General features: G+C 44.1%; 3 protein-coding genes across 11 annotated transcripts; all 3 read right to left on the bottom strand.

Annotated features, from left to right (window-relative positions):
* Positions 1-3,584: 3,584 nt before the first annotated feature.
* On the bottom strand, positions 3,585-27,849 carry arhgef37 (Rho guanine nucleotide exchange factor (GEF) 37). 7 transcript variants are annotated; one of them, XR_015109247.1, is made up of 18 exons: positions 27,782-27,849; positions 25,020-25,100; positions 21,873-22,017; positions 21,467-21,572; positions 19,587-19,975; positions 18,442-18,571; positions 17,073-17,220; positions 16,775-16,974; positions 16,569-16,699; positions 15,994-16,098; positions 15,556-15,669; positions 15,310-15,479; positions 13,679-13,826; positions 13,462-13,590; positions 12,668-12,863; positions 10,149-10,318; positions 5,049-6,395; positions 3,585-4,864 (listed from the first exon to the last, which is right to left on the bottom strand). XR_015109247.1 is itself a non-coding variant. In XM_086178905.1 (18 exons), exons 5-18 carry the CDS (start codon positions 21,525-21,527, stop codon positions 6,177-6,179), a joined length of 2,310 nt encoding a protein of 769 aa, XP_086035031.1. In that variant the 5' UTR covers positions 21,528-21,572; positions 21,873-22,017; positions 22,945-23,076; positions 25,020-25,100; positions 27,782-27,825; the 3' UTR covers positions 3,585-6,176. The 7 variants fall into 7 exon arrangements, 6 of the variants coding, with proteins under 6 accessions (XP_086035031.1, XP_086035028.1, XP_086035032.1 ...); XM_086178905.1 differs by adding an exon at positions 22,945-23,076 and having other exon boundaries at positions 3,585-6,395; positions 27,782-27,825; XM_086178902.1 differs by having other exon boundaries at positions 3,585-6,395.
* A 2,423-nt stretch (positions 27,850-30,272) lies between these two features.
* mgarpa (mitochondria localized glutamic acid rich protein a) lies at positions 30,273-44,796 on the bottom strand. Of its 3 annotated transcripts, XM_086178900.1 has the most exons (8): positions 44,634-44,796; positions 40,102-40,202; positions 39,894-39,999; positions 35,001-35,318; positions 32,760-33,247; positions 32,307-32,714; positions 32,081-32,127; positions 30,273-31,913 (listed from the first exon to the last, which is right to left on the bottom strand). In XM_086178900.1, exons 1-7 carry the CDS (start codon positions 44,707-44,709, stop codon positions 32,092-32,094), a joined length of 1,533 nt encoding a protein of 510 aa, XP_086035026.1. In that variant the 5' UTR covers positions 44,710-44,796; the 3' UTR covers positions 30,273-31,913; positions 32,081-32,091. The 3 variants fall into 3 exon arrangements, with proteins under 3 accessions (XP_086035026.1, XP_086035024.1, XP_086035025.1); XM_086178898.1 differs by having other exon boundaries at positions 32,307-33,247; XM_086178899.1 differs by lacking the exon at positions 32,081-32,127 and having other exon boundaries at positions 32,307-33,247.
* A 4,857-nt stretch (positions 44,797-49,653) lies between these two features.
* On the bottom strand, positions 49,654-53,979 carry ndufc1 (NADH:ubiquinone oxidoreductase subunit C1). Its single transcript, XM_086178873.1, has 4 exons — positions 53,844-53,979; positions 50,997-51,100; positions 49,890-49,965; positions 49,654-49,775 (listed from the first exon to the last, which is right to left on the bottom strand). The coding sequence occupies exons 1-3, from the start codon at positions 53,887-53,889 to the stop codon at positions 49,906-49,908; spliced, it is 210 nt and encodes a 69-aa protein (XP_086034999.1). The 5' UTR covers positions 53,890-53,979; the 3' UTR covers positions 49,654-49,775; positions 49,890-49,905.
* Between the last annotated feature and the right edge of the window lie 1,123 nt (positions 53,980-55,102).

The following is a 55,102-nucleotide window of genomic DNA, read 5'->3' as shown; positions in this document are numbered from 1 at the left end:
TATCAGATGCCTGTATCCAACCCCCACTGACATGAGCATTAATGAGAAACACACACACACACACACACACACTTACATACATACATACATACATACACACACACACTCCATCACAGTGGGGGTTGGCATAAGTGTGAGTCAAACATGTAAACACAACATCTGTAATGCAGCCATAACATACAGACACACACCAAACCAGGTTTCCGAGCATCGTGCAAGCGAACACACACACACACACACACACACACAGAGGATGCCTTGTAATGTTTTGTTTTTTTTTTCACCTAAGTGCATCTCTGAAAGCCTCAGCATGGCCCTTCCGGTTCACACTCCGCTGGGCGCTGGAGCCGCTGTACCTCCCGGGGGAGAAGCTCCACTCTCGCTCTCCCGCCAGAATCCAGGAGACACTTGAACGCAGCGCGGCACGACCGCTATCGAAAAAAAAAAATATTCTGAAGGGCGTCACCTGGGTGGGAGCGACATCCACAGCAAAGGCATCAAACTGGGCCTGCAGATTTAAGTTAGCTTAGTTTAGCATATGAGGCGGTGCAGAGTTCACTTTGAAAATTTGTTTCAAAATGTTATGCCAAATAATTTTTTTGTTCCCGTCGGTGGCATCTGGGATTTCCATTCGTCAGTGGAAAACTGACCGCATGCCGACGGTTTCCGATCATGTGACAGCCTGACTTCTCTCCTCGGAGGATCAGCCATCTGTCTTTAGGTCAAACTGGGCCTGCGAAGTGTCTGACCACATTCTGCCTCAGGGTCGTATGACATCCTGAGCATCCAGTCAGATATTGTTTCCTCCAGATACTTTGATAAAGTGATTAAACACATTCTTGTTATGAATAGCAGTAGTACCTCCATGTGTTGCATTTTATAAATGGATATATGCACTTATATTCATGCAACAGTCCTCTTCTCCTTCGTCTTTCGGCTTTTCCCTTCAGGGGTCGCCATAGCAAATCAACTTTCCCCATCTGACCCTATTCTCCGTATCCTCCTCTCTCACACCAACTACCTTCATATCTTCTTTCATTACGTCCATAAATCTTCTCTTTGGTCTTCCTCGGGATCTCCTGCCTGGCAGCTCCAATTCCAGCATCAGTCTACCATTATAAGCACTATCCCTCCTTTCTACATGACCAAACCATCTTAGTCTGGCTTCACTGACCTTCTCTCCAAAACATCTAACATGTGCTGTTCCACCGATAGTCATTCCTGCTCCTATCCATCCTGGTCACTCCCAAAAAGGAACCTTAGCGTCTTCATCGCTGGGACCTCTGGCTCTGCCTCCTGTCTTTTGGTCACTGTAACAGTTTCGAGTCCATACAGCATCGTTGGTCTCACCACTGTCTTGTACACCTTTCCTTTTATTCTGGCTGATAGTCTTCTATCACATCTTCTACCCCTGACACTTTCTCCACTCATACCAACCTGCTTGAACTCGTCTCCGCCTCTTTTCCACCCTCTCCATTGCTCTGGACTGTTGACCCCGATTACCTGAAATCCCCCAACATCTTGATCTCCACTCCCTGTAGCCTCACCGCTCCACCCGAGTTCCTCTCATTCGCACACATATATTATGCCTTTCTGCGTCTAACTTTCATTCCTCTCCTTTCCAGAGCATACCTCCACCTCTCTAGAGTTTCCTCTACCGGTTCTCTGCTCTCACTACAGATCACAATGTCATCTGAAAACATCATGGTCCATGGCAATACCTGTCTAACCTCATCTGTCAACCTGTCCATCACCATTGCGAAGAAGAAGGGGCTCAGAGCTGATCCCTGATGGAGTCCCACCTCCACCTTGAACTTCTCTGTTACACCTTCAGCACACCGCACCACTGTCTCACAGCTAGCATACATGTCCTGCACCAGTCCAACATACTTCTCTGCCACTCCAGACTTGCTCATGCGATACCAGAGCTCCCCTCTTGGCAACCTGTCATATGCTTTTTCTAGGTCTACAAAAACACAATGCAGCTCCCTCTGGCCTTCTCTGTACTCCTCTCTTAGCATTCTCAACGCAAATACTGCATCTTTAGTACTCTTTCTAGATATGAAGCCATACTGCTGTTCACAAATGCTGACTTCTGTTCTCAATCTATTTTCCACTACCCTTTCCCATAATTTCATTGTATGGCTCATCAACTTTATCCCTCTATAGTTGCCGCAATTCTGCACATCCCCCTTGTTCTTAAAAATAGGCACTATCACACTTTGTCTCCATTCTTCAGGCATCTTCTCACTCTCTAAGATCCTGTTGAATAATCGAGTCAGAAAATCTACCGCTGCCTCTCCTAGACACTTCCACACCTATCATCAGGACCAACTGCCTTTCCACTCGTCATCCTCTTCAATGCTTTCCTCACTTCATTTTTACTTATCTCTGCTACTTTTTGGTCTACAATAGTCACCTCTTCTACTGGTCTCCTGGACACACTGTATCCACTTTCCTTCTCTGCATCATATCGACCAACTCTCTACCTTTTCCTGTCGTAGTCCCAATATTCAAAGTACCTACTCTCAGTCTAAGACTCTTGCCTTTCCACTTCTGTCTTTGCTTCCAAACACACCTTCCTACTCTCCTTCTTAGACCTACAGTAGCCCAGTTTCAATTGGTACCCTGGAGGTCATTGGTATATACTTTTTTTTCGTAGATATAAATATATATATCTATATGCAACAATACAACCATATACATTTATAGTTTTTAGAGTTTACTTGATACATAGTTTATTTAATGTTTTGAATTTTCCAGGCTTGACGCTCGTAAGAGGCAGCCTCCCACTGTCTCAACACACTCGTCTCTCTTCGCACGAAAAGAACAGAACAGGTGGACCACGGGGCGGGAACCCAAGCTTCTGAATGTTTAGATAAAAACACAAATCACGACAGATTATTATTAGTTATTATCATCTTATCTATTATTATTATTATACTTGCAGTTCCACAGTTTGCCCACTGGGACAAGAATCAACACTGGGAGTCGACCTGCGGCAAACACACTCGCACCGGACTCGCTCGTCAAACTGTCAGTCATGAAGGTGTTTTTCTTCCTAAACTGCATGTTTTTGCAGTGTCTGTGTGTGTGTGTGTGTGTGTGTGTGTGTGTGTGTGTGTGTGTGTGTGTGATTTGACACCGGAATGAGGTTTTCACACTCATCTGCCTGCAGGGCAATGTATAATTTACGTGTGTGTTTGGACCTGTGTGTGTGGTTGTGCGCACGTGCACGTTTTTTTAACAAATTTTTTACCCTTTATTGTCATTCATATTATTTCACAATACTGCTTAAACTGATTTAACTTAACTTTAACATATTACTTGAGTCCTGAAACATTGCTACTTTTAACTCAATTAAAACTTTTATTATCAAATTATGATTTAATAATGTTCCACTTTCCCTCTCTCTGCTGCAGCCCTAATTAATTACAGCTTTATTACCATGATATTACAGCTTTATTACCATATTTAAAAGCCTCTCTCTTGAAATACACTTTGCTCCAATGGATCTTTATTCCCGTCACGTGGCGACTTTACGTTGCCGATGACTGATGCAGTAAAGACAAAGCCAACCCTGGTGCTTTCTACATCTCTTTTATTGAAGCCGCGGTAGGTTTCGTCACGTGCTTCGCCACCGTACAATTTTCACGAGAACCTCGCAAACGGTGTCAAGCGACTGGCGGACAAGTTTAAGCGTAATAAAAACAAACAATAGACACAATAAATAACAAGAGGGGGGGAAACAACAGGTCAGCTAGTTCGACGCCAAGTCAACAGTGCAAACAGTCCGAGGTCTGGTTAGGCCATTCGGTCGACTGAGGGAATACTGATGGCCTCACGCACACACACACTCTTGCACACTTCCAGTGTAATACTATAAACCATAAAAAAAAGCACACTCTCTCTACTGGTAAGTAACATGCACACACACACATACACACAATTGCATGTACAGTCACGCAACGCACACAGTCAGACACACATTAGTAGTTTAAAAATTAAAATGGTGTTTCAAGAAAAAAAAATGAACACAAGTCTGATAACGCCCTCTGCTGGCAAGCTACACACACACACACACACACGCACACGCGCACACAAACACACACACACACGCGCACACACACACACACACACACACACACACACACACACACCAGTTCCAGTAAGCAAAAGATGAGGGAGTTGTTTTTTTTTTAACAAAATCGATTATCTTAATCTACTGGCATCACGCATCACACACACACACACACACACACACACACACACACCTGCAAATGATAACAGAATTAGATCTGATTCCTGATCAATGTGGGAAAACACACTCACACGCTTCAGACGGGGCAGATTTTCAAAAGGGGCACCAAGAAATAAAAATTCATGATTACAATGATATTAATAATTAGAACACATTAAAATATTTAATGTTTAAAAAGACAAAACTACTTTGGCAGCAAAGTGCAGCTTCATGTGGTTTGTCCCACCGTCTCCATGGCAACAAGCGCCATCGGATCAAGACAGGTGAGCTGTGAAGTGTGTGTGTGTGTGTGGGGGGGGTCGTTTCAGGCTGGCGCTTTTTTGACTGCCCGACTTTGGGAGGTGGGATGGGTTCTAAGCCTGGTGGGGGGGGTTTGGGAGGGCGAGGTGATGTGTTATTATGGGATGCAGGGATGAATATAAACCGGCTTATGGGCTGAAGGGGGGAAAACGGGGTACCTTTTGTCGTCTCCGCCTCCACAACATCCTCTTCTCTCCCTGCAAGCCATTCCGGCTTGACCTCCTTCCTCTCTTTGCTCCACCACCTTCTCTCTCTCCTTCCTCTCTCTCTCCCTCTCTCTTTTTCGCTCTCTCTCGCTCGACCCTGCAGACATTTTATATTTACATCACATTACTGAGTTCGGGATGATGAGAGCACCATGTTCCTGTCAGTCTCCATTCAAAACCCGACTTCCAGGTGAGGAGGAGACAAGCGCACACATATACACACACCTCTAACTAGGGTGTATGTGTGTGTGTGTTTGTGTGTGTGTGTGTGTGTGACCCACTGGTCAAATCCGGGAAGCTGACAATGGCTGCAGAGAAAGGGGGCGAGAAACACGCCTCCTGGTTTAAGTGTCACTTCATTGGCTGCCCAAAAAACACAAGCTTGCACCCTCAATGTGAAATTAGGGAAACCATCACCATCATCATCAGTCTTGTAAAGTCCTCATCAGGTTCCTTGCTGTTCCTCATTTGTGGAAGATTAAAAAACCTTTAAAAGTTAAAAGCAACTGGTTTGTTTATCCTCGGTCAAATATGACGAAAATGTCAGAAACATGGGAAAAAATTGTGAGAAATCATTCAAACAATGTCTTTAATTTACCAAAAATAATCTATATATTCTGCTCATGATTGTGTCATTACAATTGTCTTTGATAATAAGGTCTCTTTCGGGGATATCTTCTTTTGCCAAATTTACAGGATGTCATTTGTAAATTATGTCGAATTTTTGACAGAATTTGAAGACAAAAAAAATGCAAAAAAATTGAAAAAGGAACGATGAAAAAAGAAGTGGAGAAGATTCAAAAAATAACCACAAAATCATCATTGTAAAATTAGAGCTGGGATTCTATTTGAATCAGATCTGGGTTGAGATTTAAATGATCATAATTCTGAAAGCGAGGTTCCAGAGCTTCGGTCGGGATCCGGGTCTCAATAAAAAGTTTCGCTGGTAAGCAAAAGTTAATAAATTATTCGACGGCAGCCATCTTGTTATTGTTTTTGAAAAAAATAAAATAAAATAGCACAAACACTGAAACCTTACGGAGCCCCAGGGAGGGTCTGGCTCCCCGTAAACATCCACCTTCATTTCCATGTTGACATTCATACGGAGGCTGAGAATCGTCCTCATATGAGGACACAAAACTCCGAGGTCTTTTTTTTCCCCCTTCGTTTAAGCTTGTTCTGCTGGAGCTTCATCTGACCTGATCCCGTCGCTCTGATTTCTGATCGGTGTCCAGATCCAGAAGCGCACGGATACCCAGGAGGCGGCTGGCGGGGTTCTTCATTGGCATTCTTCATTGTTAGCTCTGACAAACACGGTTGCCATGACGACAAGAAGCAGGTGCAGCGTTCTTTACACAAAAAAAAAAAAAAAAAAGCTGAGTCATGCTGGAGTTGCTGCCGCATTTCTGCTAGCAGGTGGGCCGCTGGTTGCCGGGCAGATTTGTCCGCAGGGGTAGCAGGGCCAGGTAGTTGGAGGGCACGTAGCCCCTCTGCCCGCCCTCCACCTCCACCAGGCTCCACTCGGGGTTCCCTCTTTTGTCGTGTGACTCCAGGACCCGGACCGCCTCGCCGGCGCGCACCGAAACCTCGTGGTTCCCCCTCGCCGTGAAGTCGTACGCCGCAAACACCTGGGCAGGGGGGGTTGGAGACGAGGAGTCAAGCAGGTGGTGAAGGTTACAAACAGGGGTGGGGGGTGTGAATGTAAAGCTTTTATTTACAAAAATAATAAAAGATTAAGCTGTAAATCAGAAGAATCTGAGAAGGGATGAAGTAGAAATGACGTAGTAGAGAAACGAATTACACCCAACACCTTGACTTGGGGGTTTAATTCATGCTGTGACTGAGCTTTCCACTGAGTTTGCTCTCATATCAAATCAAATTTCCCCATTAAAATGAATTGAGTACATAAAAAAGGGGAATGTAAAGAAATAAACTGGTTTATTTAGTGTGTCTTTCATTTTCATCGCATTACTTTACTTACTCACTACACATTTAATGCTACCATGTATTGCTAAATGCAACTTGCACACTTTGCTAAACTTTATCGTTAAACTTATTTATCGACGGAGTGAATGCCACTCCTCTTTAAAATCATCAAACTCCCCCGATGCCTCGTAAGTTGACGTTCCCGCCGTCTGCTGCACCAAATTACCATAAAGATCTCCTGCCTTCTCACAGATGATGCTCCCCAGTCAACATATCTCACCAATAACAACTCTATCTCTTCATGGACAAGTCCACAACAAGCACACATCACTCACGTTTTATATTATCTTCGTCGAAGTACCTAGTGTGAGGAAACGCGTCTGACATTTTTTAAACGCCACTTCACGCACAGCGGCGGCAAAGTCGGTACCAAAAGCTCACGGTGCTCACCCCTGACTCAGAACTCAACTCGTATCATTACGCAAAAAAGGGAGTGACGGCTAGTGTCTCGGAAAACCTGTGAGTTCAAGGTTCTGCTGTATTTGGAGGTATTTTCGGTATGTTCCCCTCAAAAGGGTGTCCACCAGTAGGGGGACCCGGAATCTAGACAATTTGTTCCGACTGCATTTACAAAAATGTAAACAAAATGTATACAGCTGTCTCTATGGAACCGGTTAGTTGAGGCAGACGGCCACCAATCCCTGATCCATAGTTTTACCCTTTAAATACATGGTTGCTGTGCCTGATTTGCAGGTGATTTTTAAAACACGGGAACCTGAAATCACCTTGGGCGGGGGAAATCCGATACAACTGTTGCCTTTGGTACAGATGTTAAAAAGACATAGTTCACACTAGCCCAGAGGTTTCACCAGATTTTCCTTTACGAGGGCTGAAAGATGAGCGATTCTAGATGATGTGATTGCTCAAAGCAAAGCAAATGCCGGCCGAACTCTTCAGATTAAATACACATATTGACGTACAGCCAGACGTAAAGACACGTGACAGCGTGACCGGTATCGCTGTTATATCATAAGAGGAAAAAAAGGAAAAAACACACGCACAAAAGGCTACCTAATGAGACCGATGTTGTTTGACAGGGCAGCCCGTCATTTAACGCCTTCACCCCGGCTCAGCAAGAGCTCGGCCCCGACTTCCCACGCTAATTACCATTTAATTAGCATCTTGCTGATCAGCAACAGTGAAAACTATGTGTGTGTGTGTGTGTGAGTGTGTGGGGAGGGGAAAACAAGAGGAGTGACTGCTGCTACGGTGGCCTTCACAAGGCTGCCAACATACAGGCTGTCAGATTGATTGGCGCCTCCAGTCGGCCAAAAGAGGTCACGGCACGGCGGCAGAGGGGGAAACTTTGACTCAATAACCTTCAAAGTGTTACAGGATTTTTTTTTTTGACTCCTCACAAAAAGCACGGTGGCACAGTGGTTAGCGGTTTCAGCCTCGCAGCACAAAGACGCCTCGGTTCAATTCTGACAGGGGACCTTTCTGCATAGAGTTTGCATGATCTCCCTGTGTCTGCCTGGGTTTCCCACGTGGTCTCCGGTTTTACCCCACAGTCCAAAAATATGGAGCAGGTTAATTGGGAAAATTGCCCCGATAGAGTGAATGAATAATGCCTGTCTGTGTATCCCGCCTCTTGCCCAATGACAGCTGGGATAGGCTCCAGCATCACCCGCGACCCTGAGTGCAGGATAAGCAGCAGACGATGGATGGATGGATAAATCCTCAACCGGACACCGCCAGAATAAGCCACCGCCTCCTGAACAGCTGCAGGAAGCTGAACGCCGCTGCTCGTCTCACAACAGCAACGGTCACCTGACGCGGGTAGGGGAGTGGAGGGGAGGTAATACATCAGCTCTGTGACATCCGTGAAGGTTAGCGACCGCGCGTCAAACCGGTCTCGTCCTCAGACTCGCAGCCTGTTAAAGGCTGGTGGGGGGGTTGTAAAGGGATAAAGGCAAAAACGCAGGGGCGTGCTCAGTTTTACCACCACTGGATACCATAGAAAGGGATTTGACCATTTTCCACCGGCATATGGACAAAAACAAACACCTGCAGATGAAGTGCAACAGCCACTTTCTATGCAGTGGGAAGTGCAAAAAAATTTGTTGTAAACCGCATTTTAAACATGTAGGTCCAAAAAGCACAGCGTAGCAGCTTTAACACCTCTTGCTTTCTGGTCTCAAGTTTCTCTGCGTTTCTCTTCTTGCAGAATATCAGAATCCGGAAAAAAGGAGCAAAATTCAGGTGGTCATATGACATTTCTGCGTCACTTGATCACCTGAATTTTGATTCTTTTTTGTAGGTGCCATTTAATGGTTTTGCTTTTGTTTCTACATAATATCTTACCGCAATGGAGATTACTTGGGGAACAGGGGACGATTTTCTTCCTCTACCACGCGGTGCTTTCAGTGCACATTTATGAGACGGCTCAGGGTCAAGAAGAGGAGGGGCCCGTGAAGAGCATCCTCCGTGAGATCACGCGAGCCATCATTCATTTTTACAGCATCCCCACCCATCGCGCACGCACATGCTCGTGTGTACGTGTGCACACGTGAAATCCCACTCTCGCAACATCACCTTAATCTCACTCTCTCTTATTTAAACACAACCACATAAACCGCTACCAGATTTATAAGCCATGACACGCAGTTTTCAGGCTCACCTATCTCCCAGTGTAAATCAATCACACACACCGAACACGCCCACACCCACTTACACATAAGCGCACACACATGCACGCAGGCCCTATCAGAGCCTACAGCAACGCATGGCATAAATGAACTCGCAACCTTTCACACAGTAACCTACTTAGCAAGGTTAAACAGCTAATTATGGACCTTTCTATTAATATTGCAGGCTGAGGCACACACACTTTTTGGAACCCACCCCCTCACAGATAAGGACACACACGACTGCACTTACATTCCAGGATGTATGCACACTCTTGCACACTCGACACACACACACACACACACATTTAACCGTGCAACAGATTTATGTTTGTGGATCAGAAAACACCATTTCACTGATCGGTCAGTTTATCTCACACACACGGGCACGCGCACGCACGCATGCGCACACACACACACACACACACACACACACACACACACACACAGCCAGGAATGCACACACAGTCCATTTTGAATAATTTTTTTGTTTTGTGTTAGACAACTAAATCAATGTTTTAATAAGGCACTTTGGGCATCTTTTTGTTCAATCGTTAGTTTTATGTTTAACAGACGTTTCAGTCCTTTCTGGGGATATTTTTCTCGAAATTGATTTTTAAGTGATTTCTTAATCATTTCTTGCTACGTTAATTTATTCATTTTTTATTGCAGTACTTACACCCATGCAATTTCAATTTACATATACATATATAGGCATGGAAACGTCCATTCCCAGGGCCACCAGAGAACTCACGTCACCATAGTTACCTGGAAGCAGGGCTGGCTCTGGACGGTTGGTGGCCGGAGCTCGGAGGTGTAGGAGTGTCTCCTGGCGGCCGTCGGGGCCACAGGCAGGGTCAGGTGGGGCGAGGGGGGTGGGTCCTCCTCTGGCTGGTGGTAGCGGACCAGCTTGGAGGAAGGAGCGTAACCTCGTCGGCCTGCAGGAGCAGCCACATTTACCCAGGATAAGAATTAAAATTCAAAAAAATACAGAAATTAATAAATGCAAAAAAAAAAAAAAAAAAATTGTATGCAAAATGAGCAGAAAATTATAATCAATTCAATAAATTAAACCGTCTCTTCCGTGAGCTGCCACCTTATTGTAGTGGAGGGGTTTTCCAGTGATCCTGGGAGCTTTTGTCAGGGGCTTTATGCCCCTGGAAGGGTCACCCAGGTGAGGGATCAGACAAAGTGTGGCTCAGAAGACCTTCCCTGAAGAAGACAATGATCTGACCCAGCAGTTCAGTTTACCCACCCTTCTTGGGGTCCCTAGAGGGGCTGCTAGAGGGCACTCCTACCGGGGACTCCCTCGTTCTGCCGGGAGACTTCAACACTCATGTGGGGAACAACAGTGTGATTGGATGTGATTGGAAGGAACGGCCTCCCTAGTCTGAACCTGAGCAGTGTTTTGTTATTGGATTGTCCATAACGAACACCATGCTCAGGCATAAAAATGCCCAGGCAGAACTACAACCACGTCCCGAGGGAGGCATTGAGTGAGCCATGTTCCGTGCTTCCGTTGTCGAGGCAGCAGACCAGAGTTCCGACCGTAAGGCGGTCGGCGCCAGTCGGAGCTGCGACCCTCGAACCCACTGGTGGACTCCAGCGGTGAGGGATGCCGTCAAACCAAAGAAGGAGTCCTATCGGACCTTTCTGGTCTGTGGGGTTCAGAAGGCAGCTGACAGGTACCGGCATGCAGCTTCGACGGTTGCTGAGGCAAAAACCCAGGCATGAGAAGAGTTCAGGGAGACCATGGAGAACGCAGGATCGAGTATCTGCTTTTTGCAGATGATGTGGTTCTGTTGGCTTCATCAGGCCATGATCTCCGACTCTCACTGGAACGGTTCGCAGCCGAGTGTGAAGCGGCCTTGATGAGGATCAGCACCTCCAAATCTGCGACCATGGTGCTCAAGCTGAAACGGGTGGAGTGCCCACTCTGGGTCGGGGAAGAGGTCCTCCCCCAAGTGGAGGAGTTCGAGTACCTCTGGGTCTTGTTCACGAGTGAGGGAAGGATGGAGCGTGAGTTCGGCAGGCAGATAGGTGCGGCATCTGCAGCAATGCGGAATTTGTGCTGGTCTGTCGTGGTGAAGAGGGAGCTGAGCTTAAAGGCTCAATTAACTGGTCGATCTACATTCCACCCCTCAGCTATGGTCATGAGCTGTGAGTAGTGACCGAAAGAACAAGATCACGGGTACAAGCGGCCAAAATGAGTTTCTTCCGCAGGGTGGTTGGACTCTCCCTTAGATATAGAGTGAGAAGCTCTGTCATCCAGGAGGAGGGAGGAGTAGAGCCGCTGCTCCTCCGCATTGAGAGGATCCAAATGAGGTGGCTCGGGCATCTGGTCAGGATGCCTCCTGGACACCTCCTGGGGGAGGTATTCCAGGCATGTCCATGTGGGAGAAGACCACAGGGAAGACCCTAGAGTAACTATGTCTCCAGGCTGGCCTGGGAACGCCTTGGGGTCCCCCCAGAGCTGAACCATGTGGCGGCAGAAGAGGAAGATCTGGGCCTCTCTGCTCCGGCTGTTGCCCCCGTGACCTGACTCCGGATAAGCAGTGGAAGGTGGATGGATGGATAATTACACCGTTACCTTTAAACTATCAGGTAGTCACCAGACTACATATATTTATAACACATTATCAAATCAATCTTTGATTTGAATCTCTTAGTCAGATACAATATGAATATATTTTGGTGTTTTTGCAGTCAGTGTGTGTTCATGTGCGCTTTTTGATTTGCAACTCATCTCATTGAAACCTAAGTGCTGCCTGAGGCATCTTTACGCCAACACGCTTGATGTTTTCAGTGCTGACTGTCTGTGGTGATATCTGGCCAGAAGATGGCGCCAATGGCTGAGATGTCAGCGCAGCTTCAGGGCTGTGGACAGGAAGTCACCAGTGTTTGTTTGGACTTGGATTGGCAGTATAAGTGACTGATTGGATAACAATCAATGTTGCATTATAAGAAAAATAAGTTTATACTTATATATATTTATCTATACAAAAATAAAACATATAAGTATATATTTCACCCTTGGTGAAAGTGTTTCTTCATCCATTACTGGTTCTTCTAGACTATGTGTCTCTCCAAATTATGAAATCAAACTGTTTTTATTTATGTGTTACTTTTAATCTAATGTTCTGATTTTATTCTTGCTGATTTTCACCAGGTAAAAATAAATTGTTTATACCATACCCACGTTAAGAGATGTGGTATTTCATACTTTTTTATATATTACTTTTTATATTTCATTGACTGTTAAGGTGGTGGGAGGCAGGAAGTCTCACCCCCGGCGTCGACTAGCCACCTGCGCTTGTCCCCTCGGCTGTCTGCCTCGCTGATGATGGCCACCAGCTCACCCTTGGCGAGGTTCAGGTCCAGGTCGCGGCCACCCACCACGGCGCTCGTCACCTGGTAGATCTTGCCGGAGCCGTGCTTGTCCATTAGCTGCCTCAGACGACGCTGAGACGACAGGCTGAGGGGCTACAGCGACAGAGTGTTAACTGATTATTACATGATTATTTTAAGAAAAAAACAACACTGTCGTCATGTAACAGAGACTAGATTTACACCAGGAGTATTAGTTGCATGCTAGTGGAAGTTATCTGAATGTAACAAACCAAATTTTTTAAATGTACAGTTTATACAGTTGAGACACAAATTTCCTAATACTCCGATATTTCATTGTTGAGTCGCTTGTAAGTGCTTCCTGATTTCCCGTAAATCTTTAGGAATTTTTCTTTTCGGCATTCATCAGATTCCTGCTAGGGCAGGGAACACCACGAGGCGATGACTCGGCAGATTCCAAAGAGGACGTGCCGGCGGGGCGAGATGCCGACGGAGTTGCCCGGCAGGTTTTAAGGAATGCGTCCTAGTTATTGTGAAGTACGGGAAGATGCTTTTGAGTCAAGATGGTGACGAGTGACCTTGAGAAATGGGAGTTTTATCGGGGTTAATTCGTGCTTTGACCTGCAGGGGGTGGTAAATGCTCATTTACTATGTTTAGTAAAACCAGTTCTGCTAATCAGCTAATAAGCTTTCGGCTCATATTCAGAGGGTTGGGTCCAGGTCAGGGTCCCACCTGGATGGCTGGCACGTTGAGTGTGTCCTCCACGCTCTGACACAGAGACTCCAGCCTCCTGGCCCCTTCCAGCACCGCTGATTCCGCCCATTCCCAGAAGGCACTGCGTTCCACAGAACTATGAGGGAGCTGCCAGGTGGGGTTGGGGGAGACAAGAGGGAAGGTGATGATTTTAGAAGATAGCAGGGCTAAGGGGAAACACCCCGGAGGTCCTCACCTGCATGGCGAAGCTCTGGAAGAGCTGCTCCATGTCGGAGGAGAGGTCCCGGTGCAGACAGCTGAAGGTGCCCAGCAGGCTCCAGATCATCTGCAGCGCCAGGCCATTGAAGCGGGGGAGCTCAGTGAGCAGCAGTGTGTTGATGGTCCTGATGACACACACGCACACGCACACACACACACACACACACACACACGCGCACACACACACACACACACACACACACACACACACACACACACACACACACACACACACACACACACACACACACACATCAAGCTCAGTTCAGCCCTGTTTGCTATGACAGTGAGGCCGGGGACTGAACCACCAGCGGGTTCTTCTGTGTCTGAACATCTGGAGTTGGAACCAGTGGCTGACATAACCACATTCGATGTTGTGGACCAAAGACCTCGACTTACCAGTGTTTCAACTAACAAGTTTTCCGACATACAAGGCGTCACTCATTTGACTTTTTACTTTATGATACGAGCCAAGATCTGAGTTAGGAGCAAGCGGAATGAATTTGACACCGACGTGGCCGCCACTGTCCATGAAGTGGTGTTCAAAAACAGAAGCACCATCCAACACTAGGTGTTGAAAATCACGTAAAAACATGAGAGGTCTGTGTGCTGTCGACTTGTCCGTGAAGAGATGAAGTTGATGTTGGTGACATATAGTGACGGAGGGATGATCTGTGAGAAGGCAGGAGACATTTACTGAGATTTGGTGCAGCAGATTGCGGTAACATCAATGGACAAGGCACTGGAAGAGTCACTCAAAGCCAGTCAGGGACGGTTTGATCGTTTTAAAAAGAGGAGCAACATTCACTCCATCTCTAAATGCTGTCTGCTGTCCATTTATCTGCTGTCTATTTATTCATGGATGTCTTGCTATCTTCTGTCTTTCTATTAATATTCATATTTATTTTACTTTTTTTTTTTTGACATTATAACTGTTAAGCTGCTGTGACAATGGGGATCAATAAAGATGATCTTATCTTAAATTAAGTTAAGCAATATAGTGTAGCAAAGTGAGCAAGATACATTCAGCAATACTGTAGCATTAAGTGTGAAGAAAGAAAGTTAAGCGATAGAGCAGGAAATGAACCCCCTGCCCTTCCCTCTTTCAATCTATACAATATACTATACTTAATAAAACCAGTTTATACTTTTACATTCTCTTCTATTTTGTATTATTTTTAAATATCATTTATTATTTATAAAGCACATTTTTCTTATCTAAAAAGTATATCAAAAAGGGGGGGTGGAAGAGATTAATAGTATTTCAATTAATTTAGATGAGGGAATTTAATTTGATTTACAATGAAATTGAGTTACGAACTCGGTCATTGACGCATTACACTTGTAAGTCAAGGCATTACTGCATCCAAGAGGGGGTACAATTACTGCCTTGAGGCAGAGGTCCTTCTAATAGTTGGAGATGAGGTTAATTGGCAAATCATCTCTGGGTTCCAGTTGGGGGTGTTTTTTGATCAAACGCCAAGCTTCACCTTTGACTTCGATCAATCTTGGGGTCACAGGTGGGGTCCCTTGGGTCTAGACCTGCGATCATTAGCACTCAGGATTCTTTGGTAAAAACTGTGCAAATACACACACACACACACACACCTGTAAGTGTTGGCCACCGCCTGTTCCTCGTAGCTTAGGCTGGGCTTGGCTTCTATCAGCTCATAGTCCAGCAGCTTGTCCAGCCTCTTCCTGATCAGGTTCCTGGGGCCCACCAGGAGGTCACGGAGCGAGAGGAGCGGCCGGTAGATCAGCGTCCTCATCCTCTTCTCCTGTAGGGGTGGGGCGGCACCGTCAAAGACCCCGGCACGTATAGTCCGGAGGCGTGTGCCACAGGCAGAGACTCACAAACGTAGGGAGGATCCACTGCCGGAGGGCAGTGGTGATCTCTTTGTAGCAAATGGGAGCCTTCTCTCCGTCCATGTCCAAGTCGAACTCCTCTGTCCTGCAGGCCAGGAACCTCTGAGGAGAGTACGGCACCAGATGGAGGGGTTAGGCTAAGATCACACACTAGCGCTGCCAGGGGGAGGAGGGGGTCATCAGATCATTGTTGTTAAAAAAGTAGAACCACCCGCCATGCGACCAACCTTTCCCGTTTGAAGCACTGTGTGACTCCTGAACATATGATGTTTTGAGGAGAAAAAGAAAGGAAAAGAAGCATAGCTACATTCTGCTCGGTCAAAGTTCAACCTCTTGACCTTTGACCTACAAATACATTTTAACCCCATATGATTTCAACGCCCCGATTTTTTTTTTAACTTTCTCCATAATCTTTTCGCTGCCCACCTGCAGGTGAAAGAGGTACATCTCCACATTCTCCAACAGTTCCAGGATGCCATTCTCCAGAAGGTAGAAGAACCCCTCCAGTGCATCAAACTCCTCATCCACCGTCTGCAGGGGGAGAAAGAGACGCCGGCTCGGAGAAGTTTCCTTAATACAAGCTGCACCTTAAGACACCTGCATGGTCTGGTAGCAGGGAAGCGCTACGCTAAAGAGCTGGAGGGGGTACAGTGAACGTACTGCTCAGCTCCGTTCAGCCAAAATCTAACAAAGATTCAAAACAACCTAAAGTGTTTATTCATTTTTTTTAAACAAAGGTTTGAAAAAATCCACACACCAAGAGTGCTCCAAAAATAAAGATAATATATTTTACATAGAGTAGAGAGAATTTATTTTAGCATGACAATTTAAGCAGCAATCTGCTCTTCTTCAGATGCTTAGAACCTAGAGAGCCTAGAGAGAACCCAGGCAGGAGGATGTGGGGAACCCACACTGAACAGCATCAAACCATCTACCATCTTTGACCCTTGCGTCAATTTTTCAGCCTGTGTGTGTGTGTGTGTGTCAAACCAACACATCACCTTGGCGACTATCCCCGTCTCGTGTTTAAGCTGCTGGCTGATCCTGGCCGTCTTCTTGGCGATGCTGTGGCTGTTGAGCCGGTAGATCTTGTCCTTGATGCTGAGGGTTTCCGTCTTCTTGTATTTGTCGGCTGGAAGAAGTGAAGCTGAGGTCACGTGACGCCGCCATGCTAGTAGCGGCAGTGGCGGCGGAGGCGCCGACTCACCGACTTCCCTGAAGCGCTTGTACTCGTTGATGCGGTAGTTGAGGGCGACGGAGGTGTGTGCGGTCTGCTCCAGCAGGGCGTAGGCCGGGTGCTCCTTTTCCGTGTGCTTCAGGATGGTCTGCAGCAGCAGCGGGTAGCGGGCAATCCGCTGCACAGGCATCACCAGGAAGAAGCTCAGCGACGAGGCGTTCACTTCTGGCCTGGAGAGAGGAAAAACGAGTTTTTAAAAACGAGCGCTTGTCGGTCGACTTCTGCTGCTGGTTGAGGATGAAGAGGCGAAGGGAAGAGGCCACGTTACGCTGAGGTCTTGATGATGCCGACGATCTCTCTCCACAGCGCCTCCCTCAGTTTGTACCCATTCTCCACCACTGTCACACAGTTGTAGTTGGCCAGGTACTCCCTGTAGGCCTCCTCAATGTCCGAGGACAGGCTCAGGAATGAGTTGCCTGGCGGGGGAGACGGGACACGGTCACCTCCTCAACTCGTAGGCTTGGTGTTAAAGATACAATTCTTTGTAATTTTATCAAACTAATTCTTTAAAGTCCCTGGCTCGATTCCCAACAAGGGACCTGACAGTGTGTGTTTACATTTGTAAATATACCTGTGATTGCATGGGGTTCATGCCGGTGTCCTCCCAAAGTTCAAAAACATGCAGGAGGTTCATTGAAGACCCCAAATTGACACTGAGAATGAGAGGGTGAATGGTTTCTTCTCACTATCATGTGTGAATGACAGAGTGAATGCTTGTTCGTCTATATGTATGTCTATATGCTGAGTAAGTTGCATAATTGTGTATCTCTATATGAAGTGAAAATGAGAGGATGAGTAGTTTTGTGTCTCTATATTAAGTATGGATGAGAAAGAAAATGATTCTATGTAGGGGTGTGTGTCTTCAGTGCCCTAATGTTTTGATTCAATCAATTCAGCTCAATTATACGATGCATCTAGATGCAACTCAATGCAGGGTCTTAACCTGCTGGCAAAACCCGGCGTTCTTAACCTTAAGCGAAGGTCTTAAATCTTTGCTATGAAAGCTCCTATACACTGACTTTTCTGGACCTCTGGTTCTATGTATCTGATTGGCGTGGTTAGGGTTAGGAATGAGAGTGACTGGTCACTTGTCACTAAACGTGGCCCTGTGATCGACTGGCGACTGGTTCACAGTGGAAAATCTGAAAACCCCCCTCTAGCCTGATGCCAGCTGAGATGGGCTCCCAGCCGAGTGAAGGATAAGCAGAATAGATAATAATTAAATTAATTAGAATGTATTTAAAAAGGAGAAAAAAAAATGCTAAAATTAAGCAAAAAAAAAAGGACAAAAATCAGACATTTGGTGAAGCCTGAAATGAACCTTTTTTTTATCTGACAGACATTAATTAAAAATCTGCTAGAAAATATATTTTTCTTATACGTTGTCAAAAACATAATAAATAAACGCCTGACAGGACACACTAGTGCGTGTGTGTTCCCAGGCAGGGCAGGATTTAAAGACGTGTCATTAAGGAAATATGAAACCTACATAGCTCTGTCACCTGGTGTGACATCAGTCACCTGAAGACCAGTGGCCAGCCCATCAAAAACACACACACACACACACACACACACACACACACACACGCACACGCACACGCACACGCACACGCAGATACAGGGAGCTGGAGGCTTACAGATGGTCTCCAGGTAGATGGAGTCCCCGGGTTGGGCCTGCTTCTGGTCCAGCAGGCTGAGGAGGCGACTGGACACGTCCATCACCTCATCAATGTGGAGGAACATGCTATCCAGGTTGTCCAGGGGGGGCTGGGGGTGGTGGATATATACACACACACACACACACACACAGAAATTTTGATCTATTTTCTAAATGCTAACACACCCAGCTGAGAGTCATGTGTTGACATGGACGCCAACATGCTTGTGTTCCTCCTTCACTTAAACAAAAAGAGAATGTGCTGCAGCCGCCGCCACCGTTGACGGCCGGTTCTGCTCTGGTTCCTCTGCCGAGGGAACAGTGGGCGCATTCAGGGCGGAACAATCCGCACTTGTCTCACAGTGCTCTCCTTTCTCCAGGGAATTTATTCCGTCCCTCTCCCTCCTCCTCCTCAATCATCTTCGTCACCCCAGCACTGTTCCATTCCTTTCCCCACTTTTCATTACAACGCCGGGGACGGACACCACATAACTCCCCTTCCTTCCCTTGCAACACCACTCCCCATCCGACAAGCGGCCCATAAGTTACCCAATTTTTTTTCTTTTTTTTTTTAAATTACGATTTCCATTTCCCCCCCTCCCCTATTTCCATGGTGCGTTATCGTTTCCCCGCGGCCCATCAAGCCGCCATTCCGTAAAGGCCCGACAGGCCTTCATTTCATTACCATGGGGGTAATACATTGTTTTATTTGGAGGTAATAAGCAGCGCCATGGGCGTAATGAAAAGCTAATAACCATAAAGCAGCGAGCAACGACAGCACCGTCGGCCGCCGCCGGCAATATGAGAGGTGCCGACTCCTTATTCAGAGGCTGATCATGCAGGAAGAGGTAAAAAATAAATAAAAAAAAATTTAAAAATGGGAGATGACTAGGGATAAATTGATAAATTGACACATGGCAAAAAAACACAAAAGCAGACCAGGAGGCGCGGTGGGTTGATAAAGTAGTTTAAACAATAATGTCCAACCGCAATATGTTGGGATGAGAATTTAAATGAGTTAACTGATTTAATTAACCACCTGAAAAAAGGTGCAAACATTCAGTCTCAGCTTTGTGACCCTTGGGGTGAAAACCAGGGGCATCATGGGAAGTGTAGTTGTGGTACCTGTAGTTTGCGCAGGTTGGCTCGGATGGTGACGGTGCTGATCTGCAGCATGCGGAGGTAGTTCCTCTCTGACTGCACCAGCTCCTCGATGGCCATCAGCTGCCTCTGGGCCTTCCGCTCCCGGGCCGCCTCCTCCTCCTCCTCCTCCCTCCTCCGGTCCTCCTCGGGGAAGCTCTCACTGGTGTCCGTCTCCGGCGGCTCCTCGGACACGGACACACTCGGGCACGATGCTCCCTCCGCCACCGCAGACTCCTCCCTCCTCGCGCTGCCGCCCTCCGCCATGTCTTTCTTGGGGACGGGCTCTAGGGCTCCGAGGGACCCTGGTTTGGAGAGGACCCGGGGAAATGGGGTGGGCTGGGGCCTCCAGGGCACCTCCATAATGGAGACGGCTGTCAAAGACACCACAGGGGGGTTGGAACGTCAGAAGGATTCCGATTCAGTTCTCCTTCCTGTCCTGTGGGGTGAAAAATCCGTGTTTGGAGGATGATTGAATTTCGAGTTGGGGTTCCACTGACACAACATTGCACTTTGAATTCTGTAAGCTAGGACACATTGAAGGCTCGCCAATGCTTTGGCTTTCAAAAAGTTTTCCCATTCTCTTTCATTCACTCAATCACAGCCACTGATCTTAGGTGGCAGTGGGCGGGGTTAATGCGCAGATTGACCAATGGCTAGAGAGAAAAAGGAGTATGGGACACCACCCTCTCTAACAACTGGGCAGCGGCAAAGTTAAATGATTTAAAATCTCTTGCTGAGACAAAACATATGTCCACATCCGTTTGGGCACTCCGATTGGCTAAAAACCTGATGGATTGATTGTTATCAAGGAGGTACTGCTACAATTTCGGTCAAAGTGTTTTGCTTTGCATTGGTTCCTTTTCTATCTGTCACTGAAAAGGTCCAAGTTTGTTATTTTTTTTAAAGCGGTGAAAATATGGACTTCGGTTAGCCATGCTGTCGGGCCTGAACAACGTGAACCAGAGGCGGCGCTGTGGGCACGCAGTGGGCGGAGGCTTTTGGCTGTTGCGGGATGAGCCCACCATGGTTTTTTTAAACACACACTCAGACCGGCAGTTTGTATTTTCGACTCTGTGATTAAATTTCAGCCTCTTGGTGAGAAATGACTCACGGCTGAACTTACAGGATCACTTTAAGAGATCCTGCGAAGGAAAAAACGTCTCACAAGAAACACAGCTTTTCTTTGTGCTCTTGAATGGATGTATATATAAACTGCTATCATCGCTGACTGGCATTTGCACAGTGGCAAGAAACAGCTGATAAAATTCAGATTGAAGACATTGATAAGCCTCCGACTGAAACTTTACAAAACAGAACATGATGCATGAAGCCAGGTGACCAAAAGTCAACCCTACTGAGGTCCAATGGCGTTGCGTAGTAATTCTCAGGTGACTGGGTGATGAAGACTCTACCTTTTCTGTAACAGGTCGGATAATTTTTGGCTCGTCATCTGCTAACCTCTTCAGAGTCTGGTGAATCAGAGCCCAATTCACGATCGTTCGGACTAAAGAAACCCGAAGAAAAAATCTGTATATTTACCGTCACCTGGTGCTTCAGTGACAAGTAAATATCGATTAAGCTCTGATACTTCAGTACAAGTGTGTGTGTGTGTGTGTGTGTGTGTTGGGGGGAGGGTGCCTGCTGCATGGGGCCACCCAGACTTTGGGATAAGGAGATTTAGCCAGACAGCGAATTGGAGGTTAAAGGAGGTTTATGAGGTCTGGAAACTCACATGCAAACATTTGCCTCCCAATCCAAATCCTATTTTGGTACAACATTGCAACAGCAAGGTGTGTGTGTGTGTGTCTGTGTGTGTGTGTGTGTGTGTGAGTGTGTGTGTCATGACAGGAGACGAACATTACCTTGCTCAGAATCCCCAGTTAAGCCCCCGTCAACTCGCCACCACCCTGGAGGCTCAGCCATGTGGAGGTGCTGCGTCCCGACTCGATCTGCTGCAGAGGAGAATGGCTGCGGCAAGGAAAACACACACACACAAAAACATGCATGCGCACACAGTTACACTGGTGTAACTTTGTCCAGTGACTCACACGCAGCAGGCCTCATGAGGCAGGAGTGTGTGTGAGTGTGTGTGTTTTTTCACAAGCGTGCGAGGAAAGGCGGGGGGATGGGTGTGGAAAAGGGAGGGTGGGACGTCCGAAGAGTGGAGGGATATAAGGGGGGGGGGGGGGTTCGACACAAACACACACACACATTGCTGAATAAGCTGACTGACCGCAGCAGCTGGTGGGCCGAGGAAGTGTCACTCACCCAGGCGGAGGCCGATTGGCCCGCTGGTCCTCACAGCAAAGCGACTGGCCAATCAGAGCAAGGCTGCTTGAGGTTTTTCTCCGGCGGGGGAAACAAAAGCAAGGCGGGACATCCCATCGTCTGCTGAGCGGGCCAAAAGGACAGCCTGCATTTTTCCGGTGGAAAATAAAGAGGAGATTTACAGCTCAGGAACTGGGATGTTTCCTTTTTTCAGATTCACCCGCTGGCGTCTAAAGAGCTGCGGCGAGTGAGAAAACAAACCCGGAAGCCTTTATGTTCCGGGAGATTATACTCCCAGGACTTCCGATCGAACAACCAATGAATCGGGTGGTCCTGCTGAAATCACCCATTGAAGAGTTAGTAAATAAAAATAAATAAACATGCTAAAATCTTCTTATCTTAAAAGTCACTTCCTTGAACAACTTGATGGTCGCTGTGTGACGGCACATCGATCCCAATCAACGAATTGATTAAGCGATTGGTTGTTTTCAAACCAAGTGTTGTGCATCAGTAAAAAATGCTTCATTAGCTTTTTATTCTGAAATTTGTCCAAAATATTTTTTTCTAAATTCCAAGAAGAAATCCATATATATTTTTTAGACTTAAGTTAATTGGAATAAATGTCTTCCATTTGGACGAATGGTGGGTTGATCGTCCCTAATCGATATCGCCCGATGTTGCCGATGATCTATAATATCGATCATCTTCTTTCCCTTTTCTACAAAAAGCCAGTTAAAAACATCATTATGTGGACATTAACTTTTAAATTAATCACCAACTATTTTGATAATCGTTTGATGAATTCCAGTCATGGGCTTATTGTTTGATGGCATCATCCAATATACATTTTGCACTATTTCTTAAGGTTTGACCCACTAAATGGAAAATTAGCTTTCAGATTAGCCAGATTAGCTAATGCCCTCTGCCCACCTGGAAACTATTACCAATCATTTAAACATTTCCAAGTTTTCCAGGATGCATTGAGCGGGGGCCCTCTGGTGGCCCACGTGAAGTAGTGACTGAAAAAAAAAAGTCCATCACTTTTGTCAGAAGCCAAGGAGGAAGTGCTAACCTCTTTAGCAGGAAGCTTAGCTGCAAGCTCCTGGCAAAGGGAACGTGAAATGCAGGCTTTTTGGCGTGGCAAAGGAAGTGACATCGCCAGGGAATTCCTATGAGTGAGTTGGATCTGAGATCGGTCCAAGAGCTGCAGGGTGAGGGATCGAGTCTGGAATGAGGGAGGGGGGCTTGTTTTATCAGGTTCATCAGAGGGAGGAGTGGACATGGAGATAGGAGAGGGAGGAGATGAAGAAGGAGGGGAGCTCTTTGAACCAGAATGATGGCCTGGTTTGCTGCAAGTCACTTTAAAGGAGGCCAGACCTAGAGAAGCTTCTCCAACACAGAACCGGCCCCTCCAGGTGGAAAAGGTACACTTCCTGGAAAAAGAACTTGAAGCGCAGAGTAAGCTCTTTATATATTTGAACAGCCTTAATTTACAATCCGCCAACATCTCTTTCCTAACCAGCTGAACAAACGCCGTCAACGGTCCCACGTCCCCAGAGTTCTGAATTGCCGTTCTGAATGTCCCAGTTTCTGAACTCCAAGGGTTCCAAGATGGTCCCAGGGCTCTTTCAGTTTTTGGCTCGCCGAGATGTCAATGTTTCTTGCAGCGGGTGAAAATGCTGCAGGTTCACCAGGACTTACTGCCTTTTTGAACTTCTGCTGTTTATTTATTGATACATTTATTAATTGACATCTGGAACAAATCCACCTGAGATGATGTGTCATTCACTTTTGGGCATAATTTATTTCATAATTGGCATGAAATCCCCGAAAAGGTCAAGAAATATTCCCAGAATAATGAAATGTAATGAAATATTCTCCTAAAATCTGAAAAAAAACTTAACTTGAAAAAAATGTTATTGAAAAAAAAAAAACAACGGTATTTGATCTGTTCTGTTCCATCTTCCAGCTCAGGAGACTAAAGCCACAGGACCTGAAAATCAGCCTCAGCAGGTAAAATCAGGCACGTCATGCATGCCAGGGAGCTGTGCCAGAGGCCCAGCATGAAAACAACAATCGGTGGTATTAATTTGAGGGATCGGTGTGGGGTTGGGCAGCTCTGACCTCTTCGGACTCCAAAGGCTTGAGAATGTAAACTTTAATATAGTATTTTTAAATAAAATCGAACTATGAAGAAAAAGGAGGTGAAGCTTTTACCAACTTCTACTTTATTGATCTTCTTTATCTCTCTGAATGGATTTATTTTGTTGCAATAAACAAAGTATTACCATTCCGAATGTGTTTTAAATTGTTATTGTACTGTTTGAGAGCCCCCCAGTGGCAGAAATGGCACACTGCAGGTTGGGCTTAACGTCACCGGCCAGTCACAGCCTGGTGACAAATGGCCTGAGGTGACAATGACGGGGCCAAAACCAAAAGTACAGGTGAAGAACACCCTGTTCAGTCCCTCCTCCTCCTCTGGTCCCGCTGAAGGACAATGGTGGTGGGTGCTGGTCATGTGATCACTGACTCAGCTTCCTGCTTTTAGTTTGACCCCAAGAGGACAAGTTGCGCTTTCGGTGACCGACAGAAAACCTGCTTGTTTTCCTGTTCGGATCATATCAAACACATTTAGATTGTACATTATTCTCCATATTAAGATTGCATAATACTTAATATATTTAGATTGTATAGTATTCTACATATTTAGCTCGTTCAATACTGAACATAATTAGATTATTTATATTAACAATCCTTAGACTATAATAACCGCATTCAGATTGCACAATACAGAACACATTTATATACATTTTAATAAAAATAATAATTCATCTTTTATTAATCCCCGTAGGGAAATTCGTTCACTTCAATTAACCCATCATGGATTACCCTTTTGTTTTTATATGTATGTACATGGATATAATACTAAACATATGGAGATAGTGCGATATTGTCTAGAATTAGATTGTACGATACTGATCATTTTTGGATTGCATTGTGAAAAAAGTTATAAATCACAGAAACTTGAAGAAAAAAAGGCAAAAGATCAACTTTGATGAACCGTAAATTAGTTAAAAATCAGTACTGTGTGGAGTTAAACTGCAGACTGGGAGGGAAAAGCCTCGATGTTGTTCGTTTTAAACTCACCCGAATGGATCAGAACCCGTCTCGGGCTGAAGCTCCACTGTGGGAACGTGAAGCAGAAGCAGGAGGAATCATCATGGCTGCCTGGTGAGGGTAGAGGGAGATAAAGACATGAGACAGACCAAACATCAGGCGTCTGTGTCGTCACACCGTCTGGAGCTCACCCTCTATCTCTGGTTGGAACAAACCACCAGCCGGTTCCTCACTATGCACCCTGCCGTATGCCTTTTGTCAGTCTGCAAAGGCACGATGCACCTCCCTCTTACCTTCTCTGTACTCTTCTGCCAACATCCTGTGCTTAAAAATGGGCACCGGCACACTTCTCCCCTTACTCAAGCATCCTCTCACTCTCTCAGATCCTGTTGAATGACCTAATCAACAACTCTGCTGGCACCTCTCCAAGACACTTCTGTACATTCACAGGTGTATCATCAGAACCAACTGTTTTTCCACTTGACATCCTCTTCAACGTTCTCCACGATTCATTTTTACAAATCTTTGCTGCTTCGTGGTCCACAACGGTCATCTCTTCTACTCTTTGTTCTCTCCCATTTCCATCATTTAATAAATTTCTCTCCTATCCCCCGCCATACTGTCCAAAATAGCATACAAGTCATCAAACGTCCATTGTTTGGTCTTTGCCACCTCTACCTTCACCTTGCACTGAACTTCCTTATTCCACCAAAAAGTCCCCTTAACCGCTTCTTCCAGATGGCACATCATGTACTCTACTCCCTGTCTACCTGATCACCTTAGCGTACGTTTAAACAAATAAATACATACGTATACGTATATATGTACACAGTATACAAACACAAACCAGAGGTAAGCAGAAACACGTCAAAATGCTGATATAAAATTACAGTATTTACAACTCGCTCTCCTTATTCCTATTCTATCAATCGACGCTTTTACTACAATCGATTAATTTCTATTCATTACAAACATTTCACTGTCTCTAACCTTGAATTTCCACAAACTATTTGACCACTGACCGCTGATAATTTTTTTTCCACTTTTCCACCTTTCATCGCAAGAATAACACGGAGTTTGTTCGAAAAAGCTGCCGCACGCTGAGTTATATTTTTGTATACGCTCCACAAACTGCCTGACACACCGCGTTAGTGCAAAAATAAAATCGCAGGAAGCCTCGCCACGCTGTGCTTGACCAAATATCGCAAAACAAACAGGCAAAAAGAAGCCAACTTCTTCAAATATAAATGAAAGACAAAACAAAATTAAGTTCAAATGTATGCTTCAGTGACAAAAATAAAAACAAAATCATAGGATGTTTTCTTTGTAGGAATCTCACCTAATAAAAAGATGTCCATATATTTGTTAATTCTCATTTTCAAGATGCTGGAAAATGATTTCATTTATATATATCCATTTTCTGCCACTTATCCAAAGAAGTCGGGTTGTGGGAGCAGCAGCTGAAGCAGAGAGGCCCAGATCTCCTTCTCCCCCGCTACATGGTCCTGCTCTTCTGGGGGATCCCAAGGTGTTCCCAGGCCAACCTAGAGACAGTCTCTCTGGCATGCCCTGAGTCTTCCTCGTGACCTCCTCTGATAATGACATGTCAGAAATACCTACCCAGGTATTTGTCCATGAGGGATCCGGACCAGATCCTGACCACCTCATCTGACTCCTCTCTATGCAGAGGAGCAGCATCGCTACTCTGAGCTCCTCCTTGATGGCCGAACTTCTCACTCTGTCTCCAAGGGAGACAACTAATTTTGTCTGCTTATATATACATATATATATATACACAGATGTGCATATATAGGTATGTATATATTTCCTCTCAAAAATTAAAACAAATAACATAAAAAAAAAAAATTAGATTAAGAAGAATTGGTTATTGCTTGGAAAGACCAGTAAGTTGTGTCTCCTCAAAAGAAGCATGGGGAAGAGAAAAGAAATAAATCAAACCTTGTGCTCTGTTCTGGGTCTCATGTCAACCGGTTCCAAAAAAAAAAAAAATTAACAGAAAACTACCATCAGTCTTTCAGGGGAAATAAATCTGAGTGGGGGATTCTTAGGGGTTTAATTTCGGGATTATTTAATCTTGCAATCACTCTCAGGACGTTGCTTGACAAATGTCAGAAAAGCATGAGCTTCAGTTTCCATGACGACATTTTTAGTGCGTTGTCAAAAAAAGTAAAGCTTATATTTACTACATGACCAGATACTTCATTCTTTAAATAACAATACCGAGTTACTAAATCAGCTTCATCAACCTTTTTATTTTTTTTTACCCAAACAGATTTGTTTTAATCTACCATTCTATTATTGACATCCCCTTTCACTATAAACCTTTTGAATATTGTATCAAAACAAATACAGTATAAAATAATAATAATAATAATAATAATAATAATAATAATAATATTGGTACCAGAGACATTTGTTTTTGTTCAACGAGTGGAAATATTTGAAATGGATGAAAGATGAGGGAAACACGGCGATTCCAGATGGAGGCGGAAACCGCATACTACTACTACTACTATTATTATTATTATTATTATTTACATTATTATTAGCCAAACTCTGTCTCCGGTTTAAGAGGGAATCACAGCATATTTTCGAGCGACGACACGCCGCTAGCATACCGGCGCCGGGCGAGACACGGACGCCCAAACACCCCGTAGTGCGGCTCGTAGGTCGGGGGGGGGGTGTCATTCGTTTTTGAATTCGCGGTCTTTTCTTCTCAGAAAGAATTTATTAACAAATTAAATGTAAAAAATAAATAAGCACAGCGATACCTGGTTGTCGGGTGGCGAGCCCACTGCGCAGGGTATCGCTGTTCACCTGTTGTCGGTCTGCGGTCGTCTAACTCCCATGGTCAATAATGGATGCTACTTCCGGTTTGTACAAAAAATAAAAGTACATCAACATCCGCTCTGGTTTCATAATAAAAGCTGAGTGGAGAGTTTAAATATTTCTTTATTTTCAATGAAAAATGTGACATTTTCCGGAAAGTGTTTCTCAAAAACGTAACAGAAATTAATTGGCAATTAAAAAAAAAATCTCATTATTCATTCAGAAAAAGAGGGTTATTTTCAATACATTATTTTTGCATAGATTTGTACATTGCATTTCACATGGGTTATTACTAACTTTGTCCAGTCAAACCTCCTTATTTGTCAGGGCCAAACCAGGGAGGCGTAATGCAAAGTCTTTGTTCAAAGTGCTGGTGGCAGTGGGAGTGAAATATTTCCTTGTTGGGGGTCGTGGGGTTTTGTGAAGTTTGCCTGAAAAGGAGTGCTGAAGGGGCTGAGGAGGTCCGAGGCAATCAGACAGGTCACTAACAGGCTGTTCAGATTGATAGTCAGGCATCGATCTCCGTTCCGAGATATCTGAAGAACTGGACTTGCTCCACTGGCTGACCCTGGGTAGTCTTTGGTTGTAACAAAGGTGATGAAGATTTTCCTCTAGCCCCAAAGAGTGTAGTTTCTTGGTTTTACCAATGTTGAGCTGGATCTGGCTCTTGACCGCTCGCTTGGGATGGAGCCAGAGTGTCAATCAGGTGAGTCACATACATAAAAAGTATAATTCCTCCACTGTTATAAGAGATATAATTAGTGTACACAGAGAAGAGAATATGGGGGCAAAGCATAGTCCCGTGTAAACACTGCATGCTAAATTAAAAACCATCTAAAAAAAAAAAACACTGTGGCCTGTCCATGTGTACAGGACTAAACATGGATAGATCCATGGATGAAATCCTTGCGTTTGGGTCCAGAGTCTAGATGTTCGGTGACTGTGGCTCATAGCGTGAGACTTCCATCCTCCACAAGCTTTGCCCTTTAAGCAAAGTTAATTTGGCTCTTGTTGGGTCTTTCAGCCACACACAACACTCTCTCCATACATTTGCACAAGACAGATGTCTGTGCCACCGGCCTGTAGACCTTCAGGTCCTTTGCAAGTGCCTTTTTTGGGTCCAGCAGGGGCTATCGGACCTTCGGTGGATTCATTCACAGTATGGAAGGCACCAGCTGCTGAGAAATTGGAGGGTTAGGCGGATCTGAGTGGTTGGTGTTCTGTGGCTGTTGAGCCAGGTGAACAATGTATTTAACTGCTCTGCAAAAGAGGCAGGATCCTGACAGTCAACCACTGCAGTTGGATGGGTGGGACATCTGTTATCTAATTGGGTGACATTTGGGCTAGATCCATCTATTGGATTGTCTGGCTGTCTCGGCTGTTTCATTGTTTGAGCCATTTGCTGACCCAAGCATTGGCTTGGCCAGACTCCAATATGTGTGTGGCGTCCAAAAAAACTGCTCCTGGAGCGGAGTCACTTATGAGCAACAGCATGCTCTTGTAGTAGATGCTAGGTGACATTGGCTTGTTTTGTTTTGTAAAGGGGAGTAATACCCAATAGAGCATGGACAGGAACCCCATGCAGCCAGTTACTATCCTACAGGTATCGTTGTGGATAGGGTCTATTCTGTGTGCATTGCAGGATCTCCTCCATCCTGAACAGGCATACTCTGGGGATGCTGGGGCGATGCTGATGACAGGAGCTGTACTACAGTAGCCAGTTACAGTGGCCAATTCTTACACCCAATGACCACCACCAAAAATTGACCCTTTGTGACTGAAGAGTTTTGAAAGATCAACTCAACCACAGTGTGCTTGTGTCCAATAGAAAGGAAAGGGAGTATGTTGTGTCACATATGAAGACCTTTGTGACAAGCAGTGGAACTGCAGTAAATGGAAGTTGTGGTTGTGGTGTCTCCACTAGAGAGCAGCATACACTTTCTTTTCATCAATGGACCCACTCGTGAAGACTTGTAGCCATGAGGCATCAATGTTATTGTGTCAGATGAGGTTTTAAATTTCTGGTCTAATCCCATTGATTGGCTTCCTCTGGATACTGGAGATAAAGAACAAGACGGCTTTTGGGATAAACGAGCCACTTACTGTGGCATGTTCTTATGTTCTAAAAAAAAAAAAAAAAAAAAAATCAATGCTAGTTTACAGGAACAATTTACGTGCCGTAATTGGTGGTTTCAGTGTTCTGAAATAAGGCTGCTTTCTAGGTGTATTGAACTCTTGTGGCTCAATGAAAAAAAATCATGGCACCAAGACGGGTGGGAAAGCGGGTTTGCGTTTAGTGCTGTTATCAAGAGGTTACTTACCCATTGATCCATTTGGCAAATATTTAAGAACTCGGTCCCTCAAATAAACTGTTCTGAAAATTGAAATCTTACACCGGTATGCTTGGGCTGCCACAAGTCAGTCAACACACAATAAGAATTTAATCCCTTTATTTTGCAAAGACTTTGCCTGAAACAGATTGTCCCAGCATTGACATGTCGAGGCATTCGTTCACACCTTACAGAAATGTGACTTGGAGCAAGAAAAGACACAAATTTCTATCTTAAAAATACAGAATGTGCAGTTCATGACAGGATACCTTACAAATACTGTATTCAGAAACTAACAAACCCAAAAAGAGGAGAGTGAGAGATGTAGCACAGTCATAACAGTTCACACTTTTTAAAAAAAAACCCAAAACGACTTTCCGGACACAGTTCATTTCATAAATATCTCCACTTGTCCCGAACCCTTTCGAAACACATCCAGATCAGCAACAGACAAACAAACCGTGCAGAAAAGACAGAAACACGCTCACAGGATCCCCATTTCAAACTATGCGCGACGCAGTGTTTTCGCAGAAGGACTTTACAGTTTATCAGAAATGTTTCCCGGTGCTTTTTTTAACTTCACATCATTAGGATAAGTTACGGTGCAACAACCTCCTAAAGTAACTTTGCTCAGAGTCGAAGGAATGACAGCTACTGTGTGAACTGGAGGTTGAAATTTTGAAGAGTTCCTTCATGGTGGCAATGTCACAGAGATCTTGAGGACGTAACAGGAGAAGGTCGACCACTGTGCGTGGAATCGTGTTGGTTGGACAAATTACAGTGCGGTAAACAATCTCCGTTGGCTGTTTTACAAGTGTCTTGCTGGTATTGGAAACAGGAAGTCGAAGAGGTCACAAACCTTGAGGGAAGGTGAGGTAGAGAGCTAACGGTAGGTTTTGTCAGTGCTCTGAGTGTCTTCATTGAGGAAAAAGACGTGGCTTGCCAGCTTTGCATCTCAGGCAGCAGTAAAAAGAAACCTGAGTTTGAATTAAAGAAAGCTGGTGACTAAACACGTCTCGAACGATCCAACAGCTTGACACCAAACACCGTCGATCCAAATGACAAGAATCTTAAAAGGAGAAATGCGAAGATGTAAACTGACGATAGAAGGAAAAAAGAAAAAGTGACTGGCTCAGAATCGTCAAAAGAATTTGAATGAACGAAACCAGAAGTTGAAGTTCGGGCCACCAAATGTAGCCGATCGCAATGTAAATCAAGCCGGGTTGAGTCGGTGCCAAATCAGACACCAAGAAATGTGAGGCTCCCGCTTGCATTCTGGTCTCTAAAGACAGAACATTTTGATGAAAGGTGAAAAAGAAGTGATGTCCAGTTTCCCAGCTTAGACCAGTGATGGCGCCATTTGACCATTGGTGATCACTGTCGGATCCCAGTGGTGCCAATTGTACGACCGTGAGAATGAATTTTACCGTGGCAACGGTGTCCTTTTCCCTGCTGTTGAGACAGATTTGCTGGACCAACTCCAAACAGGCCATTGGACAAGAGCGAGTGCTATGTATCTGTGGGGAAAGGGGTACAACTGAACTCACCTAGACCTATTGAGTGGAGTGTCAGAATAATGTGACCTGGGCCAACACACAACAGTCAGGATAAAAAAAGCATCAGGCTAGACTCGTACGTTCCTTTTTCTGTCCAGTTAGAGAGGGAAAGAATCTTGGGGGAGGGCGGGGGGGTTTGAGGCACATCCACTTCATGTTCAGGAGCTGTTGTCATTCAGGTGCAGTTACTGCAGTGGACAGAAAAATCAAGAGTGTATTAGTTCATATAAAAAGACGGTCACGTATCCGCTGTGTTCTATAGTCTAGATTTGATTCTTGAGATATGTATGTGTACATGTTGAATTTAGGTCAATTGCCCTATCCTTTTAAGAAGAAGTATTCAGGGGCTCAGTACCTTAGTTGGGACTACTGCATTTGCATCCTAAGAAGCAGTCTCTTAGCCTGAGTAGCAAAATTTAATGTTAGGTATGTTTGGGTATTCTGAAGCCTATTAATAAGCTTGAATATTGAGAAATCTAAAAATTTTAGCTCCATTTCATAAATGGAAATGTTTGACAACTTGATTTAAAAAATAAATAAATAAATAAATAAATAATGCGACACCCAAAAAAAGATTGTACCTCAGACGCAGGAACTTCATCATCGTCTGGTGCCGGGATAATCCTGCCACTCACTGGCCCCACACCAAGCACCTTGGGCCGTTTTTCTGTTTTGGGTGCTCCTTCCAAAACAACAACGATGTACTCTTTCTCAGGGGCTGCAACTTCTTCCACGACTGCAGGAGTGGCTGTTTCTTCTGATGGCCCAAGCGGGGCCTCCTCAACCATTACCTCCAGCACTGGAGCTGGGACCTCTGCTGGCTCTGGCTGGGCCTCCTCAACCACTGGAGAAGGGACCTCTGCTGGCTCTGGCAGGGCCTCCTCAACTGGGGTGGGGACCTCTACAGCTGCTGGTTGAACCTCCTCAGCCACTGGAGCAGGGACCTCTGCTGGCTCTGGCTGGGCCTCCTCGGCAACTGGAGCAGGTACCTCTGCTGACTCTGACTGGGCCTCCTCGGCCACTGGAGCAGGGACCTCTGCCGCCTCTGGTTGGGCCTCTTCGGCCACTGGGGCAGGTACCTCTGCTGCCTCCGGTTGGGCCTCCTCAACCACTGCCTCCTGCACTGGAGTCGGGACCTCTGCTGCCTCTGGTTGGGCCTCCTCAACCACTGCCTCCTGCACTGGAGTCGGGACCTCTGCTGGCTCTGGCTGGGCCTCTTCAGTGACTGCTACATCGGACTCCTCAACTGGAGATGAGGCCTCTTCTTGCACAGCCTCCAATACCACTGGCTCCTCCGGCAATGGCGCAGCCTCCTCCACAGGAGACGACGTCTCCTCTGCCACCGCAGCCTCCTCCACTGGCTTAGTATCCTGTTCAATTTGCACAACAGATTCAGCAGGTTGTGCCTCTTCTGGTGTCTGGGAGTCATTTGTTGCCGGTATGCAGACATCCTCAACTGCTGCCAACACTTCCTTAGCTTCAGCTGTCTCCGATACCTCAAGGGCAATGGCAGCCGACAGCACTGCAACATAAAATCCAGCCATCCAAAAGTCACTGATGCTCAAAGATAAAAAGTTTCCAATATTTGTTAGCCAAGTAACTCATTTCATGTGATAAGGATCTAGTGCCAGCAAGATTCCTAGAGGCATGTCTATACAGAAAGTCGGAAACTTCTGAGGAAGTTAGTGATCAATCCGACGAAGTACCTCCATTTATAGCTAAGGGGGGAAAAAATTGCAGAAGCTCCAGAAAAAGAAAACACAAAAACTTCCATGTCTTTGGAGACATTCTTCAACCTTATGTCAAGAAAAGATTTGGTTTGGGGGGGAGGGGGGGATCCTACTGGTGTCTTCCATTTTTTGAGGCGTGGGTCCAATTGAAGTGTTTTACAAAGCTTGAATTTAACAGGGCAATCTGGATACCACTCTGATGGATCAGCAATTTGTTATGTGGACAAAATTTCTAGAGTGTACCTTCTGCAACACTGTAGGTTTAGTTGACAAGAATAGCAAGCATGCTGTAGATATTAGTTGGGTTTCACACAAGTCACTTCAAGACATGCTCGCGTTTGAACACTGGATCTAAAACTACAGACTTTGGACTCTGTGTAGAACATCATGCAAATAATACCACCGTTCACCAGTGTGGCCTGAGCAATAAGTCCATTGTGTTAAGAAGCAGAGAAGGTGAGGTCAAGCAATGGAAGGGCAGAGCTTCAAGGAGACGGCTTGTTCGTCGGTTCGCGTCACATATGAAATACGTCCGGTGGGATAGCCAAGCGTAGTTCTAATTCAAAAAAATATGAAAATTAAGAAAAAAAATTTAACCGGTGCAAATTCCATAAAGGGACCAATTTAGACAAAGACTGCAGCAAGACTTTCCGTGTTGGTAGGAATTTTATTGTTTGGCTTGATCGATTACTGTTAAAACTTTACACTGCTCATTATCCGGCCGTGAGAATAAAACGTTGGGATCACATGACTGGTCTTCGCAGCCTCATGAGGTAACAACTTCACATTTCACAACAGTTCCCATCTTATGTACAGTTTCACAGCCTCTTGGTAATTACACACTTAAGGATAAACGAGCTTCCACACACGCATACACACACTCGCACACATAAAAATGCAGTGTTCGAATAGGAAATTGCACTAGGGTGGATTCATGTGCGCAAGAATCATTATCACAGCATCTAAAGAGGTTCTGCTTGGATTACGGCGTGCGGGTGGTTGAATCTTGACCCGTTTGAGTCGGAACAATCAGGGTTCGGCGAAAAATTAACTCCCACTGAACGACCGCGTTTGATAACACGCAAAACTCTACATGAGCAGCCAAACGAACACCGCGAAGCACGCTGGTCTACAGCCGTGAAACACGAGGCCCAGGAGGACTTTACGGCTTACTAGGTTATGTTCTGAGGAAATGAAGGTTCTAGGGCTGCCAAACGGTTTGTAGTTGCACACAGAAACTAACCTGAGTTTTGTCGCTTCCCACATAAACTGACAACGATGCTGCTCGTCAAAATCCACTCCAATAAATAGATATAAATCTTGAGGAAGACAAGAGAAAGGCCATTCGCCCAGGCAGTGATAAAGTAAAGAGGTTTCATTGTTCCCAGTGTTGTGAAAGAGGGGGAAAAAAAAAAAAAGCCCTGTGAGATCTTGCAGCCATTGAGAGATAGCTGTGTGTGTCTGACCGTGTGTGTCTCCCTGTGGTGAAATGTGTGGAACCTCAGGCGTCGGAGGCAGCAGCCTCCTCCTCCTCAGATGTCGTACCGTTGCTTTCGGGCTCCTCGGAGGCGACTGCAGCTGGCTCAGGGGCCGCCTCTGCAGCTTCTTCGACGGCATCCACCGGCTGGGCCGCCTCTTCGGCAACTGCTGCCACCTCCTGTTCCACTTCGGCGACGACCTCGGCGGCCTCCTCCGCTACGACCTCGGCAGCCTCCTCCGCTACGACCTCGGCAGCCTCCTCCGCTACGACCTCGGCAGCCTCCTCCGCTACGACCTCGGCAGCCTCCTCTTCGGGTGCTGCCTCCTCCTCTTCGGGCGCTGCCTCTTCCTCTTCGGGTGCTGCCTCCTCTTCCTCCTCCTCCCCTGGGAAAGGCCAAAATGTTTTCAGTACACTGGTAGGATTCCTGGTGTTTTCCTTGCTAAGCACTACTAAAAATAGGAACCTATCAGCAAGGCCGTTGAAAACGGGTACATGCCTCAGGCTACATGCGGTTTTCGATTAGGTTGAGATGGAGGTGATCCATTTCTAATTCAGGAGGCGTCCCCCCCTACCCCCCCAAGTCGATTTATTGGGCTCAGTATCAATAATCTATCAATAGAGCACCTTACTGATAGGCTAGGACGAGATCTTTACCCCAGTAAAGTTAAGAAACTAATGTCCCACAAAATGCAAAAAGACAAAGCTGTGAGCCACATGAAATGCTCTGTTTAATAAATAAATAGATAAAATTGATTTATCCCCTTCAGGTTTACATTTAGCAGCAAGAGCCCAAGAGGTGATGCGGATTCGGTATGCTTAATGGAGATCGATAGATTTAGGAGGTGAGCCTGAGTTCATGTATCCTGATCCCTCCAAGCCGCCAAGAAAAACAAGAATTACACCTGAGTATTTTGACCATGTCAAAGTGGAGACCATGTATTTTACATAGCCCTACAACTGACAAGTGATTACATCTAAACTTTATAAATATACTTTAAAAGAAACAAGGAATCCATTGTAAGAATGCTTTCACTTTGGGATTTTCCAATACCATTAACTGATTTCCCTTTTCCTGTCCTGCAATATTGACTGCCTCCGCATAAAAGACAAACCCCCACTTCTGTAACATCCAACAAATTTCCTCCAAAAGCGTAAGTTTCAGCTTGTCGTCACATTTGCTGCACTCCTGGTCTCCGACAGACACGGCCAACAAATCCTTTCATTACATTTTCCACATCCCAATCGGTAGCAGTTCGTATTTCTCTCCAATCCCGTCAACCCAGGTATTCCCCATGTTTTAACTTACATTTGTGCAGGTTCTCTTACCCCAGATGTTGAGGTGATCACTTCCTTTTTGTCATTGGACTGAAACCTAAAAAGCCATATTCGGGCACAGGAAAACGGCACTGCGCACATTCAGAGGATCTATGCAATCCCACTTACAAGCGTGAGGCGGTCAAAAGGGCTGAACACGATCGCAATTGCAAGACGGAGAAACCGTGTCAGTTTCCAATGAAACATGGTGCGGCAGACAAAAGCAAGGTTTCAGAGACTTCATTTGCATTAAACATTTTGTTGGGTACGGATGGGTTAATGATGTGTTCAAGTGCTTGTCCAAAAAAAAAATGTCCAAATTCAGTCCTATATTTAATAACCACTGAGTTTTTTTTCTCCCACACTAAAGAGCTTTATATAAATCTCACACCCCCCCCCCTCATCCTTTGTCTTGTGAGAAAATGCAAACAGGTTTAAAGTTATGGATGTCTCTTCAATGGCAATGTTGAAATGCGTCTCAGTTTCCAATTGGTGCAGCCCCCTATCCCATGTGACGCTACCAGCCAATCAAATTAGCATGTTCCCTCAGAGCCATCCTGATACCTGCTGTTTTCATTTGACTTTGTCGCTGTATCCCCAAAGGCTTGTCGAGAGGCAAAACATAAAAGCTTTCAGAAAAAAAGTGTTGCTGGTATCAGTCTGCCAATCATACATTAGTAATCATTTCAAAGAACGCAAGATTATTTCCTGGATAACGACGAGCCATGGGTTGCACATCTTTAAATCAGATATCTAGGGATGGCAGAGGGACATAGACCTAGAAGTTATCTGGGCAAATGTACAACTGTAGAAAACAACACTTCTGCAACGCACGGTGGGGCGGAGTGATGTAAAAGTTACCATTTTTGCCAGACAGTGCTTCTGACAAGTTTTCATTGGAGTTTTTGCTGATACTCAGTTGTCTGCGACTTATTGTAAAGGGCACACTTTAGACCAACCTTGAGTGCAATGTTGGAAAGAAAGTAGAAACAACTGTTCTATCCTACAGCTTCAGAATAACAGACATTGCTGTAAAGTAAGGAGAGTTTGGAGAAGAGGTGTGTGCAAGCGGGTTGGAATGGGTGAAGAAAAGTGTCAGGGGCGAGAAAAGGGGATTAGCAAGATTGAAGGGGAAGGCATACAAGGCAGTGACGAGACCGGGGATGTCTGGTTTAGAGACAATAGCAGGATGGACAAGATCAGGAATACGTCCATCACAGGGACATCACGTTGGATATTCTGGGGATAAGAATCAGACGGAGATGGTTTGGACATGGACAGAGGAAGGGCAGTGAATATCTGGGCAGAACGATAGTGCGGTTGGAACTGCCAAGCAGGAGGAAAAAGAAATAGTTGCAGAGTATGCTTTGGCTTTCAAAAGTAACACTATCAGGGCTTTGACCAACACTGAGCTCACACCACAGGATATACAAAATCTGACCAATCGAAGGAGTGGGTACCCACAGACTGATAGATCCATGACATTTAAGTGGTATTAACCTCCACAAACCTGACGTCCGCATTCGTGGACATCCCATTTTGGGTTGAATTGATCATGTCGTGGGGAAATTCAGCCAGTGTCACCATATAGCAAAGGACGATGCTTAAGTTCTGAATACTAAATGGGCCAAAATCGCAAAGACAAATTCAAAAATGGTATAAAAACAAGAGATTTGGTCTTCGACGTTTAAGGCAGACACCTGAGGATTAGGTCAAGAAGGGGGACCAAACATACTTGGCACAAATAGATTCCGTTTTGAGATTACATAGACCATAAACTGGGGAAATGGCTAAAAGGTCTAAAATAAATGATGATCAAGCTGCCGCCTCACTGCCGAAAAATGTAAAGATGCACTGTGGTCAGTTAAGGAATGAGGTTTAAATTTTTGGGAAAGTCCTCAGTGACACAGATGGTTCTTCCCCATAGCTTTGGTGAGTCTCTGCAACTGACAACAGGCAAGTAAGCCATTAATACTTTCTGAGCGGCTAGCCTGCATGCGCATGCTGGGACGCTCCCCCACCAAGATAAACACAGGGAGGGATTATCGGAGCTGTCCTACAATCCCTTTGCGTGTGGCGAAAACAAATCTGCTGCCAACAGTTAGCTACAGACATTCATTTCAGGATATGTCCATGTAAAAAGACAAAAATAATAACCGCTTTCATGCAAATAAGTCCTATCTGCCATCACATTTGGATATTCCACAGTATCGAGTTACCTCAGGTTGGACTACTGCTACTTTGCAAGGGGGGTTCTGTCGGCTCAGGTTACATTTGTAGGATCAGTGAGTGATTGATAGGGCTCACTCTGATAGAAACTTCAAAAGTATAGGAATTGCCAACTAAATGGCAGTACTGGGTTCATACATAATTGAGGACTTCGCACTGTAAGCAATTAACAGAAGGTTCGATCGTTTAACAGCGGAAATACAACTGCCCAGCCCCTTTTGGGGATCATTTATAATTGTTAATAGCTGAAAAGCATCGGTAATACAAACCACAATGATCTCATCGATGGTTCGAAACGAGAACTTGCGAACCGCTTTTCTGTTAAAACCAAATTCTTTCTGGAGATCCAATGAGTCAGTCCAAATTCAGGACAGAATTTTTGGGGCAGGTGCAACACAGCCTTGACTTCAACTTCATCTGTTCCTCTCGGTCACAAGAAACATTACCCCTGCCAAAAATTAAGCCCTCAAACTAGCAAGAGGGTAAAAACAAATGCGTTCGGAGCGCTTCTAAGTAAAGGGGGACCCATGTCAGGCCTACAACTTTGCATGAAATTGGAGTAAACTGGACACAAGAAACCCCCTCCGGGTGTCAGTGTCTCATGACGCCCTGATGGGGCCGTCTCATTGGAGAGAAACAAGCTCAAAACCACTACTGAACAAATTTTACTGAGAGCTGTATTTTTATTAATGGACTTTAAAATTGGGATCCACGCTGGTTGTATCGCTTTAGTTGGTTGATTTATCCACTACCCCTCAAGAGCAAAAAAAAAAAATGCTCCATGGCGCAAAAACAGTTGGGGTCCGCCGGCAAGGCAAGCAGCCATTCGTGTGACTGAAAATGCTGCAGAATAAATGCCAGGGCCTGGAGGTGGCGCAGTGACACAGCCACAGAAATGCACCAAAAAACAAAGACATGGGGTGTGCACATAAGCGCAACTGGTGTGATGGAACCAAAACTCATGGAGAAATTGACCAGCTGATGGCTGGTTTAGCACATGCTGGTTAAGGAAGGAGCTGAGCAACGGCAACATTGCTTGAGAAAAGATCCGCTTCTGTGTCTACGGCTGACACGCAAAGCTTGTGTTTTCAGATTTATGCACTCTGGGACCCATTTTCAAAAAATAGCACCAGCACCCAGTTCTATTTAAAATGCTAAAATCCAAACATTGCAAGCAATGCCAGGGTAAACAACTGATTAAAATTCAGCGAATTATAACTGACGCTACCGTTAACTAACCTTGATGATCGGCCACCTTTATAGTTTGTCAATTATGCATAAACTTGGACATGAAATCAGGTCAGCCTTCCTCGTGCTTGAACCCCATGCCCACAACCGTTGTAGGGTGAAAGCTCATCTGTAGTTTGTTTACAATGCTAACCTGGTTGTCCAAACAGCCTGTGACCACTACTTACTCTGTGGAGGCCATGGTTTGGGCTCCCAGGCTTTCTTTGGTCTGGCGTTGAGCTCCGCAATGCGGTCGTTGAACCTGGCGCTGTCCGAGGACACGGTGCTGTATGCCTGAGGACAGGACAGTCGCATGTTTCGGTCACCATTGCCACATCACAAAATCAGTTATTGCTGGGCGTGTTTTGTTAAATAGAAAATGAAAATAGAACTTACATACGATACCGCACCGACAAAGGCTCCGCCGCATAGCAAGGTATAGATTATGTTCTCCCCAGAGCCACCAGGAACAGACGACATTGTCCGCCGCGGCAAAACTGGATGGTTGAAAGACAAATGTGAGATAGACGTCATACAACATGTACTTCATGATCTCACTTTAACTGTATGCTACATTGATATGTATCAAAGTACAAGGGTTGATTGATTTTAACATGGAGATTAACAAATGGCCCAGGGATGGCGTTTGACCGAATCCATATTAAAAGTACACTAAAATCTGGAAAAGGAAGATCTTACCAGTGTTACGTCAAGAGTCAATAAAGACCTGCTGCTACAATGGCCGCTTTCGAGCAGAACAGTTCCAAGAACTCCATTCCAAGAGCTGTCCTGCTCAAAGTTCACGCTGGGAACTACACTCCTCTTTTAGCTTTGCATTCAGACAAGCAGGAAGGGACCATAGTGACAACAGCAACGTGTACATTAAAGCGCCAAAACAATCAAAAGTGAAAACTACAACGCTGTTGAACAACAAGGAGAGTGAAGCTGCCCAGGTGTTCATGTTCTACATGGCGGGAGTAATAACCATGGACAGAAGTGTTTTTATTTTCTCCCTGTACTGATTTGTCGTGTGAAAACACCAGCTGCTAGCGAGATCCGTGTTTACTCAAAAATGGCAGTGAGCTAGAAGTATCTGGTAATGGGTCTCAACAAGCATCTACATCATAGAAGTTCCTCTGGGACCTTAAGAAGACTCTGCTTCTGAGTATGAGCTAAAATGGTTCGAGGAACTGAGCCCATGGGTCCTAGTTCCTATGCCGTTCAAAAGCCTGAAAAAAAGTCCTGGTTCCTGAAATGGTTCTTGGAACTGCCAAAAGTTCCTACTGTTACACAAGCGGCTAATGTTGGACTTACCCTTGGCCCTGCCCAATACTGTGCTGTGATTGGCAATTTACATCATAGAGATGTGGCTTGTCAAAGGTAACTTTCCAAAACACAAGTACTCACATCTATTTATTTAGTATAAAAACTTATGATTTCTCATGAAAGTGCCAGGATCTTAAAGCTTTGAACATGATAAAGTATGCACTAAATTTGAAATACTTCTACGGCCCAGTGTCTCATTCTGAGAAGGAAGTCACGGGAAGAAATGTTTTTCGGTCATCTTGAGCCTTGAGGCGCGATGTTAAATATGCATATGGACACAGCCTTCGGTGTTCATTTTGTGCACAACTGCATGTTTTCAGGGAGGCTTGCAGATGCAAGACCGAACTCAGCAGTACCATGGAAAGGTGTAGGGCAGTGTTGTGAGCTTTGCTCAAGAAGAAAATATCGGTATGGTCAGGGAGGCAGATTCTCCATCCACAATACACAATGTATTTAGCGGCCACACAACCTACCACCATCTACTGCGTTTTATCTTTTTTTGTCAGAAACACCAACTCAGAATTTGGAAGCTGGACACTGACCTCTCCGCACTGCCCTCTAGCAGAAATATTGCTTAATAACACTCAGACATACCTCCCCATGTACCTATTTATGTCCGCAATGTGAACATAAATGAACCTTAAGTGTCTTTTTCAATGTGACAAACCATTGTGAGGCCCCAGTTGAAGTCAAGGATACTCCAGTGCCATGTGCATCAGCAGGGTACTAAAAACGAGCTCCGTGACCCGGCTCCCACACACCTTCACCGGATAATCAGCTAAAGTCTTGGGAAAGTCTAAAGTGAACAGTATGACGGACATGGAGGTCAAAGTGTCACGGGATTAAGTCATGACACCTTTCTCAGATTAAAACTGGACCCCCAGGTAAGAGGGGAGCCGCACATTTGTATTATTGGATTTTCCTTGCGCTAGTTAACTGCAGCAAAGGCCACAGAGTATGCGGCAAAATTAGAGATCGATAAAAACAACGTAGTGGCCATAACAGTACGCAGCTACTTAAAACTTTACGTACTTTGATGGTGCCACTGCCAGTGTCACTTGCCATTCCCTTCATTCCTGTATGCCATGAATAAAACACTAACAGCTGCCAAAAGACACATTGTAAATTGACAATACTTTTATTTCCGTGCAGCTAAACTACCTATTATTTCAGGCAGACTTTCAGAGGCTTAATGTTGATCCATTTTGGGGGTTTTAGAGGATTAGAGGCTTGCAGGGCATCTTCGCCAAACTCGTTTCTCCAGGCGTGTAGGGGGAAAGGTTAAGAGACACACAAAAAAAAAAAAAAACAATTTAAAGAGGCAGTGATACAAATATTGAAAACAAAGGCTTATAAAACGCCAAAAGAAATCCTGGCTCGAAAAAAAATGTAGTTAATCATTCAATGAAAAGGGAACTTTTGGGAAAGGATTTCTATTGAGAGCTTTTAATTTAAAAAATGTGAAGGTTGTCATTACCTCACAGTTGAAAACACCTTTCACAGGCATTAAAAAAAAAAAAAAAAAAAGCAACACCACATGGGGTCGTTTCAGAGCCTCTGATCCAAACTTGAAATGTCTTGGCGGAAGAATAAAACAAAAAAGATCACGAACTGTTTGGGAAACATTTTGTTTCACTGATGTCACCCCAATAAAAATCAAAAAAGAGACAAAGAAACTAAGAATAAAATCGGCCAAGCAAACGTTGCCGAACGGAAACAAGGGGGTGAAAATGTTTCTTTCCTGAATGAAGAGTAAACAAAATTAAATGTCAGTATTTAATGCTGAGATTACTCAGAGCATAAACAATAAACTACACTCTTTTAATGAAGACCTTTATAAGACGTCTTACAGGTAAAACCACGAGTGGATATTCATGAATCGAGACGTCGTCATGGAAACGGGCCGCCGCCAAAGTAAACAATTGTAGAGCAGGTACCGTCTCAGGAGCACAACTAAAATAATGCAGATAGTGAGCGTTCACACGAGGCACTTCAGGTTGGGGACACGCTACCCAACTGTCACCATGGTTACCGCTTTGACAAGACTTAGCGGGAGTTCACGCCGACCCCCATGACTGGACAGAGGGACAGATTAGACGGTATTGTCAGAGCTAGTTTTGGGACAGCGGGTGTGGCTCAGCACCAAAATCTATTAGCGTGCCAGAGGAACAGAGACGATCTGTCGCTGTCAATCCAACGCGTTTGAATTTTACGGCAAATCCAGGACCAGCAGCGAACCCACGTGAAGTAGTGGTGATACGAAGATAATACTTGTTTGTGGTGTTTGAGGAACACAATCACATAACTGGACTTAAAGAGATGCGACACACTGGTCGCCGTAGTTACCAATTCAGGAAAGACTTTGGAGTTCACCAAACCCGCTTTGTGAGATTAGACGTTTAGTGTCTGCGTCTGATAAGGACTCGCACGTGTGGATGGACCCAATTTAACACATCAAACTCACGAGTGGCAGTTTGGCGGGTAAACAAACACGGAGGACAACGGCCGGTTGTCAACTATCCATTTAATAGCGTCAGTAGACAAACACAGCGAGAATGTCATAACACCAATGGCGGACAGCGAAGGAGGGAGAAGGCCGATAAAGCGAAATTGGACTAAAAGCACTGAGCAACAGCGACAGCCAGACGTTTGCCGTCCATGTGCATTGGGTCGGTTTGACCAATCATGTCTTCAGATCCCCGTCTTCGAAATCTCCCGAAATCAGGCGGGTTGTGTCAAAACTGCTAACCACGGTGACGGTTAGACGCCGCGTCCTCAGGCGAGGCCTCGTCCGGGCTTCGTCGGCTCGCTACCTCCTTTGTTGTTTTGACATTCGCACCAAATTTGTCCTCGGACGCTACTTCTTCCGTCCCGCCTCCTCTTTTCCTCCTTTTTGGAAACAAATGTTTCAATATTAGCATTAGATGTGAAATCCAAAAGCGTTCGATTGAGCCAGAGGACGGGTCGGGTCACCTAGCGCTCTGTGGGGTTTCCTTCACACACTGACAGGTCTCTTCCAATAAATGTTGACTAAACCCAACAGCAAAATTTCAAAACTCCAAAAATTCTGCCAATATGTGTGTGTGTGTGTGTGTGTGTCACCTGAGATCTCTTGTGTAATGACCTGCAAGTGACAGATAAGCCGTAAAACCTGCAGGATCCCCATGCAGCTCACGCCCTTTACATTGGACCATGTGACCCACAGGGGCCACCATATTTGCCCCACCGCTGGAGTGAAGGTCATGTGTACATGTGTGTTCTGTGCATTAACAAGTTTAAAATTTGAATTTTCATCGAAAAAAATACAGCAAAATGCAATTGATGATTGACTTTTGCTAATTGACAGATTATTTCATTCATTGAGACGTTTTATAGGAGAAATACAGAAGCGTGGGAAGGGGGGGGGGTGATCGACTACTCATTTCTAAATAGAACATGTTTGCGTTATCAGTAATCGATTGAAAATGCGAACTAATCGAAGTCAAACGGATCCACGCGTGGGTGCGTGTGTGAGTGAGTGAGGGGGGAGGGACACGCAAGAGAACAGAGTGTTCTCCCTCAGTCCCGCACGCAGGAGGCGACGCGGCGCTTTCGGAACTCACCGTCTCGGGGAAGCGCCAGGGCCGCCCTCCGCGCCAGGGGCCCGCATTTCCTCCACACCGCTCTGCAGGACAGCATCGCTGCGTTCGGAGAGCCGCCGGTTGGGCCGAGAGAGACGAACAAGGAGGAAGAGGACGCGGGGGGGAGAAAGCTGCAGCCTCGGAGGGCGTCCGGCGAGTGGCTCGGTAGGCGGAGGGAAGCGAACAAGAGGGCGGAGGAACAGACGCGTCCGCCGCCGCACGGTTATATAGTCCCGGTATGAGGTGTGATTAGTGCCACTGACGCGCATGGAAATTACGCACAGGCGATTTTGTGCCATCACATCTTTTTATTAGTGTGTTTTTTTTCTCACATGCATCTGGGAGTTTTATACAGTGGGTTAAAAAAAAAAAAAAAAAGAAACGGGCAAGGGAAAAATTAACTTTGCAATGTATTTTTTTTGCTTCAAAATTTGAAAACTTTTTTTTTTAATGAGAAACCTTTTGAGTGGCATTGTCAAAACGATCTTTTCTTATTAAGATAAGATAAGATAAGATAAGATAAGATAAGATAAGATAAGATAAGATAAGATAAGATACGATAAGATAAGATAAGATAAGATAAGAACAACTTTATTAATCCCGAAGGAAATTGTTGTGCCAGAGTTACAGAAAATATAACAGTAATAAATAATAAAAAGAAAAAGGCAGAATTAGAAATAAAAAAACTATAAACTATAAAGTGTCTCAGTGAAACTATATAGTGTCTTAGTAAACAAGTGATAAAACTATAAGTGTCTTAGTAACAAGTGAGGTAAGGAGTGAACAATAGTACGATAAAAGGAAAAATTGTAGTGTAGCTGTTATGAAATGAAATATTGCACAGTTCTGAATATTGCACAGTGAAATGAAATATTGCACAGTTTTTTGCACAGTTATTTCTGTAAAACCACAAAAACAATCGCAAAAAAAAAAAAAAAAAATTAAAAAGATTGATTTAATAACCAGAATGGCCTATCAATCAATTTTCTAAAAAATTCCAGTGGCAAATTTTCCCAAAGTGACAAGATTTTCTCTTTTAACTCAGCAATATTTTTAGGGTGTAATTTCATCAATTCTTTTTTAATATTCATTTTTTATATTAATTCGCCATGTATTTTTTAGAGGAACAGTTCATTACATACAAAGATTTTTATAATTTACCCGTGTACCTCCCTTACACTGAAACGAAGGAAAAATTTGGACTTAGTGTTACCTCTAGTTATTGGTTTTACTGGTCCGGCCCCCCTGACATCAAATTAGGCCGTAAGTGACCCCCGGACAAAAATGAGTTTGACACCCCTAGTTGATATTGATTCTTTTTGCCACCTCAAGGAAAATCAATTTGGTTATTTTTCTAATACCTTATAGTCTTACATCCGTCTCATACTGTGTGAATTTATATATCGCCACCGGACAATATAATATGTAATTGTGAAAAAGTCCTTTTTTGACAAATAATTTTTTTTTTCAACCTAAATTAACTCGTTATTAACTCGTTACTCGTTTTATATTTTCTGAAAGCCTGAAAAAAATGTATATGCACAGTCATTGATGTTGGGGTTTATGTTGATTCTTGTTATCTGTGTGATTTCCGGGTTGCTGGGAATTTTGTGGGTGTGGTTTGGGGTGCAATGAATTCATTTTTTTTTTTTCTTAACCTGGGATTGAGCGGGAACAATTGTATTGCAGGTTTGTGTGGCTTGGCTGTGGCCAACAACAGCTATTGCTAAATAAACAGACATCACCCGGGTGTTTCCCTGACTAAAACACTACAATATATGTATATACACATGTATATGTATTTTTATTAATTACTATATTCTATATTTACCTGTATATATAGAATACAAAGATTACATTATATCATATAATAATGATATTATAATTCAGTACTTTAATGTAAACAAATTAACTAATAATTATAATTGTAAATATATAGGTGTGTGTATTTGTATACATACATACGCATGTGTACACATGCGTACACACACACACACACACACATATATATATATATTTATATATAAAACTCATTCTGTGAATACTGTTTGCATTCCTCTGCACTGTTAACATTTCTGCATCATTTACATTGTATTGCAATACTATGCTTACTATTTATTTATTGTTATTTACTGTATCTATTGTTTGTTTTTTGCTACCTATCTGGCTTCACTGTGAACAGCAAAATAAGAATTTCATTGTGCAGCGAAACACAATGTACAGAACACTGTACTTATGAAAATAAACATGTTTGAATCTAAAATCAATATCTGTATGTCTCTTGATACCTATCATTGCAGCGTGCTCACTCATTAATATCTTTGTTGCAAGGGATATAAAAGATGAAGCCATGAATGTAAATGTGTAGAAAAAAAGCTAATGCAATGACATTGAAATAGATTAGTGTGTAAACTGAATAAAAATAATGTTGTTTTTTTTTTTGTTTGTTTTTTTACATTTTCATAGGTAGACTGTGATTAGGTGTTTGCAATATTTAGTTTTTTTCCTCTAATAATTAATTGTTAATATTCTGACTTTTGACCCTTGTTTGTGAATGGAAAATTTATCATTTTCCAGGATTTTTTCCGTAAAAGTTTGGAACCCCCTAAACAGGTTTTGGAGGCTGCATGTGCAGCAGGCTACCCCGCCACCCGTAGCAGCAGCCACCCTCCATACCAATGTGACTTTCACGTTCCTCTGCTGCACAGTGGAAGCCATGCCTTTGGCTTGGAGAGTCAATGACATGAGGTCAACTCGATATTCTTTTACATCAGCAATACTTTTATCCGTTAACATGCTTACGTTTTGGTGTTCACCCTGGACCGGTCGCCAGTCAATTATAGGGCCACATTCACACGTACAGCTATTCACTCACTCATTCACGTTATATAAGCATAAAACCATTCACTCTCATTCATCAGTCATATAAGATAAGATAAACTTTATTGTTTCCATAGGGGTAATTCCTTTTTCACAGCAGCGTAACGATTATGATGTCAAAAAAAAAGGAAATTAATATGAATATAAATATGAATATAAAAAGAAAGGCAGGAGATAGCAAGACAAAAAATAATCCATGAATAAATAGACAGCAGATAAGTAGACAACAGACAACATCAGGGATGACAATGGGCAACATCAGGGGTGAAAAATACACAAGTAGAACTAAACAACAATGTAAATAAATAGAGTGACAAAAATAACTTGCGATGAATAAAATAAAACAAAATAGGCAGGATATGTGCGGACCGGGACAAATAAAGATAAGAGAGGCAGGAGAGTTAGGACATGATGTGAGTGGGTGAGGTAGTGAAAGGGGTAGGGTAGAGAGATTGTGGAATTGTGGAAGCAGCACAGGTGTACTCAGGCCGGTCAGAGTTGTGTTGTGTGTGAGTTGTGTGTTGCAGTCTGATGGCCGTGGGCACAAAGGAGCATCTGAAGTGTTGGGTTCTGAACCGGGGTGGGATGAGCCGTCGGCCGAAGGAGCCGCACATCAGCCACAGCTGGGAGCGGGAAGGATCGCCCAGAATAGCTCCCGGTTTGCCCTTCACCCTGCCACCGATTGAAGACAGTCCTGGTTCAGTCCCACCACAGAGCGGGCTTTCCTCACTATTATTGAGCCTGTTGACCGCACAGGTCCTGGAAGGTCTTGAGGAGCTACAGATGCCGAACAACCTCATTCTCCTCAGGAAGAACATCCTGCTCAGATGTTTCCTGTAGAGAACATCTGCGCTCTGTGACCAGTCCAGTTTGTTGTTGTTGTGGACCCGGAGGTACTTGTAGGAGTCCACTATTTCCACCTCTTCACCCTGGATGATGATTGGCACCTGTCTCCTCCGGATCTTCCGGAAATCCACAACCACCTCCTTGGGCTTGGAGATGTTGAGTAGGAGGCGGTTCTGGTTGCTCCACTCGACAAAACTCGCGATCAAACCTCTGTACTTGTCGTCATCGTTGATGCATCCAGTGATGGAAGAGTCATCGGAGAACTTCTGGAGGTGGCAGGAGCCGCAGTTGCACTGTAAGTTGGAGGTGAAGAGGGTGAGGAGGAATGGAGACATGACGGTACCTTGGGGCACTCCTGTGCTGCACGCCACGGCCTCGGAAACTGCGAATGCCAGGCAGTGATGCGTACTCAGCAGCTTGTCCTTGAGGAGGGTGGGTTGGACACCACCAAGGGGAGATAGAGCCCTATGAGTGAGGGAGATGATTGCATCTTCCACACTCATGTGCCACCTGTACGCAAACTGCAGACGGTCCAGGGAAGCAGATACCCGGTCTGGGAGAATGGAGGTCTTCTAGAGGTCAGACACCTTCAGCCACCTCAAAGAGATTGCAAAGGTGCTGTACGACCCCAGCAAGCTGCCCAGCACACACCTTGAGGACCCTGGGATCCAATCATTTACTCTTTCTACATGTTCTGTATACATCCAATCATTCACTGTCATTCATATATCATTGAGCCGTACAGTCATTCACATGTCATATAGAGCCAATCACTCATGTAGACATACAACCATTTACTCACCTATTCACATTATTTCCACATACGGCCGTTTACTCTCATTCACACATCATCGAGACATGCAATAATTCATGTCATGGAGGCATACAACCATCTACTCAATCATATGTCACGTAGACACACAACCATTCACTCATTTACACATAACTGTTCACTCTTTCATTCTTATTAACACATGAAACCATTTGCTCCCTTATTCACACATCACAAAGGTGTACAACCATTTGCACACTCATTCAAGTTATACACGCACATAAGCATTCACCTTCATTCATACGTCACATAGACAACCATGCAATCCCTCATTCATGCATCATATAGACATACAATTATTCCCTCCATCATTCATACACCACATAGATATTCACCCATTCACTTTAATTTCACTTTTTTTTTTTATGTGTCGTTTGGGATTCTCTGAGAAGTGCGGTACGTCATCTCCTTCTGAAGGTAACCGTGACAACAAAGTGACCACAGTTTGTATTTACACATGATATAATTTTAATTTATGCAGATTTTGTTGTGAGCACAGGAGGAACGCAAGGAGTAGAAACAGGTGGAGAAAGTCCTCCAGACAGGCATCAGGTAGCTCCCCTCCGCTGTGGTGAAAGAAAAAAACACACAAAGACCTTTGATTTCTTCATTGAAAGGGAATAGAAAGGTGATTAATGGTGCTTTGGAGCTCGAGTCGGCCGGCATGAGAAGAAACTCACGTGCTAGAAATCGGAGTTATTCCAGACCGTTCCTCGCTTTGTACTCGCGTACATCGGTGCTGTGCTGCCTGAAGAGCTGCGGGGAAATACACACACAGACAATACCCCGGTCACCCAGACATGATATTCAATTCCAATCGGTCGCACTCGATCCCACCACAATTCCTGTGTTCAACAAGTGAACACGTAGGACAAACCGGTAGGTGGAAGTCATTTGTCCCACACTATATCACCCAAAACAAACGCAATGGTATCAGTGTAGGTTTGATTGTTGGGAAACAAGAGAAGTCCATTGGTTGGGGCCTGGCTCGGATTGTTGGACCTCCGAATTGTTGGGTGTGCATGGAACAGTTTTGAGAAGGTGAAATCCTCTGTTAGTGAAAGGTCGCACTAGGACCCCCCCATCTCTTCAGCGCAGGTGTCTCCAGTTTGACAAAGATGGCTTAGTTGCCCTCCTCTCTCGAACCATCTGTCAGAATGCGGTACGTTCCTGCCTTCAGGTGGTGTCTGATGATGTAGACGTCTTCGAGATCCTCATTGCTTTTAAGAGCAAACACCGCATTCTCGACCGTGCATCTGAGTATTCTGTGTCGGATCGCTCTGGTCGTTGCCTTGGGTGTCGTGGGATTTGACAACACATGACATCAGCATAGCGAATCCCATTTCACTTCAACCTCCGCCCATCCCACAGTTCTATACAGGACATCAAGAAGTGAAATGTCTTCAAGGGAAAGAAACTTAGATCAACAGCCGTGATGAAATTTGACGGCAATTGACCCCGCGGTATACAGTACTACCTTGACTTAAGAGTTTAATTGTTTCGTAAGTTAACTAACTGAGCGTAACTGATCATAAATCAAATTAAATTCCCCCATTGAAACAAAATGAAACTCTATTCATCCGTTTCACCCCACCAAGTTACGTGTTTTTAAATACCAAACACATACTTCAAAAAATAACAAATGCTGTCAAAAAATACAAGATAAATGAGAGAGTAAAGAAATAAACGTTTCTTTTATTAAGTGTATCAGCGCCACATAGAGACAGACGATGTGTGTACATGAAGGGAATGACCCGACATATGACGCGTTCCCCGCGGTCACTTACCAGGGCCCAAAGGAAAGCTGATGTCCCGAAGGCCAGACCCACTCGTAACCAGTTGGGGTTGGTGAAGTCGGGCTTAGAGCTTGTGAACATCGACCTGGATCCAACTGCGGAGGTAGAGAGGCAGGTCGGAAACCCATTGTTCCATGAGAGATTATGAAAATTACACAATCGACACAATCGACTGCGCTGCCCTGTGAGTTCTGGAGGCTAGACGCACGGGACGAGCATTTCTAATCGCGTTCACTCGATTAAATATAGATTCTCATAAGACCTAAACACAAAAGCGAGGAACAATTATATGATATATGTTAGGAACTATTTTTAAAGCTTGAATAGAGTTGGGATAAAATGACAGCATCTATGACTTGGTCATTATTGTAAAAGAAATGAAGAGTACTGCTTTGCATGCCAATGTAACATTCATTCCTTTATTCTCTATCCTGCTTATTCTGTATTTAAGAGTGGCGGGGTTGTTGGAGCTTATTCCAGCTGTCATTGGGTGAGATTTGGGGTTCATCCTGGTCCAGTCACCAGCCTATCAAAAGGCCAGATATAGATACAAACAATCATTCACTCTTTTATTCAAAAATCTGGGCAATTTTGTGTCTCCAATTGACCTTCTGAGTCCCCAGACATGGAGAGAACATGCAAACTTTACACAGAAAGGCTGTGGAATCCAACTGGGACCTTGCTGTAAGGCATAAGTGCCAACAACTGTGCCCCAACATGACATGAGGTGGAAAATTGTTAGTTAAAAGTGACAGTCATTGAAAAAACTATTTTAGTTTTATTACAAGAAAAACGTGAATAAATCTAAATTCTATTCAAACCAGCACTGGGATGGTTAATTATGTAACCAAAGGGTCTGTAACCTTTACTCTTAAAAGAGCTGTGTTTGCTTTTACCACCTCTCCCATCCAATAACATCCACTTGGGAGCCACAAATCTATTCAACCCCGAAAATGAAGATAATGCAGTGCATAAATGTTAAAAATAGGCCAGTTTGTATTTAGCTTTGATTTAAGTCAAATTTGTTTTTAATGAATGTTTCTTTAGTGTATCCTCTATTAGTGAACGGCTTTCCTATCTCCCAAGCCGCCTCGAAATAAGCAGCAGTTGCAACAGCAGCGGAAGTCAAGTATGAAGACACAAAACTATATTCGTCGTGCTCAGCTTGTGTCAATAGCGAACAAACCGTATCTTGGCGCCGGCTGTTTGAACAAGATCCTACCCTCTAGCTGGAGCCACTATGCTTTTTTTCCCTCTCTATTCAAACGCCATGTGATTGGTCAACTACACGAAGTGCCATGATAGGAAGGGTTAGAGGGGTAAGGGCGCCAGTTGCAGACAATACACAGTGAGCGAGAGACGGAGAAACAGGAGGGAGGAAGACTAGTTAGAAATGTTACCAGGTTGCTGCTTTTTATACTTTTGTTATACATTTACACATGTAAATGTAAACACATGTACACATGTTCTCTCAGTTGTTTCACTGTAAATACTTAACAGTTTATAGATATTAAATGTCTTTTTGACTTTTTGTCAAAAGGAGATGGGTATTCCTTGTACAAGACGGTGACAAGACCTGGGATGTTGTTTGGGGTCAAAGACAGTGAGGAAAACAGGAGGCAGAGCTAAAGGTAGGAGAGATGTTGAGGTTCTCTTTGGGAGAGAGGAGGATGGATAGGAGGATAGGATCAGGGGTGAGTCCATCAGAGGGACAGTGAACTTTAGATGTTTTGGACATAAGGTCAGAGGGTGATAGTTTGGATGTGTACAGAGAAAGGATGGTGAAGATCTAAACGGATGCTGAGGTTGGAATTGCCAAGCAGGAGGACAGGAGGAAGAGGAGATTTAGGGATGGAGTGAAGACATGACGTTAGGTTAGATGTTAGATGAAGTGAACAGCTGACAGGGACAGATTTATTTTGGCTCTTTAGAAATAATGTTTGTAGCACTTACACTAGAGTATGAGAGGTCCTATCACTAATACACATGTGATATGATGGGTTTTTTTTGTAAATTAGGAATTCATTTTCCCTTTTTTTTTCATTAATTTTAGCACTAAATTAATTTAAGCAACTTGGGCGCCGAATATTCTGACTATTTTTAATGAGCCAAACCATAGGAACTCTCATCCATAGCCACTATAAGTTGCTCACTGAATAGGGAAACATATCCGTGCTGCCGATAATATACATACATTTTATCAAGATTTTGTTTCTCTCTCTGCACTGTGACATGACCAACTTAACTGTATATTTACACTACAGTGTATTACTTACTTACGACGTGGTATATTATGCAATAGCTATTTGCTCGTTGGGTAAATATCTGGTTTAAAGACACCTTTGTAAAAACTTTGAAGATTTCAATAAACATATATGAATATTTTACAATATTCACGATGGAAAAGATAAGTAATTATATATCCCAAAAGGATATGTCACCTGTTAGGGGACGTAAGTTGTCAATATAAAATCCCCCTTGGGTAGCTAAACATTCAGTTACAATTTACGTGGTTGTAATTAGTAAATATAGCTATCTGAAAGAATAACAGAAGGTTAAAACTGGACAGTTACTGTGTCAGTCCTCCTAACATCTTTGAGATTTCAAATATACGTTATAAGATTGTTCGAATATGTGGTTAAATGTGTTAAAAAGCAAAGGATAGCAAAGGATGGCAAAGGATAAACTGTTGTGACAGACAGGTAGTGTTAGCACAATGCTAATGCTAGGCTAAGGTCAGGCTCCAAAATAAATGCGGCGTCAATTTTGGTGATAGTGGGTGAAGCACAAAGCTGACTGAGTCCCAATTTCAAATGTGGCAAAAAACGATCAACTTACCTCTGTTGAAAAGAGTGGCTCTGGCTAACAACCGGTTCGAAAACATTTTGGCTATGAAGCCCTTTCCTTCCTCCAAATGGTGCTCCGCGTAATCTGCGAGCAGTTAGCCGTCCTCAGAGGGACGAGTAAACGATTCCCACATCATCGATGAGTACAATTCCAAGGCACACTTTCCAAAGGTGAATTCTAAGCAATATTCAGCTCCGAATACCTTATTAAAATTAAAGTATATATTGCCATCAAATAATTTGATTTTTTGAGGGTGTTTCTTTCCGAAACATAGCAAGAAAAAATCCCAGAGGATGTGTCTTGCGTATTCTTGGATCCTCTCTACTTCCATCAAACCCTCTCAGTTTCACACTGCAAAGAAACGTCTATAAAGTTCGTCTTGTTTTTCTAATTGTGAATGTGAGGGTAATATGATAGTTTTTTTAAACAACTAATATGATAGTATTTTTACAAATTTGTGCACATTTTGTTATGTCGTTTCAAGTGCAATATTTATATTTTATCTATTATCGCTCAGACTTTTATACTATAAACATACTAATGCTGCTGTGAACACAGTTTCAATGTGTAGAAATATGTAATAACAAGACAGAAACTTATTTTTGGTATCATGCTTTGTTATGTTATGTTATGTTATGTTATGTTATGTTATGTTATGTTATGTTATGTTATGTTATGTTATGTTATGTGGTGTTGTGTTGTTATATTTTGTTATGTCGAATAACTCAACATAATTCAATTTAGTTCAAAATATTTATTGTCATTTTTAGTGTCAGGAATAAGAAAACATGCTTTTCTGTACAATGATGCTGGATAGTATGACAGAGTGTTAGTAACATAGAAGAGACATAGGTAACTTATTAAGGACATGATGGAGAATAAATTGAGATGATATGTATTTTATTGATCCCAGGATTGTGATATGAAAATTTCTCAATCCTTGGATCAATCAAATGGAATAACATTTATTAATTCATCTATTCATCTATCTATTAATTCATCTATTCTCCGTTATTCCATTATTCCTATGTTAAGTTATGTTTTATTATGTTATGTTACGTTACGTTGTGTTCTATGTTATGTTACGTTGTGTTACTTTACATTCTGTTCTGTTATGTTATCTTACGTCAAGTTCTGTTCTATGTTATGTTATGTTATGTTATGTTGTGCTATGTTATGTTACTTTTCGTTCTGTTCTATGTTATGTTATGTTATGTTATGTTATGTTATGTTATGTGGAATCGTTCACG

The sequence above is a fragment of the Fistularia commersonii genome, chromosome 31 (assembly GCF_037954325.1).
Source record: "Fistularia commersonii isolate RoL2024-O1a breed Wild chromosome 31, RoL_Fcom_v1.0, whole genome shotgun sequence".
Taxonomy (NCBI): domain Eukaryota; kingdom Metazoa; phylum Chordata; class Actinopteri; order Syngnathiformes; family Fistulariidae; genus Fistularia; species Fistularia commersonii.
Note: the sequence above shows the minus strand (reverse complement) of the source record. Positions and strands in the feature narration are given on the sequence as shown.

Coding starts and splice junctions, on each gene's coding strand:
- arhgef37 (XM_086178902.1), bottom strand. CDS start 21,527: ATGGCTGAGCCTCCAGGGTGGTGGCGAGTTGACGGGGGCTTAACTGGG. Junction 16,700..16,774: donor CAAGCGCTTCAGGGAAGTCG/GTGAGTCGGCGC, acceptor CACTTCTTCCAG/CCGACAAATACAAGAAGACG. Junction 15,670..15,993: donor TGTACCTCTTTCACCTGCAG/GTGGGCAGCGAA, acceptor TACTCTCCTCAG/AGGTTCCTGGCCTGCAGGAC.
- mgarpa (XM_086178898.1), bottom strand. CDS start 44,709: ATGCTGTCCTGCAGAGCGGTGTGGAGGAAATGCGGGCCCCTGGCGCGG. Junction 35,319..39,893: donor CAAACCATGGCCTCCACAGA/GTAAGTAGTGGT, acceptor GGCCTTTCCCAG/GGGAGGAGGAGGAAGAGGAG. Junction 33,248..35,000: donor CGAGGAGCCCGAAAGCAACG/GTACGACATCTG, acceptor TTTATGTTGCAG/TGCTGTCGGCTGCCATTGCC.
- ndufc1 (XM_086178873.1), bottom strand. CDS start 53,889: ATGTTTTCGAACCGGTTGTTAGCCAGAGCCACTCTTTTCAACAGAG. Junction 51,101..53,843: donor AGCCACTCTTTTCAACAGAG/GTAAGTTGATCG, acceptor CTACCTCCGCAG/TTGGATCCAGGTCGATGTTC. Junction 49,966..50,996: donor CAGCTTTCCTTTGGGCCCTG/GTAAGTGACCGC, acceptor ATTTCCCCGCAG/CTCTTCAGGCAGCACAGCAC.